The sequence below is a fragment of the Urtica dioica genome, chromosome 7 (assembly GCF_054948205.1).
Source record: "Urtica dioica subsp. dioica isolate 48M chromosome 7, U.dioica_male_clone48M_v1_H2, whole genome shotgun sequence".
Taxonomy (NCBI): Eukaryota; Viridiplantae; Streptophyta; class Magnoliopsida; order Rosales; family Urticaceae; genus Urtica; species Urtica dioica.
Window position 1 is genome coordinate 34674790 of NC_142762.1, and position 71752 is coordinate 34746541.

Consider the following 71752-nt stretch of genomic DNA (forward strand, 5'->3'; position numbering starts at 1 on the left):
CCTAAATCTGGGACCACCAACACGAATACTCACTACAACAACACCAGACAAAATCCTAAGATTGGGTCCACCACAACGAAGATTTACCAACCAAAAACCAGACAAAAATGACTCGATTGAAATAACCTTTTTCGGTCGAAATACGTACCATATTCAAGCATTTTTTTCTTTGGCGGCGGCTTTGCAGGAGCTTCTCGAACTGAACTCTTCTTCTTTGCCGGCGATTTGGCTTTGGATTTTCGAACCGGGGTCTTCTTCTTCGCAGTGGACTTCATTTTCCCCGAATCGCGTTTCCAGTTTTTTTCTTAATTTCGTTATTTCGATACAATTACATCGTAGCAATTTTATTAGGATATTCCTGCTATTTATCCAATTACATTTTTAACCTTGTCACGTGCTAAAAACGTGACCACACACCCAACGTCCGTCAATAATTTGTAACAGAAGGTCTAAGTTTGCCACGACGCAGGATTTTAAGGTTGGCTGTGTACGCTTTTCAAATTGAGGAGCACATTGTTACACGTGCAAGAGTTCAGGGGAATTGATGTAAATAATCCTTATATTTATAAATTAGAGTAAAAGCAAGAATAAGATAGAAAACACAATTTTATGGAAATGCGTAGATAGATACCAAATAAATAATAGATAAAAAAAATATTTATTTAATAATGGGGACTTTACCAGAGAGAAGAATTCCGTGAGTTCACGCAAGCAGTTGAGATCCCGAAAGGCCAATTTCAAGTCGAAGAAACCAAACGCCGTCGTTTTTACCCTCGGCAGCGATCGATCAGGATCTTCTAGGTTTCGCAGATGGACTTGTCGGAGTTATGGGCGATCTTCGGTCCCGGCGTCTCCGGCGCGATCTTCGGCGCCGGCTGGTGGTTCTGGGTCGACGCCGTCGTTTGCAGCTCCGTAACTGTCTCATTCGTCCACTATCTCCCTGGTTTGCTTCGAATTCTCAGCCACAGTTCTGGTGATTGTCAGGGCTTTGATTCCGTTTGTAACGGAGCTCGTTTTTCTTCTTTCCGTTTTTGTCCCAGGAATTTTCGCGTCCATTGCGGCCTTGATGTTCAATTGCGTTAATAAAGAAGATATCGATTACTCTCCCTACGAAGAAGGCGAGTGGAGGTTAGCAGTTCATTGAATTTTGAAATTTTGTTTCGATCTGATTGATGATGATAGTGAGTTAGGCTAATGATGGATTGGCATTGGCTAGGATTTACTTGGGGTTTTTGGCCAAATTTTCATGATTTTACTTTGCGCAGTGTGTGTATGTGAAAATTTAAGTTCTTTTATGTGTCTTTGAAGTATGGATTGTGCTAATTTTGGGGTAAAAGGATGAGACTAAGTATAGTAGAAGATAAAATGTGTGGAACGAGTAATTACAAGCTTCTTCGGTTACATTTTCTAGGTTTGGTGAGAGGTTGAGTGGTTAAACGCATAGCTTGAATTGATGAATGACTTTGGAATCTCCAAGAGACCGCCTAATGAATTGTTTCATGAGGAATAATATTTGTGCAGACGACAATAGCTCTTTGCTGAACCCGCAAAGATGTCTTTAACGGCACGGCATAAAAAAATTAACATTTCTAAAATTAGTTCATTAGCGGAGGAAGATTTTGAGCGGTCTTGAAATGCACACAGTGATGTTGGAGATTCCCAAAAGGACTGGATATATCAGGGGAAAAAAGGTCTGAATGCTGTTGTGTGTTCCTAAAACAGAATTTATATGAACAATTGCTGAAGGAAAAACGCTTCATTGTTGGGTTTATTTATTTATTTGTTATTTTTTAAGTGTAGAAAATTTATTAAAAATTAACAAGAAAGCTTCAGCTAGATTGAAGCAAGGTACAAACTAGATGGCAAATTAAAGACTTAGTTCCTAGAGTTAGCCTTCTGCTTTGTTCTGGGGTCTGGTCAACATCCCAGGTATTTTGAGAGGACAAGGGATCCTTGTCTCAGTTGCTCATAGAACCAAATTGAAAGAATGGTCATCATGCAAAAACGAATGCTGATTCTTATTTTGATGGCAATAGGTTGAAGCTTTGGCTTTTCTTTGCATATGTCGTGTCATTCGTTTCCCTAGCGGCATCAGTGGGTCTCCTGATCCAAGATTCCATTGTAACTACCGGCCCTTCAGTATGGACCGGCGTTGCGGGTGTTTTACAATGCGTGTTCGTGTTGGTCAGGTATATCTCAACTCTTACGACCCCACATCTTTTTCGTGTTACTCTGGATCATCATTGTCATCCTTTATTCTTTAAACTTGATAATTCCTTTGGTGAATATTTATAATTGGTGTAAAGTGTCAATTAGTAAGTACTGTGTTGCTTAGATTGATCCTGTAAGTACCCACAGTGGTGATTTCGGTACTTACAACACTGGACTGTGCTAACCCTGCTATTTTTTTTAACCATGAACTATTTCAGTGGATTGATATATTGGACTGCTCATTCCGAGTAACTTGGGATATGGCTTCGGAAACTGTTTCTCGGTACGAAAATGTGAAATCATATGGGAATCTGCTCGGCTCACTTTTTTACTTGTCATTAATTAGAGCCAGTACAGTTTATATTGTAAATGTTTGTGCTAACAATCCTGTTATGTTATTGCAATGAAATGTCAATCCTCTCATCCTAAATTCCCAATATTATGTGCCTATAAGTGTTGGTTTGGGATTTGTGACGCTGTTGATATCTTGAGAGTGGGCTTTATTATATTACTAGGTTTCGTCACGTGCTTCGCACGTGTTTAATTGGAATTACTGATCGGTATGTTTATTCAGGTTAAATGCTTTGGTAAAATTCTCTTTCAAAATGAATAAAAGGAAACTAAATAATGCATTCACCTTGGTTGTTTAAAAAGAGAATTCTAAATATCACGAGTGTGCAAAAGATGCAAGTCGGATGAAGAGGTTTACAAAAAACAAGTACCTTATAAAAAACTACCATATGAATATAGTTTTGGACAACGTCAAGAGTTTTACAAAAAAAAACCTACGATAACAACTTTAATTCAGTACAAAAGATATGGCACAAAAGATTACTACCTTATAAACATAGATTAAAAGGTTCAAAACCATTTTCAAAAGAGTTATTTGAAGCATGCTGTTTTGTGAGAGGATGCAGAAGATTCATCGTTTTCGTTGTCGGAGGTGTTTTCATGAACTCGGTCTTTCAGTTTGGTGGATTCAGCAATATTTTCAATATGCTGCCTTTTTTTGTCTTTGGCTTCATGAACTCGGTCTTCAATTTTGGTGGAGTCAGTAATGTTTTCAATGTGCATCTTCTTTTTGTCTTTGGCTTGATGGATAATATTTATGTCACTAATCTTGAAAACTTGATTCATTGTGTACTGATTTGTGTGGATGTAGAAGACGTGTTTGAGTAGTTGACGTAAAATGCTTTTGTGATTGCTTCTTCTGCTTTAAAGATTTTTTCAACATCATTTTTTATGAACCCTGATGAAGGAAAAAAAAAAGAGGTTAAAAAAACATATAATAATAGTAATAACAAGTAAATTAAGGTTCTGTTATGTCTGTTAAGCTTTGTAATTACAAATATATTTGTGAGAACTAAAAAGGATCAGAATTTGTACTTGTTCCAAGAGTTTAAATATATTCGCAGCTTTTCAAAAGAAGATTTTTTCAGCGGTGTGTCCAAAAGAGGTTGCGTCCAATGTTTGTGAGGCATCAGTTAGTTTTAGTTGAACGCGCAACCTGCATGGGTAAGATGAAATCATAAGAGCGTGTACACATTTTGATTGGATTAGGAAAAACAATTATGCATAGTACTCACCATGGGATGGTTTTGATTTTTTCAACTTTACAAAATTCGCAATTGAAGTATTGATTGTTTGGGAAGCCAACCTTTTTTTTGCAATTTGAGCATGCGGTATAGCAAAAACTTTGCTCGTAGTTATGAATTGATGTTGATGCTTTGATCCAGTAGCTTCTAGATTTGTTCTCTTATTTATGTTTATGGTTGAAGAAAAGAAAATTTAGTTACTATATTTAATGAAGAAAATATATTAACTTTTTTCATACCTTCATCGTGATTGTTACAAAATCAGCAAGTGTGAGTAAATCCTCTTCCTTTGGTGGTGGTGGAATTAATTGTGTTGTTGGAATTTTTTTTGTTTTTTTGCCCATTTTTTCAGAATGGATGCATTTTCCATATTCCTACATTAGAAGTTGAGTATTATGTAGGGTGTAGGAGAGAAGACATAACAAAAATGTAATTGTGCACATACCACAAGGCTAGTGCTTTAGCAATAGGAAATTCAAGATTTATATAAATGGTGCTCGAGGCTTATGTTGCTAAAACAACACCATCTGCAATAATAAAGATATTTGTTATTATAAAAAATAAACATGAAATATACAAAATAGTTTTAAAATATTAAGGTAGAATACCTTGATAATTTCTGGCTCTCAGATTTATTCCAGCAATGAGTGACCTACTTTTAATCGTAGCCGAAATTAAACTTGCTTCGTTTGTTGCAAAATTATTCCAGGCGGTCAATTTAATAACTTCAAACTGTTAAAATATACGTTTGTTAGTAAATACAGTAAGAAGGTGCAACATATTGATATGAGCAAAAAAAAGAACCTTTGATCGATCAACGTTATCTAGCAGAAATCGGTATTATTCTTCAACTCTTTTTTGAGACACATATTGCATCTGCATCAGAAGGCAAGATTAATAAATAAAAAAATCTTGCAAAAAAAGTTCTTTTGATTGATTTAGGAAGAAAAAAAAATACTTAAATCTGTTGATGAGTGAAAGAAATCCTTGCATGACTCAAGTGGAGTGAAGACGAATAGTTTTTCAACCATTGCTATATTGTCTTCTTTGATTTCTTCAATGACTTTGTTTTTTCTGAGGGTCAAATGGTAATCACACTCATACAATTTGATATTTTTGCTTTTCCTTGCTATATTTTTGCTTTTCTGGATTGATTGTTGCATTTGATATTTGATACGTTTTCCCCAACTCTAAAGTTTCTTGGTCGATGTTCTGATTGAAAATACTTCCCCGAATTTTGTTTGCCTAGAAATTGTAAAATTTTGTTAGGAAGATTTTTATTCCATGATCAGATGCCTTGTAGTTATAGTTTCCAAAATCGTTATATATATATATATATATATATATATATATATATATATTGTTCAGCATATTAAATTGTTGGATCACAGAAAAAGTTAGGTCTAATAAGAAAATAAATAATTGAGGGTTGGGCAAAACAAAAATAAATAATTGAGTGGCCAACTTGCCTTGATTTTTTTTTAACTCAGTGATTGGTTGTACATACTACATACAGAAGCTGGTGTATTACCCAAATTGAACTTTTCTTCTAGAAAAATTGACTAACTTTCTAAAGTTTAAGATTACTTGTTTATAACTATAACGTTACTCCAATTGTACCTGGTGTCAATGTTTAGTCTGAGATGTTAATTTAGATTAACATTCAATAATAAAATCTCTATAAAAAAAGGTGGCATGCATGTAATTAATCAAGTATATATTCCTCATGTCAGAGTACTCTTCGATCTCTCATGGTTCTATAAGTATCAGGTGTTTAGTTTAGTCTCTTTAGAGTTTCTAAGTGAAGTAATGTTGGTTAGTTAAACTCTTTTAATATATATTATGCATATTACTTTGATGCATTAATACCATTAACCACCCTAAGTTTTCTAAGTAACGTATATGAATATCATAAGCTTTACATTTTATATTAAAAAAAACCTTCAAGTTTTTACTTGGCTTAACAAATACAAAAAACCCTCTGTATTTCTCTTTGTGATTCAAAAACTCTTATATTCACTTCTATTTTTAAAACAATATTCAATCTTAAGGTTGATATTAAAAATGAACATCGTATTAATATTTAAAAACCCCTAACTAATAATATTTTTAAAATAGAAAAAAAACATTATAAATTTCACCAATAATTCAATTATTTATGGATAACATAGCAGAAATAAACATTTTGAACCTTATAAATTAGATAAACTTTAAATATCTTTAGATTACAAGTTTCTAAATATATAATATAATATTAATTTTGGCTATTTACAAATATTTGTGTAGAAATCAACAATACTTAAGGTTAAATATATTTTTAAAATAAAAAAGTGAATATAAGGGTTTTTGAATCACAAAAAGAAAAACCAAGTTTTTTTTTTATCATTAATTGAAAAAAATTAATTTTTTTAGGATATAATGTAAAATATAAGGTATTATTTTGTAACTTGGTCAAACTTTAGGGTTTTAATGATTGATATTTTCGCTTTCATTAATGACATGCGATAGTTTTCTCTTAGTCAAATTTTCTTTAAATTTATTAGTTTACATATGATAAAAAAAAACTTAATGGCAAAAGCGGCAAGTGATGTGTACATGGTTTATATAGTTACCTTGGAATCAATGAGAGTCATGTTTTGATGTTTTCTTCCAGCGGTAATGCTTTTTTTTTTTTGGCTTTGTTTTCAACCACAGTTAGCTTTGTTGTTCATGTTTTGTCTGCCGGGTTCAATTATGTTATTAGCTTGCATGTTCTATCACTCCCTTTGGCCGTCTCTTCGTTGTTTGCAGTGCTGTGGGACGACGCCAAGCTGTAAAAAAAAATACTGTTATAGTATCATTACGATCATATAGGCAAAAGAAGAAGCTACTTAAATAATGAAGATGACACAAGAGACATTGCAAGAGTGTTCATGCATCTGTGTAGATCATTTATGTACCTGAATGATGTTGATGACATGGTTCTGTTAATTTTGTGTAGAAACTTTGAAGGTGGGATGGTAAATGGTGTTATAGGAGATGAGTTAGGACTATTAAATGGGGTTATTGGCTCTTATATATTTAAAAGATATGGTTTTGTATGTGCCAATCAGATTTTGGAAATATTGTATACGAGTTGGTGAATAAATGTAGAGATTTATTGACATATGTGCACAAATGAAAGTTGAAGAGTCAAATGATAATAGTTTATAATAAGTTACATACAGATGTGAAAACGGTTCAGATCTCAAAATACTAATATTATTGATATATATTGTATTATTATGTGTGAACACATTTATCGCCTCATATTATTACAATTTCCTTTGTAGAAAAAATAACGCAGGTAAAAACTGCTTTGATCGGACAAATCACAAGAAAATCTATGACAAAAGAATTAAATTTTGAAATTAACCAAGCAAAGATAATATGGCATAGAATTGTTACATCCAATTTCGCACTTTCAGATTTTATGGCATCAAGTGATTGCTGCAACTCCTTTACTATTGTATCAGCCTTAGCGAGCAAAGTCTACAAAGAAGAAATATCTTAAATAAGTACGAACAAAAAAAAATAATCCAATCTATTCGTGCATAGACTCTCCAAAATCAAACTAATGACACGATAACAACAAATATAGCATTGAAACAATGCATCGATAAGAATTCACCTTCTCGCTCAGGAACAAGCGCATTGCCTTGTGGTACAATAATTGCAGCGGTCCTGTAGATAGTACCTATAATCCATTAGTAGAGCATGATTTCAACCTATGTTTGCTTTAATAGGCTATACATTTCTAATTAATTATAGCTTTATTAGGTGATGATGTAATTAAAATATGTAACGCTAAAGTTACACAGAATTTAAAAACCAAAATGTTTGCAATTGGACAACACTTAAACTGCACTTTTCAACAAAACGATCCCCACTCCAACAGCAATGCTACCCCCAATCAGCGGATGTGAAGCCGTAACAAGAACAGCCTCTGCACAAAAAGATTGAAAACCCGTTATCTTACTCTTCAAGTACGACCAGATTATATATTAAAAAAATCAGATTAAAAGGTTGATCATATAGAATAGAATAAAATACGGAAGAAAGAAACCTTTAATCTTGGAAAAGGCAAGGTCCTCATAAGCACCAAACTCGGACTTGAGATCTTCTAAAGAGTCCTACATCCAAAATTCCAACTCTAAATAACAAGTTCATACTCTGTCTCAAATCAAATGAACAATAATAGAGGCAATGCTCAAACTCAATTAGCAACAACTATTAGGGAAACTATAGAGATTTCAGAAACTTACGCGCACACAATTAATCAAAACAAATTCCTCAACTTTTCATCTATTTATTTTTCTTTCATTTATTACATTCAAGAGAGAATCAAGCAAAACCCAAACCAAGCTTTGTCCTAGTATAAAACACTAACTTGTTTTTACCCCCGTCCTAGTATAAAACACTAACTTTTTTTTACCATTGTCCTAGTATAAAACACTATAACTTGTTTTTACCCTTGACTTTTTCTCTCAGCCCGAACAATCGAGACTAAGATTTTATCTAATGCTGAACGAAATTCACTTTTGAGGATAAGTAAATCGGTACTTACGAGAGTCCGATTGAAATGAGCCGAGGAAGTGGAGAGAATCTGGCAACTCCGCAATCTCGAGCGAACCACAAAAATGAAAGCCTTTATCTTGTTATGGAGAGAAACAACACGTGCCTAAAGCCTTCAATTCCTCACATATTCACACCACCCACCTTTAGAAAAACAAAAGAAGAGAAGCTCAAACCCTAGAATCTCCAACTTTAGAATTCGAATGGGAAGAGAAAAATAAGCTCATCATCACAATCTTTAGTTATAAATTCACATAAATTTTGGCCAAGTCTTTTGGCCTCTAAATTGACCTGCAAATTAAACTCATTATTTACATCATGTATGGATATATATTTCATTATTTACAAAGATATATATTTCAGATTGATCCTAGTCAAGACTACAAAACCACTCAAAGAAGACACTAAGTATTAATTACATTCGTGAAGCAACCTCACATACAGATGAATTCCAATATTAAACTCAAACACTCTCTTACAATAATTCTTTTTCATATACAAATATATATAGATGGAAGGAAGGGGGAACAACCATGATTTGTAGAATAACCTACACAAAAACCCCCAAAAATAAAAAAACCCTAAGTTTTTGGTTTATGACTGTTCGTTTGAGCTTCAGATTTAGTTTAACTTTGTTTAAACTGCAAGACTTTTCTTTAAAAGGATTATAGAAGATTTATTTCCGAGGAAAAGAATATATGAATTTCATTTTCTTAGTTGCAGTGGGTTCAGCATATCTCTGCTCTTTAAGCCATCAACAAAAGAAAAAAGAGAAAAAAAAAATGAGAAAAGAGCAAGATTATTAAGAAGAATAAGCAGATTTGGTCGAGATTCTAAAAAAAAATATTTCACTTTTGGTTAGTTGAATAGTTTAGCGATGTCTGCTCTTTAATCCACCATAAACACTACAAGAAATACAACATTTAGCGACGAAACTATTAGCGACGACTTAATCGTCGCTAATAAATCGTCGCTAATCACCATTTTAGCGACGATAATATCGTCGCTACTTCTTTGGTGCGAAAAATATTAAAGTTTGGCGGCAATGATAATTAGCGACGACTTTATCGTCGCTAATTCTTTTTTGTCGTCGCTAAGTTCGCGGGAAAATAATTAGCGACGATAAATTCGTCGCTAATTATTTCTGAATTCATTTAGCGACGAAAATATCGTCGCTAAATGTTTTCGAATTTTGACGAATTTTAAAGAGGGAAAAATCTCTCCCATTAAATTAAAACGAAATGATTTAGCGACGATAAAATCGTCGCTAAATATTTGAAATTTACTAATAGCGACGATTTAATCGTCGCTAAATGTCTGGTTAACGTAAGTTCATTTAGCGACGAAATGAAATCATTTAGCGACGATAAAATCGTCGGTAAATGTCTTTAAATACCAGATCGCGACCCAGCTTCCCCATTCGCTCCCAAACCCTAAAATTTACATTTCTCTCTCTACTTTCTCCCTCCTCCGCCGTGTGCCTCGTCCGCCGTGTGCCGCCGACGCTCCTCCGCCGTGTGCCTCCCCGGTAAGTCTCTCTCCTCACTACTTCTCTCTCTCTCCTCACATCTCTCTCTCCCATTGCAACTCCTCATCCGCCGCTCCTCCGCCGCTCCACCACCGACGCCGCTCCTCCGCCGCTCCGCCGCCGACGCCGCTCCACCACCGACGCCGACGCCGCTCCCCTTCTCTGGCCACGCGCTCTCCCTCTTTGTCCGATCGGTAAGTTTTTTTTTTAAAAAACTTTATATATATATATAGTTAGTTATAGGATTAATATATATTAGTTATAAATTTATTAGTTATAAACTTATTTATATATTAGTTATATATTAGTTATATATGATTAATATATATAGGATTATAAACTTTAGTTATATATTAGTTATAAATTTATTTTAATTAGTTATATTTACATCATTTATATTTTTAGAATTATATATTTGTTATAAATTTTATAAATTATAAATGAATTAATTAGTTATAAATGAATTATATATTTGTTAGTTTATATAAAAACAATTAGTTAGTTTATGTAAATTAAATGAATTATGTAAACAATTAGTTAGTTTATGTAAAAACAATTAGTTAGTTTATGTAAACAATTAGTTTATAAATTTTATAAATTATAAATGAATTAATTAGTTTATTTGTTAGTTTATATAAATGAATTAGTAAAATTATGTAAAAATAATTAGTTAGTTTATGTAAATTAAATGGAATTATATTTAATTGTTGTTAGAAATTATTAAAAATGTGATGGATTATGAATTTTAATAATCGAACCACTGAGGTTGGATTTATTGTTAGTTTTAGGATGTTTTTATGCAGCTTTTAAAGTTAAAGGCTTGATGCCGGGTTGTTAAGTTTATAGGGGAGGTTCTGCCGAAATTTCGGTAGGATCGATCGTGAAATTATAAAATAAAATCCGAAAACTACTAAATTTTGAAATGTTCAATCTATAGGTAAAATGAGTTATCCAAATAGGAATTGGATAATCGAGGACCAACGTTTAAGCATTGAGTTTACGGCTGGCATGATAGAGTTCATGGCAATGGCCCGACAACACGTAAATGTCGAAGGATGAGTTAAGTGTCCATGCAAGAGGTGTAACAACGTGTTGATGCAAAAAATTCCTGATATAGAGAATCATCTCTTTATCAGAGGATTTAAGAGGAATTACACGAGGTGGAACTTTCACGGGGAGGAAGAAGATGACGTAATGCAGTATCAGACGGAGTACAGAGGAGGAGGGATGTTTGATGCTGTACACGATATCTTAGATAACAACGACGTAGACGGTGACGATGACAGTATTGACCCGAATGCAGAATACCAGAGTGGACAGTTCGATGACCTTTTCAGCGACCTGAACACAGAATTGTGGCCGGGTTGTACGGAGTATTCGCCACTCTCATTTGTTGTCACGTTGATGCATTTGAAAGTGATGAACAAGTGGACGAATAAGTCGTTTGATCAGCTACTGAAGGTACTGAAAAAATCTCATCCGATCGGCAACACGATTCCAGAGTCACACTATGAAGCAAAGGCGAAATTGCGTCGATTTGGTATGGGTTACGAGTCGATTCACGTCTGCAAACACGATTGCGCGTTGTTTTGGAAGGACAACGCCAATCTAGACGAGTGTCCAGTTTGTAATGAGAGCCGGTGGCTCAAGAAAGACGGTGGAAAAAAAGTAGCGCATAAAGTGTTGCGCTACTTTCCACTGAAAGATCGACTTAAGCGACTGTACGCGAATCGGCACACAGCTCTAGAGATGCAGTGGCACGAGAATGAACGCATTAAAGAGGATGGTGTACTGCGACATCCGGCAGACGGAGCAACGTGGAAGGAGATCGACCGAAAATATCCCATGTTTGCGGCAGAACCGAGGAACGTCCGGCTTGGACTTGCCGCCGATGGTTTCAACCCATTTGGTGACATGAGTTTATCGTACAGTATGAGTTTATCGTACAGTATGTGGCCGGTAGTATTGGCTCCTGCTATTCGTCCTTTTCTGGATCGAACAATTCGAGATGCCATAATAGAGCTCTGCAACTTCTTCAGACTTATTTGCTCTAGAACGCTGGTAATTTCAGATATTGAGAAGGCGCAAGAGGATGTGAAGCTTATATTGTGTAAGTTGGAACGAATTTTCCCGCCTGATTTCTTCACAATCATGGTTCATTTGGTAATGCATCTACCGGAGGAGGCAATTAACGGAGGTCCAGTTCATATGCGGTGGATGTATCCATTTGAGAGATACCTTGGAACGCTCAAGAACTTTGTGCGTAATCGAGCTAGACCAGAGGGTTCAATTGCCGAAGCCTATGTTGTAGAGGAAGCATTGACATTCTGCTCAAGGTATCTAGAAGGCGTTGAGAATCGTTTCAACATGCCCCAACGAACAGACGTCGCGTCTAACTTCGAAGGTGTCGAACGGGAGTTATCGGTGTTTCAGTCATCAAGTTGTCGGCCTTACGGGAAGATGACCACGATACGCTTAGATGAGAATATACGATTGTTCGCTGAGTGGTACATTTTACGAAATTGTCCCGAAATTGACGATTTCATGAGGTAAATGAGTGAAATAAATGAACTTGAATTATATTTATACGAAGTGATGTATTAAATGAACATGAATTTTATTTCAGTGAACACATAGATCTCATGGAATTAGAAGGTCGGCCAGATGTTGAAGAAGCGCATCGACTTGAGTTCCCAAAATGGTTTTGGGAAAAGGTATTTGACTAATAAACTCAAAGAATATGAGATAACTAATAACCGACTCGTTAATGGTTGTATGTAGGTATTTCGCATGAGCCAAGACGGATTATCCGTTACCTCCTAATTATATGCATTGGCATTGGGACCACATTTCGCACCACAGACGTATCCGTGTTGTGTAGTGAACGGAGTTAAATTTATCTCCCGTCAACGTGATAGCAGAAGAACGACTCAGAATAACGGGGTATGTGTACCAAGTGAAGGAGGTCACGACTTCTACGGTCAAGTAGAAAACGTCATTGTCTTGACGTATCAGAACAATTGTCGCGTCGTCTTATTTCAATGTCGTTGGTTCCGTGACCAAGATCCGAGGAAAAGGACACGCAACGACAATAACATGACAAACGTGTACGTGGAAAAAGAATGGTACAAAGACGAGCCATTTATTTTGGCAACTCAAGCGAAACAAGTTTTCTACTTGGAAGATAACTTGAATGGTCCTGATTGGCGAATCGTCGAAGAGTGTAATCATCGAAATGTGTGGGATCTTCCTGATATTGACCTCATTCTTGGTCAATCTTCGTCTTCAGTTCAGTTGTCAGTAGAACCGTTAGATTTAGATTCACTGTCAACGCGTCATCAGTCTGCGATACCAGAGCCCGTGAGCAACGACGCAGTGAACTTGTTGGAAAATATTGAAGAAGAAGAGTTTATCGATGACGAAGAAACTGAGGACGAAGATTTGATGGAATAAGATGATTTGTCAGACGACGATGATTGATAGTATATAACGTTTTTCATTTACTTACTAAATTAACTGATTTAAATCATTACGAATGCATAACTAAATAAATTTTGTTTTGAATTTCAGATGGCTGCGGCTACAGGAGCTGGAGGCAGCGGAGGCGGGGATGACTTCTTAGCCCCGTCTCCCGAATTATTGCCAGTCGGCGTCCGTACGTGATGGTGTCGAAGAAGAAGACGAGGATATCGAACCGGCCGTGCGTGGGCCGACGGTCGGGCTTCGATCTGAGTGTGCACGGCGCCCCGAGGTGAAGGAAGTCGTTATTTATAACGAGGAGTTTCAGTCGTTCTTGCAGCCAAGCGCGAGATGGATCCGGATCTCGCGACGTTCGCGAACACGCTCGGGTTGGTCGTCCGAGACAAGATCTCGCCTACGGTCCCAAGGTGGACGACTGCGAACGTGGGGCCGGCGAAGGAGGCCGAGATCCGAGCAGCGATTCGAGACAAGTACGACATTCGAGTCGATGGTGATGCAACCGGGAAGAATAAGGCGATTGTCGATGCGGTAATCATTCGAGACGCGAAGACTCATCTTCGCAATTGGAGGCATACGTTGCGGTCATGGTTCGACATCGACTGCAAGAGCAGCGTACAGGTCGCGCGGTCGCTGAAACCGAAGACCGTTAAGCTCGACACCGAATGGTAGACGCTGATACAACGATATACGAGCGATGAGTTTAAGGTAATATCGAATCATTTACGTTAATCGAATGTTTATTAAACGATTTGTTATTTACTTGTACGTTTACTTATATTACAGGCTATACAAGCGAAGAATAAGGCGAATCGCGCGAAAAAGAAGACGAAGACTCGACAGGGGACGATTGGGTTCTCGACCCACCGCATGAAGAACGTAAGTTTTATGTTTATATGATACATCAAATCGTTAAAATTATCTAACACTTGAAGTTTTGTTTTACATGCAGAAGAGCGCCGAGACAGGCGCTTTCGAAAGCTTGTTTGCGAACTACAAGCGCCAACATCAGTCCGACAAGTCCGAGTGGCTGACTCCTGAAGCCTCCGCACGTTATGTAAGTTTACATTTATTTTTCTGATTTTCCGATTAATAGATACTAACTAGTTAATTATATCAGGATCGACTGGTCGATAGATTCAACACGTTGCGAGCGGAGGCTGAGCAACAAGGAGCGGACGTTGATATTTCCGTCCTAGAGCAGCAGGCGATCCGCAATATTATGGGTTCGTGGTCTGATCACTTGACCGGCGTCGGACGTTTGGTGCCACAGGGAGCACAGATGGCGGCTGAAGTTGCCGAAGTCTACGGTAGTTCGGAGGCTGGGACGTCGCATCCAGGATATATCTCCCAGGAGGTGTTCACGTCGACCATCGCCTCGTTCGCCGAGGCAATACAAAGTCAGGTGCCCGGCCTCAACTTGAGCTCGTTTATGCCTCAATTTCCGCAGAGTTCGCAGCACGCTCCGTCATCCCACAACCAGCAGACTCCGACGGCCGGCGTCCACACTCCGACGGCCGGTGTCCACACTCCGACGGGCGGCCAGCAGAGGACTCCCGACGCTAGCCAGCAGACGACGCCCGGCGGACCAAGTCAGTCTACTCCGACGCTGCAGCCTGCAGAACTTCAGCGCCAGCAGAAGAGCGTTTCTCGTCGAGGAGGGGGAAAACGAGCGGCGGGACGACAAAGCAAACGTCGCGACTAGTGGTTTATTAGTTGTTTTGTGTATTTATTATTTACATATTTCTCGATAACCGAAAACGTACGTACCCGGATTTTATATAGTTGTTGATTTGGATGATATAATTTAGTTTTTATTTGATTTTTCATTTTAGAATTTCACAACAAAAAAACCGTAAAAAATAAATAATTAACGACGAAAAAAAATAAATTATAATAATAGTAAAATTCCACACAAACTTTTAGCGACGACTTTATTCACGAGGGAATTTTTCCCCGCGACAATTAGCGACGACAAAGTCGTCGCTAATTAGAGCATCTTTAATGGTTTAGCTTAGGCTATTGCTTAGCTAAATAGTATTTTTACCACATAGATTTTCTAGAGCTAAATAGTTAAGCAACTAGCTTAAATTAACCAATTTGCTTAGATTTGCTTAGCTAAATCAATAGCCAATATGCAAAACAATGGTTAAACAACTAGCTAAACATTTTTGATATTTGCAAGCAAATCCCTATAATTCTTAAGCAAGAAACCATTAAAGATGCTCTTATCGGTTTCAAAACGAAAAAAACTTCTCGTCACAACATTTAGCGTCGCTAATATCGTCGCTAAATATTTACCGACGAATAAATCGTCGCTAAATATATTTAGGCACGGACAATTAGCGACGATTATTATCGTCGCTAAAATCGTCGCTAAATACATTTAGCGACGATTCCCGGGTTATTACCGACGAAAAAAATCGTCGGTAAATGTTGTAAATGTTGTAGTGAAAAGAAAAGAAAAAGGAAACAAGTTGATCAAGAAGAAGAAGTTGAATTGGTCAAATTCCAAAAAAAAAAAAAAAAGATAAATATTGACTGTGTCTCAGAGCTATGCACGCTGAAAATAATAATTGGGATATATTTGGAGCAAGATGATCAAGAAGCTAATTTGGTCAACTTTCCATAAAAAAAAAAAAAAAAAAAAAAAAAAAAAAAAAGCATTAATTGTGTATAATCAGAGTGATATAAGCAAAGTGTTTTTTTTTGTTTTGCTTTCTGTTTTTTTTTTGCGAGTGAGATGGGAAATCTGAGGATGAGAGGAAGAGGCAAAACATAATTAGAGGGAGGGAAGGAGGGACAGCCAAGATTTGTAGAATAACCTAAACAAAAACTCCCAAAAATAACAAACCCTAAGATTTTGGGATCGCAAATTACCTTAGCAACCTGTGCGTAGCTTTGGTCGGAGCTGGTCCTCACCACGTGCTCCGTCGTCTTCTTCGCGATGTTTACTATTCCGCGCGACTCCTTCGCAACCACGGTCGGTTTCAGTGTCGGCTTTGGTGTCTTCGCCGAGCTCTCTCGCGGAGCTTCCTCTTCCTCCTCGAGCTAAAACTCCGTCTCTCTCGCTCTATCTCTCTCTCTCTCTCTCTCTCTCTCTCTCTCTCTCTCTCTCTCTCTCAGTCGCAGATAAGGGAGCAACGGGGATTAAACAAAGTTTTTTTTTTAGGGAGATTAAGCAAAGTTTTTGTTTCCCTGTTTTTTTTTTTTTTTTTTTTTTTTTGCAGGTGAGACGGGAAATCTGAGGATGAGAGGAAGAGGCAAAACATAATTAAAAAAAGATCAATAAAGAGAGAAAGATTGAAACGTGTTTGTTAATTGGGTTAACACGTGTCAGATGTTAATTGGTTTAAACCTTATGAATAGTAAAATTGCTATTCACATATAGTTAAATAGATTAATATTAGTTAGTTTGTCTATGTCATTGGACACTGCTCTCTGCATAGGTAGCTACAAACAATAGAAGGGTGACAGAAAACATAAAAACCGTGACATGATTATAAGTTCTTTCTACCATCATAACCAGTAGGTATGGTCTCAGCAAACATTGTGGTGATCTCAAATAATAAAGATATGGATTAAAAAGGAACAAATAACCCAAATATAACTACTAACAAGCACTTGACCATATGAGATGGAGTTCTTACAATGGGAAAAACAAAGAGGATGTAATTATCATAAAAAAAAAAATAGAAGGATTCATGCGAAACATGTGGGATTTCAGGAGGGTAGGGCTGCCTTGAGCATCAAAATTCATGAGATGAACGGCGAGAGCGGTCTTGTCATCATTGTGATTAGTCATAGCGGAGCGCCCCGTCTGGACAACGCACGCCCTCAATCTCTCGTTCTCCTTCTTTGGCAATGCCGTGACCGCGTGGTTGCACGAATACACGCGTCTATGGTTCGGTGCCCTCCGTGGAATGAAACCGGGAATTTATGGCTCCTCTTTTGGCTCTTGCCCGTCCGTGTCGATGAGTTCCAAAAGAGGCGTGAACAACAAGCCACCCTCCTGGACGCAACCCAAGGGAAAACGGCACATCCTCGCAGCCAGAAAAATACACTCAGCCCACTCCAACTCTGTGCTATTGAAATCAATCACGAACGAGCCAACATATGTTTTCACGAATAGTCGGTGGCCCTCAATTTAGTAGAATTCCACTTCAATATATCTTTGATGATCTTCATCTTTCTCGAGAGAGAATTGAATTGAAGGATTGGGTACAAGCAGCCATACATTGGAGTCAGGACCGTAGAGCTCGAAATTAGCAGTCTCGGGCTCAAAAGAGCCAGAGAAGACGCAGATTCGACGGCCGATCAACACGGGACGAGTGAGGTATTTGGGAGATGCCATGGAGGGTATGGCCTTGACGCTCTTGTCCCTCACCGAATTTATGACGATGCACTTGCCGGTAGAGGGCTACGTGTAAGCGTATGATTCGGTTTCCCAGCCGCCGAACATGTAGAGAACGGAATCTCTGACGGCAAAGGCCATGTCGGAATCAGCCTTCCTCTTGGATATTACGACATCGGGAATTGGAGGCGCCAAAATTTCAACTTCTTTGACGTCCCGACGTTTGAAAGATTCACGATATAGATATAGTACTCGTATTTAATGTCGAAGGGACACATGACGATACACACTTCATTCTCACCGCTTTCCATCCTCATCGCCAAATTTGGTATTACAAGCTTCAAATCAAAAGACAAATATGCCAAATTGAAAACCCAGAAACAGGAAAATGAGATCGGAATTCTAATCCTCAAGCGAGAGAGAGAACGGGGGATATAATTTTCTAGACCCTAAAATAATGGAAATATCTCAATTAGACCCACTAGTTAAGAAATATCCAAAATTGAACTTTTGTACCAATTTCGGACAAAAATACCCTCAGTTCAAATATACTCACTGTGGGGGTAAAAAAAACCAAATCTGTGGTCGATCACCCTCTCTCTCACACTTCATCTCTTTCACTCTCACTCTCTCACTTTCTCTCTCTTTCTCTCCCCAAATCCGACCTGATCCATCAAAATCCGACCTACATGAGATTTTAGGTTGATTTGAATGAGATTTGGACGAAAAAAAATAGGTTTTAAGGTTTTTAAAATTTTGGAAATTTTTTATGAATATCATCGGATTCGGTCAGATTCGGTTGAATCCGACCGAATCCGATGGAATCCGATGATATTCATAAAAAATTTCCGATGGGTTCCGACCAATTTCGATGGTCTCCGACACTCCGACCGAATCCGACAATTTTCGACCTCCTTGATAAAATTCGACCAATTCTGACTTGTTCTTGAAGAATGATTTTTTTTTTTTAATTTAAGATAATTTGGTGTGTGTTTATGATAAATAAACTAATAAATAGTGGGTTTTTTTTTTACGGAATTCAACCAATTGGATACTTGAAATGATGAGAAAATGAGAGAGAATGAGAGATTTGAAAATAAGTAGTTAATGAACTTTTGTAAAAAGGGGTTATATGGTCTTGTAAGGGTATTTCAGTCCGAAATTGGTACAAAAGTCCAATTTTGAATATTTTTAAACTAGTGGGTCGAATTGAGATATGTTCATAATTACTAGGTCTAGAAAATGAAATTTCTCTATTGAATTAGGTTTTCCGAAGTACGTAACTTAATTACAAAGTTGTTAGCTTGAAGATAAGAATCGAAATATCGAATGAAAGTAACGTGCCCGACATGGGCTTGATCGTCTTATATTTATAGTGTGGGAGGTGAGGTTGCAAGCTTCGGATTGAAGGGGACACGTCGTATATCAGTTGGGACTCACTATTGCGTCTTGGGACACCTGTTATTGGAGACCTATTCGTATGAGGAGCAGTTACGGATCGACCGAGCTGGCGAGCTTTGTATCTCTGGGTCTTTGGGGAGCGGTTATCTCGAGCTGACATTTGAATCTTCCGATGGGCTGGCGTAATACTTGAACCTGTTAACAGCAAATACATGGGCCTGGGCCCAATTTTCTTGTACTTGGTCAAATCCCTCTCTTGTTAAACTGAGGACGAAGTCCAACATCAGCATAAATAAAATGCAGTGGTTATTTACCTAAGATTTACAAAATGTTGGTTTTTTAGCAATATCAAACGTTTAAATTAGCTATATACGTAATGGACCCTTATATATAATATATACACACATGTATTTATCAATTTATTATTAAATTAACTTATATTTTATCAATTGCTTAATTTATCGATTAATTAAACATTTTTGTCAACTTATGCATATTAATTGACCGAATGACAGAAATACCATAAGCAATATCGTAAACGGTAATTAATGGAACTTAGATTTTTATCTATTAGTTAATTAACATGGTGTCACGCAATCTTATTTCCTTTTATTAGTTGGGAGAATGTGAAGAATGAGGAACAAGGTAAGTGTGAAATTTATGCCTCGTCATATGCCACGTAGGATAAGTTAGTTATTTTGGTTAGACCTCGATATTTAATATGATTCTCTCGAGCCCTGGCTCGATTAGGGTTTGTATTGAATCTGAACAAGTATAAAATTGTGAGCCTATTCTCTTTTCTTCTTAAATTTATTTCCTTGTCTCAAGTTTAAAGATAACTTCTTGCACAAGTTTTCTCTGAAAATCGCGTTTGATATGATTTCATGTGTTTGATTTGTGTCACGTGTTTTTTTTAGTTTAAGATTTCCAAGAGTAAGGAATGAGGAACAGGGTGAAACACGAGGAAGAGTGCGAATGCGAAATGAAAACTTAAGATCGAATTAGAGATTCAAAACAAAATGTAATTCCAAATAGTGTTACTATAGTGTGATTAGTTTTTAACTCCGATATAACCAAATTAATATAATAGCTCATTTATATTGATTTTGATAAATATATAAGCAAAAGGTCATAAAAATGTAAAATAAGGAGTGCCTTTTTAACGATTAATTAAACATACAAAATTTATCATTCAACAGAAGAACTTAGATTTTAATTAAAAATTGCAGGTACGATTTTAAGGACTTCTCAAAGCTTAGATTTTAATTTCTTATCATACTAAGGCAAAAATTGATTTATACAACATATGCTAAGCTTAGTTAAGGATTTATATATATATATATATATATATAGAGAGAGAGAGAGAGAGAGAGAGAGAGAGAGAGAGAGAGAGAGAGAGAGAGAGAGAGGTGCTGTAAAAGGACAGAACAATTAAATTGCTAGCCAATACTTATTATAAAGGGAGACTTTAACCTTGCGAAATAGAATTGTACACAAACCACCGATTTCCGACAATGATTTACGAGGCATAAAAAGATGATATATGAAACTAAACTTCTTAATCTGTTTCCGAATTTCTAGAGATTTTTACTTGTCACTAAACTGTCTTAACTTTTTTTATAGTTCTATGTTGCATATCTAGTGATACGTTGTAACATTTATAATCAAACGAGAAAGTTTCAAAGATATTAACATGATCTAAACTAAAAAATAAACTTTTGATTTCCTTTTCGTAATATTAACCCCCAAAAAAAAAAAAAAAACATAATGAACCTTTTCTCTATTTTTTTCTTGTTTTTTTTTTTCAAATCGAACCCTCCTGAAAGAAGAAGAAAAAAGAAAGCAAAAAAGAAAGGACCAAAATAGACCAGAATTTCTCAGCACCTTTCACTGTAGACAAAAAAACTGCCTCGGAACCCTAACCATTTCCTAACAATTTTGGACCCTAAAAACCCCATTTTGGGAAAGGTAGGATTGAGGCACCTGTAACTTATTGCACTATTTGCAGGATACAGAATTTGCAACCAAAACCCATCCCCTCTTCTTTCATACCCAACTCATATGCATTTCTTTTCACCTTGACAGAGAAAAAAGGGAACTAATAACCTGCTCTTAAAAAAAAAATTGTAGTAACTTCTTGGATCTAATAAGCAAGGAAAAATAAGTGAAATCAACACGCATCAGATCCAGAGTCAGACGAACTCGATTCAGAGGACGCTCCATCAGTTTTAATTGCCCGAGATTCAGATAGCTTCAAAAGCTTTGGCTGTATGCTCAACGACGTCTTGCTTTTCATGACCTGTACAAGAAGGAATTTAAAAATATATATAAGAATAATAATAATAATCATACAAGCTATTGCGAATAATAGTTTTAAAATCTCTTCAAGGACAACTAAAATAATTTGAAAAGGTTGTTCACCTCCTCGAAAAATGCAGCGATCTCCTCTTCTGTGAGACCTTCATCTTCGGCGTTGCCATTTTCCTGCTTCCATCCAAGCGATAGAAGGAACTGGGTCTCTTCCTCTTCATCTTCCGTGTTCTTGTCCCCTTTGTGTTTTCCTTCACCGATCTCACTGTTTCCATTGGCCGAAGCACCATTCTGAGCGGCGAGTGGGCTCGTGGGAGCACTGAGCGCCTCTGCACCCGATTTCTCACTGGTGAACGAAGAAACAGTTCGGGCCGGTGAATCTGGGAGAGCAGTCGAAGGGTTTCCCGAGGTTTTCTTCTTTATTAGGTTGAAGAAGTCGTTCCGGCTCTGGACCTGAGACAAGGAAGGCCTCTTTTCCAGAGCAGAGGCCGATTTGAGATCGAGCGCGGAGACTTTGCGCTCGAGAACAGAGACCTTCTGGGCGTTTGGGCTTCTGGCCGGGGCTGATACAACTGGCGGGGCGACAGCTATCTGAATGCTCTGCGGTCGGTGTGTCGGGCTCGTGACATCTTTTGAGGGAGTAACACCGTTCTCCCACACTGGCTTGAGAACGAGGTACTTCCCGTGAGAAGAAGAGGAAGAAGAAGAAGAAGAAGAAGAAGAAGAAGAAGATGCCTTTGGAGTCTCGGACTTCACGCTTCCACTGCGTATGTATTGAGTGGCGTGTTGCAATGGAGTCTGTTGCGGTCCATTCTTCGCGGTCATGTTTAACTCTCCACTCCTGGGACCTGGCTTCGGCTTTGATTTTTCGGAACTGAGTGTCTGAGATTTAAGAGGATGCACGATTACAAAGCATTATAAAACCACACAAGTTATCACTGTTAAATGTTATTATCAGGTCATGCAAGTTAAAACGGAAACGAGGAAAGTAAAATGGCTTAAAAATATTAATGTACTTGAAGAAAAAACAGAGTAACTGTAAGTGAAGACGACTGCTTCCAAAAATTTAGTAGTTCAATGAAAGGTCCAGAGAAAAGTTACGTGTACACACATTTAACAATTACCCATCAACAAAATCTTAGTTGACTAAAACTCAGTGCATGACAAAAAAAATGAAAATTATAACAAAGCTAAGTAGTCAATTATCTTACACAGGTAGATCATAGATTTCAAATTTCTATGGCTAGCAAGTCAGTATTGATAGACTGAGAAAATGTGAAACAGATAGGATTACAGCTAAAAATCTCAAACCTAAATATCACTACAGAACATATATTAAGCTTTTGAAGTTAATTGCTACGACTACCACTTCCTTAACATACACATACAAATCACGTGACAATTAAGTTAACAGTAAACCCCATCTACCATAGTACTAAGACCGCATTACAAAAAGACCCACAAGTATCAAATGCATAAACACGTACTGAGGTTTTTATCATTGGCACCAACTGTCTCGATTGCTTAATCGCCAATTCTTCAAGCCTCTGTGTACTGACAGACAACTAGAACCAAACAACCAAAAGGATCAGAAACTAGACTGAAATAAAAATATATTTTAAACCGGCTTATGAAAAAGCATGTACACTTTCAAACTTACCTGAGGTGTCGCACGGGTACGCAACGGAGTCTGTTGCAAAGCTTCAGCCATATTCAGACCGGCCATTACCGTCGGAGTAGTGGAATTCGACGAAGCCACAACAGATTGCTGAACGGAAACAGAGCCCGAGCTAGTGCTTCCCATGACTGTGGGTACCTCAGCAAGCGCCGAAGTCCATCCCTCTCCGCCGACCAAAGACGAGTTCAGAGACAAACTCTGGACGGCCGTGGTGAAACCCGGAGACGGAACCCTTGCAATGTCAGGCCTTTCCTCTGTGCCGAGCGACGGAAAATCCTTCTCGAAGACAGCCTTCTGAATGCTAGACTTGACAACCCCAGACACCGAGCCGTTTCCATTGTTGCTGAGATTACTGTTGCCACAGTTCTTCAAATTGACACTGCCGACTCTCTTAGACAGTGGCTCGCCCTGTTTTCTGGAGACCAAAGACTGAGATCGCCTCAGCGAGTCCTTCTCGGCCCTATTGAATAAGCTCCCCAAGGGATCGGAGTAATCCCTGTCCCAAGGGTCTATGTATCTATCTCTGTCTTTCTCGCGGTCCTTATCGCGGTGACTTCTGTTAAAACTACTGTAGGCGTGCTTGGCGGAACCATTACTTGTATTCCTCCGTGAGTTAGATGAGGAAGATCGGTCAAGAAAAGCAGAGCGAGGAGAATCGAAATCGCCGATGCTCTTTGAGGTCCTATTTCTCGAGTGAGGAGCCAAAGAAAGATCTACACCAACAAAAAAAAAAAACAATTGAAACATTATACTCTTTCCCAAACCTAACAACAGTCTACAGGTTTATCAAAGAATCATATAATAAGCGTAATGTAATATCAAAAAGCAATATAATAGCTATAATCACGCTTCAAGGTTAGTGTTACCTGAGTGAGAAGATGATGCCGATGGCGATGGCGATGCAAAATGGTGGGCTGAATTGCCCGCCCCAGTGACACTTCCAGTATTTCTCAACCATTGAGGAACTAAAGTGGGTTCACTTCTTTCCATCAGGATCACTGAACATGATCAGTAATATCACAGCAGAGACACTGCTCACTTTTTCACAGCCTCTAGCCCCGTATCCCCGATTGCTATACTCAGTGAAGTTGGAAGAGAAACACAATCGACTATGCTCGAAACTTTCTGCTTTCCTTCAATCTCCAAAACACAAATTTTCTTCAAATCAAGTCTGAATTATAACTGCGGACGTTCGAAGTCGCACAAATGAGGGTCAATCCTCCGGAGACTGGAATCTCTTTCTTACCCCTAAAAACCCAACTCGTATCAATTACCGCCAATTAATCAAAGCAATAGCCCAAGACTTGCCTGGGATACTCAGAGCTGTAAAATTTTATCCCCACCTCTATTTATATAGGAAACTATAGCTTGTTAAACTACACTTCTTTCACAGAGGTCCGAGCCCCAGATGACTAAGCAGATAGGAAAAGGGCGAAATCAGAATCAGTGAATTCCATTACGTCTCAATAAAACTTGAATAGAGAAAAAAAAAGGTAGTTCTAACTAGACCTCCATCTTCAAACAACTATGGGTTTTCAGAGAAAGATATACTGAATAGAACACAGGGCTTTGCGAACCCTCATCTTTGGTCAATAACCCCAGTCAGCCACAATACAATCCGATTAAGCCACTCAAGGATTTCAAAACGACGTCAATTCAACAGCCTTAACCAAGTCTCAATCGGATTATAAACCCTAGGAACGCAAAATCTCTACTTTCTGCGAACAAAAAGAGCCAGGAGTGCGAAACTCCTCTGGGATAGAAACCCTAGAGCAAAGAGCAACCAAAACCTAGGCGTTAAAAATCATGGACAATTATAATATATGAAGAGAGAGAGAGAGAATCAAAGCGGCTTCCAATTAGAAAGAAAGATACCAGGGAGAGAAAAACGAAAAAAACACGAACCCTAATTGCCGATTACACCGATATTCTAGAAACCGCCTCTACGGCCACTGTCGAATCGAAAACAATGCAACCTTTTCTCACACCCAAGAAAACAAACCAGGCAGTCACGGAGATAGATATGGAGCGATGGAGATATAGCGAGAGGGTGAGAGAGACACCTGGATTGGAAAACAATGGAAGCCTGGAAAAATGGAGGTCTGGGAATGAGAGAGAGAGATTAAGAGCGGTTAGGGTTTTGTATTCGTGCGATTGGGAGAATGAGAAGAAATATTTTTTTGAAGAGATTGGGATAATAGAAGAGAAGAGAAGAGAAATAAAGGTCTGTTTGTTTGTGTAATTTTTCCTTGTTTAAGATTTTATTATTTATTTATTTTTTGTGTTGAATATGTAAATTCTAAAACTGGAAAGACTGAAACGTTTTTAGATTAGACGGCCGAATTCTTTTTTAAGAATATTGAGTAGAATACTTTTGTTTATCTTAAGTACCCCTAAATCCTTATTGAAAGTTTACAATTTTTTATTTTCTTTTTTGGTTCTTTTTCTAATAAGAAATATCTCACAAATAAATGTATAATAAATGTATTATATTTGTTATACATACATATATGTATATTACTGCGTTTGGGCTGGTGTACTGTATATTCTGGCCATGCCACGCTGGAATAATAAAGTAAATGGATTGCCTACGTGTCATTATATATTTTTGTTATTAGGTTTGGTTATGTCATTCATGTCACATGAACATTAATTTTTTGAACACTGTTACAATGGTACTTCTTTGTTGGCCAACAAGGACTTGATTTTAACCTTTATATTAGAGCAGGGTTAGGATGATTTTTGGTATAGTGCTTGTGAATAATGATATAATTACATATTTAAGTGATGCAAAAAAAAAAAGTGAAAATAGAAAGACGACTAAACAGCTAACCAATATTGTAAACTAGTCTAAAATTTACTTCCATATTTTAGTTTTGATAAAAATAAAAATAAAATTTATATTAGAATTGGTTGCAGAAATCCAATTTACCATCCAACATTAAAATGAATTTTTCCCCCTTATATCTGAATTACAGTTTCTTAGAATGGGAAAAAATAAGGTTGTCCATCTTGCTTTTTGTTTGTAAATTATTGATAGCAAATTTTGAATACAAAAACATTTTTTATTTATGGAATGTAATTAATCAAGAAAGTTGCCGCGTATCTTGTAAGTTTGCACGGCGGTTAATATTCCCGCGCTCACTTTTTGACAGTTTGTATATACAACGAAATCAAGAAACCGTCGTGTATTTCACTATTTGTAATAAAACATAAACTTATTCATTTTTAATAAAAAAAAATTGTTCTTAATTAATTTAATCTCATACTTTAATTTTAAATCATTGAGTGTTGGAGCTGTCCATGACAACCATGTCACTACGAACGTCCAAATTATCAAACTAGCAAGGAACCACAAGACGAGCAAAGTCATATGAGAGATAAAAGATAATAGCGAGTATGAATCGAAGAAAATACAAAGAAACGGGAGTTCGAGCGAATCTAGGGAACTATTAAGCATAAAGCTCATAACGGGTGATGCAAGAATCAGGCAAGCCTGGAATCAACAAAGCAAAGAGGAACATGCCCAACCCGAAAAGAATAAGAAGAAGACAAGATGGTCCGGGCAAAAAGAAGAGATTTTGTGACAAGAAGTATAAATGTCATATTTGTAAATAATTATAAAGAGATAGTTTGTTCTGTCTTGCTTATTTGTATGTCTATAAATAGAAAGCAAAATTATTAAATTCTGATTTTTTTTTTTTTGGCATGAAATAGATATTGCATAGAATTCATAAGAAGGGAATACAAGACAATATCTACTATTGAAATTTGAATAATTCAAATCCTTTAAGTTGAAATGGGTAACAAGGAAATGAGACTCTACATTTAAATATATAAATTTTGTTTCTCAAGTCTCATACTTTCATGCACAAACATTAATTTTATAAAGTTTCTTTAGCTGAGAAATAAATAATAGTATACCATATTTGTTGTCTTTTACCTCTTAGAATAATTCGTTGCTTATTAAAATAGATCACTTATTTTTAAGATTAATGTGTATGCCTAAAATTTTACAGTAACGCATGTCTTTTATCAGTTTACAACTATTTTTAAAGTTGAGTTTATGTTAGTTGGACACGTGGGAGACATTCACACTACTATAAAATTATATTGCTAAACATTATTATTATGTATATAGGTAAAGCCTTCAAAAAATATATATATATACGTTATTAGTTTTTTTGATATATTTTTCCTTTCAATACTGACATATTTAAAAAATTGAACTGAACGATTATGTGTGAAATTGAATGATAAACTATGATTCCTTTTTTTTTTTTATACTAAAATATCTGAGTCTCGGTCCAAAAAAAGCCTCGACATTTACCATCATTTGCAAAGATATGGATGGTTTAATTAACCAACGTAGTTAAATCTTTGATTTCCCATATTTCACCCAATTACCATATCCACCAACTTTTTCCCCTTCACTACAAAAAAAAAAAAAAAAAAAAAAAAAAAAAGACTTTAACGATATGTAAATAATGTTGTGAAAGAAAATTCATTATATTTTTTTCATTTGTCGTTCAATGGGGTGTTGGGAAAAATTTATAACTTTTAATGATATTTTTTAAATGTCATAGAGAGTGTTGTAAATATATTTTTAACGATAATTTGGAATTGTCAACTTACATTATCTTGTTTCTTTACATCAAGCTTGTCCCCACATCTTAAAAATGTCGTCCTTTGATAAATACTGGCAATTTTATAAAATTATCGTTTTTAAATGAATCATCTTTTAAATTATTAATTCACGTTTGTGAAAGATAACTTCATTTATAAAATACCGTTAGGTATTATAATGAATTAAAATATATAAACAAATAAAATTACAATGAAAATGGTACAGTGCGTTTCTGAAAAGTACAATACACTATTGTAAACAACAAATAAAATTTTACAACATTAATCAATAATATGAGATCTTTACTTCACCCAAGCAATCATTAATCAACTGGCTTTGCACTGAGAGGTCACAAAATAATCGAATTAGTCTTTAGTGAAAAAAAAATCAAAATATTAAAGAAATAAAAAAAAAAAGTTTATACTCATCAGACCTCAACATAACGAGAAAATCATCCTGAAACTCTTGCCTAACTCAAATGAATCTTTCTCTCCGACTTGCTTTAGGTGAAAGAGAGATGTTCCGATCAAAATATGATTCATTATCAGTGCAAGTTAAATTATTGACTAAGATTACAGAGACATTAAGTTAAAAGTGAATAAATCATCCACTTGTAAGAGGACATATATTTCTGTAACCTAGAGAGTTCGAACTCATGACCTCTATATTGATGTATGTGTGAAATTACCACTAGTTCAAACTAGCTATCTCGAGGAACTAGGTAAACATGTTATTAATCTTCTAAGTTGACATTTGAATTTATGACATAAATTTCCTAGATGTTTGATAAACACTAACAACAAGTCGATATAATAACTTTTTCAGGTAGATAGCATGTTAATAACAAGTTGACAATTTTAATTCAATAAAAATAAAGGAATAAAAAGAATAGTAAAGTCCGTTTTCCTTTTTTAAAAAAAGCTCCTCACTAAATATATATTGATAAAAGAAAAAAAAAATATTTAGATTACACGAAATTAAGCTAAACCAAAAATTCAAAACCCCGTAAAAGGAAGATGAAAAATGGACAGTCAAAATATTACATAAAAATTATTGAGATACTAGGTTTTTTTTTTTTGGCAATGTAGTAAAATAGCCAAAATGAAACTATGAAATTTGTTTTTAGCCTATGTTTCACAACTTTTAGTGAAATAGTGTCACGCCCCGGGAAAAGTGGGGTGTGATGATTGTATAAAATGAAACAGTAATAAATTTTACAAAACTATCTCACGGTGCATACTCAGTTGATTACTTTACAAGTCCAAAAATAAAAGAAAGAAAACGGAAAAACAAAACCAACCTTGATAGTCTATCCAGTAAAAACCTTCAAACTCTCGACCACACTTAATCCCGAGGTCTTCCTAACCCTTCTCATTCTCACATCCTGATTATAAGAAAAATTTGAGGGAAATAGGGGTGAGCCTGAGGCTCAGTAGGTACTATAGTAATGGTTTGATTTTTAAAAAGATTTTCGAAAATAATACTTACTTTATAATAATAATATCCTTGTCACGCGTAAATCACCATACACGTACAAGTATAATAATAGTCTTATACGTGTAAATCACCATACACGCACAAGTATAACTTGCAAGAATGTAAATTGCATGAATGTAAATGACATAAATGTAAATGACGGATGCTGATGCTAGAAATGTAAATGCAAGAAATGCAATTGAATTTAAATGTGCATCTACGCCCATTTAAACTTATACTATTTCCTGAGCCCCTGTCAACATAACCCGTGACAGTCCTCTGATCAGAATGGTGCACTCTCCACACTCTTATATATATACGACTCCACTATCCGCTTCATATATATACGTTCCCGGCTCTATCAGGATATACAAAACCTTTTATTTCGCAAATACGGGATATATGTATAATATCGAAAATATTCTCAACTTCATGATCAGATATCCTGAGATGAAGTTCCGCCACATTTTCTAAGAACGGTTTAGGTTTCGTGGCACGTTCACAACCATCTTCATTTCGAAAATAATATATACTTGAGGCCAAACCGTAAAATCAGGAGAGAAGGGTTGTAATAACCTACCTCGAGAGTAAGCGTCTATGTCGCTCTTCAACGAGACGTTCGCTCGTCCTGTGAACCTGAATGTTCACTAAAACCGAGAATCCAGACATTCACTTACTCCGTGAACCCTCTAAACGACTTTCAGTCTTGAGTCCTATCACGGTAAATCAAACCGATCCTGAATCAGAATCTTATGAGTAATCCACAATACTCAAACTTAGACGTACGATTTAATAATCGTAGGACCCAAAGACATTTCTAACAATAAAATCCAAAACTCGCATTCCCTGAACGAGTCTAATTTCATTTCCATAATGAAATTTGAAAATAATTCTAACGAAACAAGTATCATTCTTTCTTTTCCAAATCCAGATTCAATAACTTATCTCAAGTCATCACTTATCCATACTCAAACTTTTCATAAAAAAAACCACATGATCAAAGATAACAATTCCACACGGCCACTATACAACTCTCGGCCAAAACTTTTTCACATGGCCAAACAAAAAATTCAACCCAAGCTCACGGCCAAGTTCAAATACTCACACGGCCAGAAGCAAGAATTTCAACACCAAATATCCAAAAAATATGAAATTAAACAACCTTACAAATAATCTCAACCCAAGCACGTCCAAATCAAAATCCCCCAAATTCCCACATGAACAAACCCTAAAATTCGACCAAAAAAAACAAATAAATTCTCAAAGGGACAACTTCAATCCAAGAAACTCGAGTGATAATCATCACTAACCCGGTCTAATCCACAACCAAAACCATTCAATTTCGGGAAAGCTTATTTTGAAACTAAAATCCCCAAAATAATATTCAACCCTAGATCTCCAATTCCATCTCGGGTTTGATTTATTACCCAATATCTGTGAATTTGGACTCCTCGGCGTGCTCTCTCCCTTTCCCGGCGTCTCTTTCTCGGGCGGCGGCCTCGGCGAGCTCGCGGCGATTTCCTTTCCTCGGCGGGGCACGCGTGGCGATACTCGGTGTCGGGGCTGGGTCGCGCGAGGAAGAGCTGAGGAAGAAGAAGATCAGGGAAGGGTGATGGTGGTCGGGATGATGAGGTTTCTCGGTGGTGTTTTTTTTTTCTTTTCTCTGCTCTCCTTTGCAGGTGGCGTGAGCGAAAATGAAGAGAAGAAGAAGAAGTGAATCGAAGAAGAAGAAAAAGGAAAGGAGAAGAAGAATGTAGAATAATTCTTCAAATTGTTTTTTGCAAATAAACCCCTTTTACTTTCCTTTTCCATTAAACTGGCCCAGAACTCAAGTTTTCTTTCAAATCAGCCCAGAAAAACATGACGATTACATCCTAGTCACAAAACTTTGTGACTTCAACCGTAACTGAACGAACATTGAATTTAGAGCTTCAAACCGATAATTTTTTCGTCCTTTTGATTAACTTAATTTACAAGATTAATCTTAAAACTTCGAGTCGCTACAAATAGCCAACAGGTTTATATGGTAATAATTAAGATATAATTTGCCCTTATTTATTAACAAATTCATCATTTTTTTTCTCCTACTTTTTTCGTACACTTTTTTTTTTACATAAAAACTTCAAAAAACCATATCTATCTCATATGAACTCGAAATTGAGTGATTCCAAATCCTACAGATTTGTGACGCCGAGATCTTCAAAAATAGATCCATTGTGTTTGATGAAAAATCTTTAATACCATAGATGTAGAAAAATCATGTTACTACCTTAAAGATGGAAATAACTGAAATTTTTTGAAATTATCGACATAAATATAATTTTTCATCAAACACAATAGATCTATTTTTGAAGATCTAGACGCCACAAATTTGTAGGATTTGAAATCACTCAATTTCGAGTTTGTATGAGAAAGATACGAATTTTTGAAGTTTTGATGCAAAAAAATTATTTGAAAAAAAATAAGAGAGAAAAAGTGACGAATTTGTTTATAAATAAGGGTAAATCAGACCTTAATTATTGACACATAAGCCATTTGGCTATATCCCTAAAAATTGTCAAACATAGACTATATCCAAAATCACATGTTTAAAGTGGCCTAATTAGTTACAAATCTTTTTTTTTTTTTTTTTTTTTTTTTTTCAGGTAACAAGTACCACTACCAGGTTACAGACTCCGTTCTAGGAGATCTTATCCGACTGAGATCTACGTCCAAAGAAATAATCATATTTTAGATTTAAAGTTAAGATGTAATAATGAAGTTTAAAACCGCACTGATCATAGAGCAATAGTACAAAATTTAGATTCATGTATGGATCATTGAAACATAAAAACAAGAGAAAAATAAATATAAAATAATAAAAAAAATTCCATTCGGGACGTAGTCACATGGAGGCGGACTCATAATTGTGGGGATGACGATGGCTCTGAACTCTAGACGACGAGAACACAGAGTTATGAAGTTCCTGCTTACGACAAACTTGGCAACACCAGTAAAGACAAGAAGAAAAAAAAATCCCAAAATCGAGTTCATTAGATAAGATCACAGAAGTCTCATATCGCAAGAAAAAAGACGTAGGCGCAAAAAATTAAAAATCGTTGCCTTTTTTTTGGGGGTTGGAGCCGGTTTTTTTTTTTTTTTTTTTTTTTTTTTTTCTCTCATTTTGATTTACGAAAAAAATGGAATTAAAAGTGTTGTCAAATCTTTTTTTTTTTTTTTTCTACTTCGAATAAACAAGATTAGTCCAGAATAGATTGACAATTCCAATGTAAATCTACGTATATAATTGTGTTCAAATTTATAGACTATTTTATGTAGTTGTCCATTTCTGCCTCGTGCAAGAACTACCCGCGGACGGTCAATCAAAACACACTTGACTAATATCATTGATATTTTGTTCAAAAATTTGAAAAATAAATCCTTTTTTATTGCACGTGTTTATTTATTGTGACAACTTTATCATAATTTATCATAATCATAAGATATCCTATATTTTTTTTATACGAATTTCTACTCTACCTTCTCAAATTCACTCATCAGAGCACACATATTTATCTTTTGGGATCTAATTAACTATAAAAGAACTATGCTATATATTTTGTGTCAAAATTTCCTGTACTCATATAGTGTTGACTTTTGCTCAACTCCGAATGCTAATCACTGTTCCGAATGTTCATTTTTGTGGGGCAAATTATGTGATAACTTTTGAGAAGGAAAAAATGAATTAAAAAAGAAATATAATGTGGTATGTAAAGATAGGATTTACAATTAACTAACAATAATTCCTGTAAGAGAGGACCTAGCTACGATAAGTAGCGGCTAAAGTTTTAAAATCAAGAAATAAGCAATACCGAATATCGCTTTTTTATTTTTGAAAATTCGAAATAGTCTCGAATCGTGATTGTATGTTGCTTTGTAAGGGTTATTTGTGGTCCTGGCAGAGTTATTGATTTGTTTTATTGTAAGAGAGACGTACTTTCTTAACCATTCTTTTGTTTTCACACAATTTTTCGGAAAAGTCTAAGGATAAATTTAGTGCATATGCCAAAGATCCAGCAAGAGATTTTCTCCATTACTTGAATTTGCTTGGATTGTGAACTGGGAGCGTGAAAGTAATTTTTTTTAAGGGTGAAATGAAAGTAAAAAAAATATTCATGAGGTCCTTGTTTTCTGTTTGTTTATGCTTCGTGTCACGTACGATAGCGATAGTGATGGTTTATGTAACTGTAAGATTATTTTTTTTAGCCGTAGGGCTATAGTTTGTGAGGGGCGAGTATAGACTGTGTAGTTGATTTGAAGCGATGTCTGATCTTTCAATGTGCTTCATTATATGTTCAATATGTACCAACCACCAACTATTATCAAAATCATGACAAAAATGCATAGTTTGAATAGACTATGTTGACATTTTCTCCCGTGATCTCCAGAGCCTCATACACCATTCATGAATGCATTCGAAATAATTTTATTTAAGTAAATATTAATCCAACTTAATAAAACATACATGCAGACATGAAATACAAAAATACTTGAAATAAAAGAAAAACTAGATTAAAGCCGAAACCAATGCACAAAAGAAATAAGAGGAACATCGAGGCTCGTTTGACGATTTTCAATCTTCCACCAGGTGTTGAAAAGGATGAGCATTGAGCAACCCACTCACACATAGGAATGACAATAATACCTGAAACGCTCACCTTGTTATCCGCCTTAATGGGTCGGGTAATACACGTTCAAAACGAGTTAACGGGTATCACCCATTAACAACTTAGTGGGTAGGAGTAGTAAATATCTCAGTCTGCCCCGTGAATCCGGCCCGTTACAATTAAAAAAATATATAAATATAATGACCTAGTGAGGTCGTATTCTCACTCACACCTAGGCTCGCCATCTCGCTGTCAGCCACCGTCACGTGTATCTCGTTGTCGCTCTCGGACCGCGATCGTCTTTGTTCACCATAACTCGCTGTCTCGCTCTGTTACGAGACCAACTCATTGCTCAATGCCTCGAAGCCGAACGAGCATCTCCGAGACCAGATTTCAACAAAGATGGGTCGACTTTGGATTTGATGGGCCTCCAACTATGTGTACGGACAAGTGGATGAACTTGCTCAAGTAGTTCAAGAATTCCAAGCACAACAATGAAGCCACGACGAAAAGAAAAGCTCTTAGCCATCAGAGCCCCAAAAGAAACGTTAACAACTTTTGTAGTTATGGTGCGACTAAAGCTAACATTTGATATTTACGTTGCCAAAAAATAGAATGAGAATATAAGTAAAAAAAAAAAAAAAAAAAAAAACACGAAAAACATTAGATATTTGAGCCATTCACATGTACTTCCATCTAAAATTAATGGCGTAGTTAGTAATGATGCAGCAAAAAATTAACATTAGATACCGTCGGAAAAAAGAAAAGCGAATGCAAGTATTAAAAACACAAAAATATTACTTAGCTATGCGACCATCACCTCGATTTTAAATTGATTAAAATGGTACAGAATCAGCAAAAGACCATTTGCTGAAAGCAAGAAAACGAGCTTCCAAAAATGACAGCATGGTGAGGATTAAATTAATAAGCTTCCAAATGACCATAATGTTCCCAGCTAATCGCCCTTGTTTGGTTAGCACTGTTTTAAATAATATGAAAACACAAGTGTCTTGTTAGCACAATTCAAACGTATCGAATAATCGCTCTCTCTGGCGAATAAAAAATTAAAAAAAAAAAAAAAAAAAAACTAGAGGTATTCTCTTCTCTTTGCTCCGCTTCCCTCCTGAGTTGACCTAAGCTTGCTTTTCCGGCGAGCTCGTCGACCTGGGAGGAAGGTTTACAGGCCTTAGATTCAACGGAGTCGAAGTCGAAATATCTCATATTCCCGTCTCTCCAAATAACAAGTCGCCGCTATCCCTTGTTCAGCGACTATGGGTGGTGCTCGACTTGAACAAGACACTTTCATCCGATGAAGCACTATTTGTAGATGATCGGACTGGTTATTGAATGAAGGGTTGGAGAATCTACAAGGGTTAAAAATTAAAAAAAAAAAAGACCCTACCAAACCCATCTACAATGTTGTGGGTTTCCAAAGCAATGGCTACCAACATTTGACAGACTAACTGCGATCTGCGTCTCTAATCTCGGAACGAATATCAAACAAACAGAGGCAATATCGTTTCCAGCCTCTAGTGGTGCTTCTTCAGTCACAAGATTTAGCAAAATCGAAAAACGAATATCAGGGAACAGCTGATCAACTTGGTTACAAATTAAAAAAAACACTGCTCATTGTCTAGATTGAAACCAAACCACCAAACTAGTAGAGGTTTAAGCAGAACTTTATTTCCAATGTCAAATTACAGAGGAAGTCACTCTCACTTGTACTAGCTTTTGATTAAGAAAATAAAAAAAGTACAAAACACAAATATGAAAAATAAAATCACCAGATCATGTTACTCATGGCTCTCCACCGAGCTCAACTCTTAGATTGTCATACGGGTACACCTTAGGAGCCTGCTCAAAACAAAAAACAAACACTGTCAATTCCTTTTTTTTTTTTTTTTTTTTTATAAATGGAAATAAAAAACCTGATTTATGCAATTCAAAGACTTGCTGTATAAACCAACCCAAAAAATTATCTAAACAACTAATACTAAGGGGAATTGCAATTCGTCAAACACTCTTTCAACAAGGCGTACTTTTGAATTTATCAAACACACTTACAAAAGGAATCTTCGATGCTTTGTCATTCCAAACCGCCAGCAATCCCAATCCCGCGAAGCAGCTCAATCCTCCACAGAGCCAAGCCAAAGCTTCGTACTTTCCGACTGTGTCGGCGATCCGGTCGATGCACGGCTCCGGCAACGAAGTTCCGTTGTCCCAGGTCAGTTCGTCGTTCACCGAAAGCTGAAAAAAAGCGCCGATTTTTAATTAAATTTGCGTTTGATGGGGAGAAATTGGAATTAGGGTTCAGGGATTTGGGGATTACGGGCTTATCGGGGATGAGGTGTCTGCCAACTGGCATGCCCATGCCGGATCGGAGACGGAGAGAAGCCGCCGCGGACCTAGCCGCGACGCCGTTCCCGGCCATGATCTTCGACGCCAGTCTTCCGGCCATTTTTTTTTTCAATCTTTCCGATTCGCTTTCCTTCGATTTTCGATTTCTCAACAGAGATATCTAGCGATTTCTTTTTTATATTGGAACTAATTATATAGCAATTTATTAAATACCACATTGTGCATCCTATATATAAAACTTATTTATTTTACCATAATCTTATATTAAATTAAACTAAATCAATTTATGTATAATCAGAAAAAAAAATATATTAAAAAAAATCTTTGACAAGCATTCAAAAAAAAAAAACTCTTTAACTAGAATATATTAATAAAAGTCATAATTGCCTAAAGTACAATAAGATTTTAAAGAAAATCCAAAACTATAAATAAATGGAATATAAATCACAAACACAGTTGTATGTCGCGAGTGGTTAACAATTTTCTTCGCGTATATCTTTTTTCCTCATAACTTATAATTTACCTAATCAAATTAAATTCAAGTAATTAATTTACTTGTAGCGCTTCATTGTTGCATAATGCATTATAACTCTAATTAAACACTGCCAATTGGGCCGGACCGCCCGTAAACCACCCGGCCCAACACATTTTTTATTTGATTTTGGGCCGGCTCGGCCTAAAATTAAAAAGGGCGGGACCGCCCCAATTTTAGAATTGGACCTGAGTTGGGCTTTAGTTTTAGACCCAAAACTTAGGCCCGACCCAAAGCCCTTTAAATGCATGGGATCGGCCCGACCGATGCACAAAATTGGCACGGCCAGACCTAGTCCCACTAAAAGCCCATTTGAGGCCAAATATCTTAATTTTGACTTTTGACGTTACTTAGCACTATAATGTCAAGTATAAATGCATGTGAACATAATTTATAGACTTCGTGCGCTGTATTTCAAAACACCAATCATACTGTATTTCAACTTTCTCTATCAGTTCTTCTTCTCCTTTGCAGTGATAAAAAACACTGATAAAAACCCTAGCTAGCTCTTAAAAATGAAAACAACCATAGTTATTTTCTCCTTTCCCTACTAATTTCACTCTTAGCCATTGAGAATCTCACGATCAACGGCCGACTACTCGAAGCGGTTCCGAGCCCTTCTGACGGTGGCGTCCCGCTGCCCGAGTACAATGTCGATCAGCGTGTCAAGGGTAAATCTGTCACGTATGAGTCGGTACATGGTCCACAACCACCTCAAGCGCACAAGGAATCGATAGAAGTTATTGCTACGTTGATAATCGGCCTAAGAAGTGGTGATGGTGGCAGTTTATTTTGTACTTGAGAAATATCTCTATACATAAAAACAACTAAGACGACCATCATTTCTTGATTCAACGACAACAATTTGCGAGGCCAAATAAATTACAGGCTAAAATGTCAAAATCTCATTAATTATGTTAAAATATCAGAAGGGAGAATTGTGTAACAGTTGAAAACTTTAAGGTAAACGTTTTGTAAAGTTTGAAAATTTAGGGGGACAATTTGTTAATCGTGTAAAAGTTCAGGGGGAATTTAGAATTGGTTATAGGTTAGGATTTAATTTTAGGTCCAAAACCTAGGCTAGACCCAAAGCCCTTTAAAAGCACAAAAACATTAGAAAAAAGCCCAAAACAACGCCTTAAAAAAATCGAAAACAGTTCAAAACAGAGTCCCAAACGAGACACACGATCAGACCTGGCCCGCGACCCAGAGGCCTTGACTGATCCCGATGACCTTTTTTTTGGGCCGAGCCTTATTGGGCCGAGTGACATCTTTAACTCTAACTATGATCCACACTTATAAAAGACCATAAATTCATTTACAAGACTGGAAAATCAGGATCTAATGGGTGAAACTAAAAAAAAAATACTCCAATTAAAAATTTGATGTTATAATATCCGGATCTATATCTTTGGAGCATAAAACAACAACATAAAAAAAATAAGAAATATAAAAATATTCCTCCATAGGAGAAGGTGGAGGAGTCATAGTCAATTAACATTGATTTGTTTGAGCAAAAAAAAAAAAGTATAAACACTGATTAGCACTATAGAGATAGAGCTCCTGAAGGTAGGGACGGTCACGACTCTAAACTCCAAGTTATAGTTGTAAGAGTCGAGAGATACTCATCCGCCACATACCTAAAAAAAGAAACCCTTATAGAAGTGACATGTGCTAGAGATTTAAAATCTAAGTTGTTGTAGTTGTCGTTTTTTTTTTATTAATTAAAGAATAGTCATATTAAACTAGTTATATCATAGTGAAATAATCAAGCATTTAAAAATATGTCAAAGAATGATAAGCAATTAAAACAGATTTTTATGACTCTAAATATAATCTTAGTATTTGACGGTTTATATTGTATCAACTTTTAATAAGTGTAAGTTGCCAAGTTTGTTTATATCACATCTTATATATTACAATAAGGGTTTACTAGCTAAGTAGCCATTCTCAAACTACAGTTTTGCAAAATGGCCATGATTTGGTTAATTTTTCAGTTTAACCATTAAAGAAAAATTATTAGGTTAAAATATCACAAATACCCTTATGTTACATTGTCTTGGTACGCCGTATATTTATTGACCGAGCGACAAATAAAATTTAAAAAAGACATTATCTCAGTTGACCAACTCAATTTGATTGTGTGGCAATTATAATAAATTCAATTTTTTTGGAAAGCATGAGAATTAACTGACACATACACAAAAATAGAAACATACTTTATGACAAAGATTTGAAAAATTACCCCACACTCTCTTTCCTATTCAGTCTAACCAGTTTTCTCATTTTTCTTAACCCCTGTCTTCTTCCCAAACGCAAAGAAAAACCAAAACTGGAAACTAGGTTTTAGGTTACGATTTTCTGCGACGACATTGAAGCCAACCAAAGAATAACAAACAATAAACAACGATGTGTAGCTTTGGGATTCAGATTCTTCACATGGCGATTCTCCAAAAGGTTCAACATATTCGAATAGGTATGTGGTTAAAAATGGTTTATTTTTTTAAAAGTCATGGTCGCGTCGAACATGCAATGAAAAACAAACGATTTTCATGATGGTAACGGCAAGGGTTAAAAGCAAAAAATATTTGTTTGGTTTTGTAATAGTATGTGTGTCGATTTAAGGGTTTGCAAATTAGGAGTGCTTTTTTTGTTCTTTTGTTAAACAATTGCAATGGAAAATTTCTGTAAATTTATTTTAGAATTTATTTTCTTCAATTTGTTGGTGCATGTAACCTGAAAGACGGGACTTGGTGTTATTGTTGACAATGATGAGAACTAGAGGAAGTTGATCCAAAAAACGACAAAAATTATCAAAAAGGGTATCTAGAATTTTATTAAAAAAAAATATGGCCATAGATGAAAAAGCTTTTTGAGTTGTGTATGATAATAAAGAGAAATTTATAGATAAATTTGAATATATTGTGTAGTTTCTTACTCTATGAAAATAAACGGAAATTGAAAATAAATGGAAATTGACAGATGAAGTTCCTGAATGGCTAGGTTTATTTTTGTATGCATGTAAATTATAATTTACACTGTCTAGGTTGATATCTAAATGGCTAGGTTGAGGTTTCTGAATGTCTAGGTTTTAGTTAATTTATGTATGTAAAAGTTAAAATGTACACTGTCTAAAAATGAACAGAAATTAACAAATGATACCAAGTGCAATATAGGTGATATTAACACTATTTTGTTAATATGTAGATTGGAGAATTTGTGGTTGATCCTAATATATGAAATTCTACACAAAGAATCATCCAGCATTCCAAGTTGAAAGAGTTGACGTACATTATATCGTGTTTGACGACTCCTAACCAAAGAGTGTTGTTCAGAAATGACCCATTTGGAAATTTTAAAATTGTTGGTTTAAAATTTCCTAAACAGTTGGCTCATCCGTTGATGTTACATCAAGTGAACCAAAACAACGCTAATGAGTTGTGCTTCAAAATTAGAGGGAAGCTTACTGTGTTCACGTTGTATGATTTCACGTCAATGACCCTTAAGTAACTCTATTTATTTTTGTATTATGAATTGTTTTTTGTTAGTGTTAGGTTTATTAACAGGTCTAAATGCATTCTTTAAACTGTAAGCATGAATTGTGGTCCAATACCAAACGCATATGAAGAACTAGATCCTGAAAACAAAATTGTAGTGAAGTTCATATCGGAAAAAGAATTTCAAGTACTTATCACTCTTTGTTCTTCTGAAGTCAAGACTGTAAGCTACTAATGAAGAATTCTTGCCTCTAGTTAATTTGGCAATAGTAGAACATGTGTTGCTACCAAAAGAACCATCGTGTTTATAACTGAAGAGCACATCATACTTGCATCAAATACTGAGGAGTTTGATCTCTACCCATGGGACCGTGTAAGCTTCAATGCGCTATGTGAGTCGTTTCATAAGTCAAGAAAATTAATGATGAAACCATTAACATGATATGACGTAAGAGGGTTTATCTATCTTTTATTTCTTGGGTTTATGAGACCATTCCGAATCTGGTCGAACAATAATTCACCACCCGACTTGTTGGAATAAGTATTCCAAGGATGTTCAAATGGTCATACAACACACAGCCTGAGTACGATGAATTATACAGCAAGATCTTTAACAATTATGAGGTAATTTTCCTAATTATAATGTCCACTGTTTTTCTTAGATTAACCATAATTAACCCTGCGTCTATAATTAACCAATATTAAAAATTGTTTTGTGCAGATACAAGTGATGTCTATAAGTGGCACACCAGAGGAAATTGAGAAAGTTCATCCACCAAGAGAAGTGGACAATAATACAACTGAAGATAGTGCAAGGACTTCAAAAGGCAAAACAAAGATGGAGTTCGTGAAGGGGATTATGAACGAATTAAAAAGGAAGTACACGTTTGATACCGAAGAAATGAAGTTACTCAAGCTTAAAGTAGAGTACCTTGAAGATCAACAACGACCACACCGATATGAAACACCACCAATGGATGATTCTCCCGATCATCATGTAAAATCAACATCTTTAATACGGTTGTTGAACATAAAGTCTAAAATGTGCTATACAATTTTCAGAATTATCAAGATGTCGGTGGTGAAATGAACTTTGAAGATGCAATTGATATTGGCACGAGAACTAAGGTTAATATATGTTAATTTTAAGTTGACAAGTGTGGTTAATATCTAGAAATTTGTTAGTGGTTAACATCTATTAATTTTCAGGACAACATCACTGAAAATAGGATGGAAATGAATGATCAAACACCATTTCCTACGAATCTGACACACAAATTGTATGAAATGGTATATTAGACATTCTATAATTCACCTAAACAACAATGTATATTATGTAGTTGGTTCAATACTGGGGAAAGATGGGAGTTGGTTGTAATAAGTGTTAATGAAGTAAGTTTAGTAATGTGTTACCCGTTAATTCTTGTTAATTTAAGTAAATAAAAAACGTCATTACTTCTGTGTGCAATTATGTAACAGATTGGTGGTTCAAAAGACTTGCGCTTAAAATTAAATATTGATCTCCCATAAAATTGAGAAACTTTGTTGCAACTTAATATCTTTAAAGAATATTTCACTTAATAAATCCTACATGTATGGATTCTGGAATGACATGCTCGACTTCATGGTAGAAGCAAAACTTGATGATGCTCTTGCTCATAATTGGATCAAACACGAGCCTTTTAATAGGCCGGCCCAATAATGTTCGTTATCCTCGAAACCCGTGACCCGGGTAAAATTGCATAAATAACTCATTTGATTATGAAAATTCCCCCAATGTCTCGAATTTATAACATTTGATAATTACATAATTTTTTTTAATTTTTAAATACTTTTTCCTATATTACTGGAAAAATTACTAACTACTATTAAATTTTTTAATGAAACTATAAATAGTAAATAGTAAGTCTAATAAACATCAAGATATAACTATACAAAATAAATTATCATTATAATAAAATGAGGTATTCTCAGAATAAAAAAATAAGACGCGAGTCATTTTTCTAAAAAATATTATTAAAATGAAGTGGCTCAAGTAATAAGTAATCAGGGATTTATTTTTATCTTCTCTTCTCTTTATTTTGGAAATGACTTGGATTATCTTATTTTTAAAACGTATTCTTCTTATAGCATATTTCTCATTATTATTATGAAAATATATCCTCATTCTTATTCCAATAAACCTCCCTCTCTTACCTCATTTTGGTTTATGTAGCTAATAATAGTACAATGGCCTTTTTGCTTGAAATACTTGACTTGTAAGGTGTTTAAGAAAAGATTACAAATGTGAGTTATATAATTTTACCCTTCATTACTTGAGTTGTTAATTATTCATTTTATTGAAAGATAAATAAAATGGGAAGAACAAGCATATCCTCTAGTGGAAATAGTCGAAATTAACCATTTTTTCGTAATTTTTTTCAATATTAGCCCGTTGAACTTTCTAATTTTCATTACTAATCATTTTCAATAACAATTAATCAGATTTAATAATAGTCAATAAGATTTCTGATAATCAGATTTCAATAGTTGTTGAACATATTTCAATAACTATTGACCAAATTTCGATAACTTTTAACCAGATTTCAATAACAGTTAATTATATTTCAATAAAGTTAACCAGATTTCAATAGTTGTTGACCAGATTTTAATAATTGGTGATCAAATTTCAATAATTGTTGACTAAACTTCTGGAACATGAGGGTATTTTTGTCCGAAAAATAAACGATTACTAGTGAAATATAAAAAATGACGTATGTTTTAGGTTAGTTATGAAATTTTCCCATTCCTTTATTTTAACTCTTTTATTAGCCCAATATTGATTAATTTAGCCACTATGATAATTAATTTAATCATTTAAGAAAGTTGTCAACATGAAACTCATAAAAAAGTCCAACTTAAACTAATTTTGATCAATTTTAGTTAATTTAATTGTTTATAATAATTCAATGAATTTATTTAAGATAGCTATTCGAGAAGGAAGAGTTAAACTATATTTTCAACACCTTATATAGATTAGTTGTGAATTTCGATGAAGCAAGGAGGGGTTAATCGGAATAAATTAGATTCAAGGCCACATAAACTCTTTTTTGAGTCGTTGTTGCCTTAAAAGGAATTGTTGTTGCCCTGAAATCCAATGAGTTTTGATTACTTCTTATGAAATTTGATATGTTATACAATGATAGATTGTAATAAAAACAATCAATATTTTTTAAATGCTTCCAAGTTCGTCAGTTGTCTTTAGAGATCACCGGAGGTTGTCAGACGAATGAGTAAAGAATGAGAACATATCAAATTTAGCCAACTTTTGGTGCTATCACCATTGAAGTGCTTTTATATAAAGTGCTATAGTTAAATGATGTGGATGAAAAAAAAATGAATAATATTATTTTTTATGATGTGTAAAAGTTTGTCACCGTTGTCCTTAAATTTTATGCATTCTGATTATTTTTTATGAAATTTAATATGTTCTTCAATGATAGAGTTCGCGATAAAGTATCAATTTTTATAAAAATAAAAATGATTCTACGTTTGTCTGCGGTCTCTAGAGATCATCGGAAGTCGTCGGATGAAAGAGTAGAGACTAAGAAACGAGAGAGGTATAGAGGTAGAGATGAGAGAGAAATGAGAGAATTAAAAAAAAAACTTAAAATAATATATATTAATTAAAATAATAAAACTTGATAAATATCCATTAAAAATGAGTAAGTAAGAAGTTTATTAGTGAATTATTGTTACTTACCTTATAAAATGAAATTTCCCTTACTATTACAAACAATTCAATTACATTTACGAACACCTGAAGATCTGCTCAAAAAGAGGTTCTAAGCTCCATACCGACGCAACATAAATGAAAGTAACATTATAAATGAATTTATAAAGAAACAAATAGGTAAATACGCTGTTGAAAAAGTAAATGATATATCATTCATGAACATCATTTATATTGCCATTGACAATATGCAGTTAGTTCGAGATTCAGTGGATATCATATGACACAAAAGTAAACACAAATAGTCAAAAGCCAAAACTAAAATGAGCAAAATTAGCGCGTAAACTGCTCTCTCTCGGTGAATCCATATGTACAGCTGGCGCCAAAAAGCTACAAAACGAAAAGCTTAATTGAGATAAATAAAAACTGATCTGATGGCGAGCGCACAGTAAGCAATGTGGTCAAGTCCTCAGGTGACCAAATCCAGTGCAGTACACTCCAATTTAAGCTTTGTGTACCAGAGCTGGCAAAGTATTCACAAAGGTAGACCCCACCGGAGGCCCAGTCATACTCGTGGCGTGGTCTCAAGTCGCCGCCACGTGGCACCGCGTTTTTGCCTTCCTCGCGGCTTCGTCCGACGGCGTTTACCAGTCTCACCAAAGTCTCTCTCTCTCAATTGGTCACAATTATATTTCCCATTTTTTTAATTTTCCATTAAAACAAAAATATTTATCCCCAACTTTTCATTGATCGAAATCTATTTCGTCTGCACTTTCTCGCTGATCGATTTTCTCGGAAAAGTTGCCCGAATTATCTTCTGGAGTGAAATTCGGGAACTTCGTCGCCGTGGTTATTCAACTAACTTTATGGTTGAACTCGCAAGAATTGTCTGAAATTTGCTCTTCATCTTCGCGCTTAGTTAGGTTTTGGGCGTTCGTCTTCATTTTCGTTGCTAAACGGTCTGCTGAAAGCTGAATTTTCTCGGTGGAGGGTTTTGTCGGTGGTAATAATTGTGACTCGCTTTTTCAGCGATTGCTTGGTTTGATATTTGTTCCGGTCGTGGCGGTTCTTCTCTTTCTCGGCGAAGTTAAAAGGAACCGTGTCGGTAATCCTCAGATGCAGATTTGTTTCGTTTGATTCGTTCGGCGAGTTTTTGGCCACGATCGAAGCTCGGGGAGTTATAACTTAGATGGAGTTGGCTCACAATGCAGCACATACCTCGATTTTTCACTAGTGGCAAGCGAGGCAAGTCCATGGATCCGAGGAAAAACCCTAGGAAGCCTCGGCTCGAGCGCCGCAACGCCGCCAAGCACATCGAGTACACGGCCGCCGGGTCGGAGCCACCTCCGTTGTCTTTCTCCACGTCGTCGTCCTCGATCGATTCTCCGTCGTCGTCGCTGATCACCCGGTCGCTGGACTTGACCGACAAGACGAGCTTCCGCGTGGAAGGGACCGAGGGAGATATCGACCTGATAATCCGGAGCCTGGGGTTCTCCGGCGCAGAGGACTTTGCGATCTCTCCGGGGGAGTGGGAGGCCCGCAAGATTCGCTCCTCGTCGGACCTCCTTCCGCGGTCGAAGCTCAACCCGCTCGACAGCCCCAACAGCTGGAACAGAGAGGAGAGAGAGACGAAAGTCGCGGCCGTGGCCGAACTCTGCGAACAAGTCACCGGCGGCCTCGCAATTGAAGAGAGAGGCGCGAGCGTGCCGACTCAGGCTGCGCCGGCCGAGTCGAGCTTGACTCGCACCGTCAGCGACGGCGCTGCGGCGGCCGTTTTCGCCGGAGCTTGCAGCAGAAGAGGAGGCGGAATCAAAGGCGAGAGGCCTCCGTTGCTGAAGCCGCCGCCTGGGATGAGGCTCCCGGAGATCGATCGGATGAGCTCGACTTGGGATATCGTCAAGGACTTTGGGCCGGATGGCGAAGCGGGTCCATCTCGAGCGGCCCTCGAGGCGTCTGATTCTTCCGGCGAAGAAGAGGGAGTGGAGGCGGGTCTTGCAGTCGAACAGAAGAAGGAAGAGGTTTCTCAGGCGAGGCTTACGGTTGTTGAGCAGGTTCCGGTTTGGGAAACGGGGTCGTTCACCACGTCCAACGACGACGACTCTTCGAGTAGTACTACCGATCCGTGCAACATTTCCCCCAATGGGAGGTTCAGACGGAGCATCACATATTGGCAAAAGGGTGAGCTTCTGGGGCGTGGCTCGTTTGGGTCGGTTTACGAAGGCATTGCCGAGTAAGTTCTAAACATGCTATTTTTTTCTTTCTAATATGTTTGAACCCTGTTATTCATGTCTTTCTGATGGTTTTGCATTTATTGTATGCTTTCCTTATTACCAACACTAACCACCCACTTGAATGATTCGTATTGGACCTCATTATGGTCTTCAACCCCCTTTCGTTCTGACATTTTCCTTTAATTTTGCTTTCTCTCTGTGATATCTTTCGTGATATAATATAATTTTCGTTTCTTCCTGAAAAGAAATAATGTTTGAGAACCAAAGGAAATATATGATCATAGTAAACTTTTTTTGCCGTTATAGCATCTTGATAGTTTCAGAAGGGCTTTTATGTGTTTTCATTAACGACTTCTTTCATATCTGAGCCTAATGTTCATTTTCGCCTTCCTACAGCGATGGATACTTTTTTGCTGTGAAGGAGGTTTCCTTGCTTGATCAAGATGATCAGGGAAAGCAAAGTATATATCAACTTGAACAGGTAAGACTGAGAGTGGCTGATGTTTTGACATTGTGTTATGTTACTGATCTTTCATGCCTATGATATTTGTTCCCGAGTTCAGCTATTTACTGTTAAGAGGCGATTTCTGCTTCTTCTAATACCCTGTCTTAACCTTTTTTTTTTTCTTCTTCCAGGAGATTGCTCTACTAAGCCAGCTTGAACACGAAAACATAGTCCAATACTTGGGCACTGATAAGGTAATGCCTCACTATACCTGTGTTATTTTTGTATATAATCTTGATACCACTGCAACTATGCTAACATATGTATAACTTAGGCTTATTAAGGATGTGATAATCGGATGTTTTTAAGACTTTTGAGCTATAAGGTCAGTCAATGATGTCGGGTCATTTAATTCTGCTGATGCTGTCTTTGTGATGATGTTTGCAGGATAGTTCAAAGCTCTATATTTTTCTAGAGCTGGTAACTAAGGGCTCCTTGCAAAAACTTTATCAGAGATATAATCTTCGAGACTCTCAGGTTTCTTCCTACACGAGGCAGATTCTAAATGGTTTGAAGTATCTCCATGACCAAAATATTGTTCATAGGTAAAAATAAATGTGAAGAAATGTCTGTATGCATGCTGGTTTCCGCAGTATCTATTCTAACTAGGCTATGCCTATTTTACCCCTGATAAGGTTTATGCTTGTCTGCTCGTAATAGAAAGGGGAAAAAAGGGGTGTTAATAAGTTGTTGATAAAACTAAAATCGCATTTCCTGTATTTTTTTTTCTCCTTATCAATCAAGATATACAAGAAATTTTCTTGGTAAACTGCATTCTCTAGATAGAATACCCCCAGTTCTTTCTGTTTGTGATAAATAAAAGAGAGCCTGTGACCGAGGCAGAGGTCACAGGTTCAAATCCTGAAAGCTTAATAGATCTATTGTTGCCTCTTCGAGCTTAGTCTTTAGGCGTGCAGGATTTATTCTGCGAGAAAAAAAAAACGCTCTCTAGTATTTGTCGTTAGGCTTGCGCCCATAGCTAAGTATAGAACACTTTTCTCGCATGCCTTTCTTCGTTCGTGATTCTGTATTGGTGTCCTAGGCATACATGAACCTCACCGCCCTATCCCAAACTTTGTGGTTAAAATCAACTGCGGTGTATGGTGTGCTGATCATGGAATATATGTATATATAATTCATTTAAAATGGATTTTCGGTCAAGAATGAAGTTTGGAAAAGGTCGTGGAATAGAATCAACTTCAGTATTTATACTTTGTCCGAAGTACAGACATTGTTGTTTGTTAAATCCTGATATTAAGCACCCTTCCGTGTTTTTCTTTGCTTGTATCTCAATGATCACTTATGCTGGTGCAGAGAACTAATATAATTAGAATTATAATACTAATTACTTTCTTCTTTTCTATTGAAGAGATATTAAATGTGCCAACATATTGGTGGATGCAAATGGATCTGTGAAGCTCGCAGATTTTGGATTGGCAAAGGTTTTTTTTTCCTTCCTACACCATGGGTTTTTTATATGCTTTTGGTTTCGTTTCGTTTCGTTTTGAATGGTTCTAATACCTGATGGAATATTGTTACACTTTTTCCAGGCAACAAAATTCAATGATGTCAAATCTTGCAAGGGGACTGCGTGCTGGATGGCTCCTGAGGTTTTTACCTATTCCTTTCCATATTCTATCTCATTGAACGTGCTGTTTCTATTACGATTTTAATTTAACTCATAATAATCAAAGTAACTAGAGGGCGAATAAGTTCTCTTTCTTGTTATAGACTAATGAACCATTACAGCACCAAGTAGGTACTGTTCAAAACTGACATGGTTTGGGATCGCCAATTGTCGATCTTGAATAATTTGTCTCCGAAGTTTGGCGCTTCTTTCTTTAATTTTTTTTTTTTAAACTTTAATTTACCTTTGCTTCTTCCTTCTGAATTCTGATAAAGTTCTTGGTAGAGTGTGATTGAGTTGCGCTGTTTCCCAAGATTAACGTACGGAGTATTAAAGGTCTTTCACAATAAGTTGCATTATATATATATATATATATATATATATATATATATATATATATATATATATATATATATATCTTAGGATGCTCATGTCCATGGAAGTGTCTCGTGTTTTGAATAAATGGAAGCGGATGGATGTATTTCAGGGCTTGTGGTATATTATCCTGAGTATCAAGTTTTTCATTGCAGGTTGTGAAGCGGACGAACCAAGGGTATGGGCTTCCGGCCGATATATGGAGTCTTGGATGCACCGTGTTGGAGATGCTTACACGGAAGATTCCATATTCCGAGATGGAATGGGTATGTGTGCCCATCTTGGTCAACAATATTAATCTCTATGGAGAAAAACATTAATAGTTCATAAATACCATTTTTATATGGAAATTCTATTTTCCTTTTTCTAATTAATTCAGCATTGTCGCTTTTTTTCGTCAACAGATGCAAGCTCTGTATCAGATCGGAAAGGGTAAACCGCCAACTGTCCCCGAAACCCTCTCCAATGACGCGAGAGATTTTATAATTCGTTGCATAAAAGTACAACCGGGTGATCGTCCCACCGCGGCTCAGCTCTTAGAGGATCCTTTTGTGAAGAGGCCGCTTCCAACAACGTCGGGTTCTGGCTTAGCATCTCCTTTTATCTTTGAACTGCGGTCATAAATGGTTTTTTTGGGCTTTTAGACTTGGAAATTTATGATGTGAGGTAAAATCTTACAAGTAGTTCGCTATCCGTGCTGTTGCTTTTGCTGCTTTCACTTGCTGATATCTTTCTTTGTTCCTTGAAACAGCATGACAAGTTTGAGGGCATTCTTATTGCTGAAATCATCAGATTGGGTAGGTTCAGCACCGAGGACCCAGTTGGATTTGGCCACAGAAGAAATTCAAGTTCTTTAATAGAATGAGCTTGTGTGGAACATGTACTATTTGCCAATTTGGCAATAGAAATGCAACCTGAATGGTCTTATTATGATTGATGTCCTGTTCTGATTATGTAGCATTGTTGTAGAAGTATGATTTTGATCTGCCAGGATTTGGTGTCTTAAATCACTAAGAGTGTGTCTTAAATTACTATTTACTTAGTGGAGTGAAATATTTTAGGATTAGGTTTGGGGCAGTATTTGTTGTAAGAATTCGCCTATGGAAGTTGTTCCTATTTGGATGTAAATATGATTTCACTCCCCCCGAAAGCCATTGTGGATTGGTGTACATCTTTTGAAAGTACTCCTTTGGTTATCTTTTATATAGACCTGGGAAATAACGAATAATTGAAATGATAGGTTCTGAGTTTAAAAAGAACATTTAAGGCGACTTCCACTTTGGAGTTTGCGTGAAATTATCAATTAGGCTAAATTAAAAAGCGAGCTTGTTCAACTTAATTTGTATGCCTATAAATCTTTTGATAAAACGTTGAGGATACCATTACTGCCCTCACTTACAGGTAAATAAATAATAATAATTTTAGAATTAAAAGCTGTTAATGAATTTTGATCAAATAAGTTTTAAATGGTCATAGTTTGTATCATCCCATTTGTCATTGATTTTTCTATAAATTAAATATGTAATGTGAGAACGAGGGCCGAATAGTGAAAACTACAATATTTTATTTGTCAAAATCATATTTACGCACAAAGAGGTTGACACCGTCTATGAAAACTAACAATAGTTTCTCACGATTTAAAACTATCGAGCCAAGTATAGGTCTCAGATATGTATCCATTCGCTTGATAAACTAACACTATTGTACGTGAAATGGAGAACAATTGATCATCGCGATAATTTATGCTGATATGGTGGGGGAACTGAGTCACTCGGTAGAATTCATGAAGAAACAAGGGGTCACGACCCTCATGGTGAAAAAGATCTTCCAACATCGATAGAGTGCATTTCGTTTGGATATGTTGGGGCAGAGAAGAGTCCCAGACTTTGCGACAAGAAATCTGCGAACATGGGCCATCGGAGAAGTAGAAGAAGTATAAGACTATTAATTTTATAGCAAGAGACTTTATGAGCGTGAGAGAGAAGATGGAAAGTGATAATTTCTTAATAATGTGATTGCCTTTAATAGGCTGATTACATATGCAACAGAATAAAAAACTAATTGACTATAAAGTAGGAAATAAATTTGAACTGCGTATTTTACTCATCAGATATACCCAACAATAAGTATAGACTGATTGACTTAGCTATTTTGTTCCTAAAATTATGATACATATAAGGCAGATTTGAATAAGTCATAAAACAAATTGTAAACGTCCAGTTGTACACTTTGACAACGTCCAACACCCCCCGTCAAGTTGGAGCTGGGATTGAGAGGTCAATGACACCCAACTTGCAAAGTAGTCTGCGAAAATTATCGGCGCCGAGGGGTTTTGTGAAGATATCTGCTAATTGGTCGCAAGAACGTAGATATGAGGTACAAATTATACCTTTTTGAATTTTCTCACGAACAAAATGACAATCGATTTCGATATGTTTAGTTCGTTCGTGGAAGACGGGATTTTGAGCAATGCGAATAGCCGCTTGATTGTCGCAATATATGGGAATTGGTTGAGTATGACAGATACCAAGATCACGAAGAAGATATCTCAACCAAAGTAATTCTGAAGTGAGAGATGAGAGCGAGCGATATTCTGCTTCAGCAGAAGAGTGTGAAACAGTTGATTGTTTCTTAGTTTTCCACGAGATTGGACTAGAGCCTAACATGGTGAAATACCCAGTAGTCGAACGACGTGTTGTTGGACAACCAGCCCAGTCAGAGTCAGCGTATCCAGATAAGGAAAGTGAACTCCTAGAAGAAAGGAAGAGTCCAGTACCAACAGATCCTTTTAAGTAACGAAGAACACGATGCGCTGCATCAAGATGAGTAGAATAAGGATTTTGCATGAATTGACTAAGTGTGTTGACAGAATATTGAATATCTAGACGTGTGACTGTGAGATATAGAAGACGTCCTACGAGACGGCGATAAACTGTAGGATCAGGCAAAGGTGTTCCATCAGTTGGCCGTAATTTAAGGTTTTGTTCCATGGGAAAAGGGGACGGACGAGAACCCATTTGTCCGGAATCAGATAAGATATCGAGTGTATATTTTCGTTGGCAAAGAAATATACCTTGTTTAGACCGAGAAACTTCAATTCCAAGAAAATATCGGAGAGGTCCTAGGTCTTTTATCGAAAATGAATTGGCAAGGAATTTTTTTACCTTAGATATCATATTGTCATTGTTGTCAGTAATGATAATATCGTCGACATAAACGAGAACAAAAATTGAAATGTCATCACGATTGTAAGTGAATAGACTGTAGTCTGAAATGGATTGGATAAAACCTCGTTGAATGAGGGTAGAGGAAAATTTGTAGAACCATTGACGAGAAACTTGTTTTAAGCCATAAATTGATTTATTTAGCTTACAAACTTTGTCTTTGTTGAATTTTGAAAAACCAGGAGGCAATTTCATGTATACTTCTTCATCAAGATCTCCTTAAAGAAAAACATTATTCACGTCAAGTTGGTGAAGAGACCAATTTTTAATGGATGCAATAGAAAGTAAAAGACGAACAGTGACGAGTTTAGCTACAGGAGCAAAAGTATCATGAAAATCCACACCTTCAATTTGAGTATAGCCTTTAGCCACCAAACGTGCCTTGTATCTTTCAATGTTACCATCAGCACGATATTTGATTTTATACACCCATTTACACCCAATAGCATTTTTATTAGGTGGAAGAGAGCATATAGACCACGTGTTATTCGATTCAAGTGCCTTTATTTCTTTGGCCATAGCATCACGCCAAGCATCAGATTTCATGGCATGTGAATAAGAATGTGGTTCGGAATGGTCAATGAGGTTTGAAAGAAACACTCGATGAGACAGAGAGAAACGTGACAAAGAGAAATAATTTTCCAAGGGAAAATTTGTCAGTGTTGATATATTAGTGCAAACATAATCACTAAGGTGACGAGGTGGATGACGTTAACGATTAGGACGAGTACTAATGTTCGGAGAAATACTAGACTCTCCAAGATGAGGAATTGGTTGATCAACAATAGGAGTAGTAGGATCTGAGGACGTGTATGAAGAGGGAGATACATCACAATTATCATCAAGTGGAGTGATGACAAGTGTGTTGTTAGATGAACTGGGTGATAAGTCTTGAAAAGGAAAAACATGTTCATGAAAAATGACATCTCGTGAAACATAGATTTTATTTGTAGATGGATCATAGATTCGATATCCTTTTTGACCAAAAGGATACCCAACAAAAATTCCGGCTTTAGCTCGAGAATCAAATTTATGTTGTGGATGCATATTTTTAGCAAAACATAAGCATCCAAAAACACGAAGAGATGAATACGAGGGAATGTGTCCAAGAAGAATCTCATGAGGAGATTTATATTGGAGCAATGGAGTTGGTAATTTATTAATGAGATAAGCGGCTGTCAAAATACATTCACCCCAAAAAGAGAGGGGTAAATTAGCTTGAAAGCGTAAAGAGCAAGCGACATCAAGTAGATGACGATGTTTACGTTCGACAACACCATTTTGTTGTGGTGTCGCGACACAACTACGTTGATGAATGATTCCATTATCATGAAACCAAGATTGAAGTCGTTTGGAGAGAAATTCGGTTCCATTATCAGACCTGATTGTTTGAAGTTGTGGTAAGAACATACCACCATTACCGTGATTGATTTTTATGATCTTTTTATTGAAAGACCGATTGATTTGATTGAAAAAATGAGTTAACATATAAAATGTTTCAGATTTATTTTTCATCAAGTATATCCATGTACATCTTGAGAAATCGTCGACAATTGTTAAAAAATATCGTGAGCCATTTTTGGATGATATTGAAAAGGGGCCCAAAATATCAACATGAATTAATTCGAAACAATGAGAAGAAATGGATGTACTATTAGGAAACGAAAGACGTGACTGTTTTGCACGAGGGCATACATCACAAAGAAAATTCTTATTTGCGACAATACTTGCATTATTCTTAACTAGAAAATTAAAACGAGAATCAGAAGGATGTCCGAGGCGCGAATGCCATAAATCGAACTTATTACAAATCTGAGAATGAAAAGCGGAATTTGAAATAAAACGAGCATCGAAATGATAAAGTCCATTGTGAGTTCTACCCCGACCAATCGTCGTCTTCGTTGTTTGGTCCTGAAATAAACAACCAGAAGCAGAGAAAATGATTTCACAATTAGATGATTTAGTTAATTGTGATACAGATAACAAATTAAATTTGAACGACGGAATGAAAAAGACATTTGTTAGAATCAGATTTAGGGAATGAATGACCGTCCCAATATGAGTGACATGTACGTAAGATCCATCGGGTAATTGAACAGAAATTTTGGTGTCAATAGCAACATAAGAAGAGAAGTATGATAATGATGAACTTATGTGATTAGACGCACCAAAATCTATAATCCAGATAGGTGGAGAATAAGAGAGTACACTACCTGCAAGATTAACCGAGGGATCAGTAGTGTTTTCAGTTGCAAGGAGGGCTAGAAGTTTGTTGTATTGCTCGGTAGTCAAATTTCCAGCGGTATGAGTGGAGGCAGATTCTCCAACATAATTAGTGGAAGCTTGTTTCGTGGTTCTTTTGTCGGGAAAGCCATGAATCTGAAAGCATGTGGCTAGCGTGTGCCCGTGCTTGTTGCAGTGCTCACAATACGGACGCTGCCTTTTTCCAAAGTTTCGTCCCGGGGCCCTTGATGCATTCAATGCTGCAGAATCGATGGAAGGTGTTGTACGCACATTAATCTCTTGCTGTTTTTCTTCTTGGTGCACGAGATTGTAGATGCGCTGGATTGAAGGAAATGGCTCCATCATGAGGATCTGACTTCGAACAACCGTGAAATTATCATGGAGACCTTGGAGGAATTCCATTGCACAGTCTTGTTGTTGTTGCTCGATGAGGGATTTCGCATTCCCACAGATGCAGGCAGGGACAGAGACAATTGACCCGAGTTCATCCCAGAGAGATTTCAATTGAGTATAATAAGACGAGACAGACATACCCTCTCGTTTGTGAGCAGAAATTGATTGTTTCAGCTGATAGATCTTGGGGGCATTTGACTGAGTGAACCGATCTTTGAGGTCGTTCCAAACCTGTGCCGCCGTTTCGGCATATAGAATACTCGGACGAATTTCCAGCATCACTGAATTGAGGATCCAGCTGCTAACGAGATCATTGCAGCGCTGCCAGTTGAGGATTTCATCTTCCTCCTCCGGAACGGAAAGAGAGCCATCCACAAAACCAAGCTTATTTTTGGCACGAAGGGCCAAGGTTATGGCTCGACTCCATGAACCATAGTTATCTCCCGTCAAGAGGGGAGTCACGAGCACAGTGGATGGACTGTCCGAGTGGTGAATCGAATACAAGGAGGCCATATTTGCATCCTGAGACAGAGACATTGAAAAAAAAAGATGAGTAACACAAAAACGCAGGTTTTGTTTTACAAATACACACAGTTACTGGCAGACTTATTGATAAATAGAAGAAAGCAAAAGAAGCAGGTGGAATCGCTGCTAGAAGAAAAAAAAACGCAGATAAGAGATCACTGCTCTGATACCATATTAATTTTATAGCAGGAGACTTTATGAGCGTGAGAGAGAAGATGTAAAGTGATAATTTCTTATTAATGTGATTGCCTTTAAATAGGCTGATTACATATGCAACAGAATAAAAAACTAATTGACTATAAAGTAGGAAATAAATTTGAACTGCGTATTTTACTCATCAGATATACACAACAATAAGTATAGACTGATTGACTTAGCTATTTTTTTCCTAAAATTATGATACAGGTAAGGCAGATTTGAATAAGTCATAAAACAAATTGTAAACGTCCAGTTGTACACTTTGACAGCGTCCAACAAAGACAATGCGTATTATGAAGAAGTAGGACATCACCAAAAAAACTAAAAAATCGGTGAAACCGTATATTGGATCAAAACATTAGTTTTTAGACAAATAATCCGGTTTCAAACCTTTAAAATTTTACTGGTCCGGTCTGATTTGTAACTATAAGTGGTTCGTTCCTGTACTAAAATTTAAAACTGCACTCTAAACCAAAGTAAACCAGTTATCATCTAAGAAAATATATGATTAAACAATTACGGCCTCCAACCATCCGGTCTAAAGTTCTCTAACATTGTCTAAAGTTGGATCAGACCGATTTAAGATAAAAACAATATAAATAAGTGTAAAACGTTTGATCTCAATCAATCCGGATTAAAATAGTCTAACGGCCTAAAACTGTCTGACCTTAAACAATATAAATTGTTTAAGACGGTCTAAATCGGATAATCGGTTTAACTTGGTCTAATTATTTCTCTCATTTAGTTTGGTCTGATAACTTCATTAGACCGTTTAGACCAATGTGGTATGATTTTTTTTATTTTTTTATTTTTTATTTTATTTTTTTTTACCAATATTGGACCGAAACAAGCCTTTCACAACCGTATGGATAGTTTTTATTTATGGGTAATTTAGCAAAATAGCCAACTCAAACCTTAGAAATTGCAAAATAGCCAATATTTTGTAAATATTAAGTAAATAGCCAGCATGAATTAATTACCCGTCCTAGTTTACTAAAATTCCCAAATAATTTTCCCATCCATTCGCCATTTCCTGATTAATATTAAAAAAAAAATCTAGGGAAATCATGATTTCCGAGAATCGGGGTAATTAAATCACATTCATAACCGCTCACCTCCATTATCTCTCGGTTAATAAAAAAAAGTTCTAAAAAAAAGGACCTCTGGTCTTTTCCCCGACGAAAACCTATCCAACATCTCCGACGAACGATTTCGGCAGCAACAAATATATCTGGTATGCAAATGTAGATGTTCTTGCTATTTTAACTAGTATTTACTAATTTCCGACAAAGATTTACACAAAATGGAAAGATAAATCTAGGATTTTGGGTTCGATTTTTGAAAAACATAGATTTTGTGTTAGTCATCTTCCTCTGGGATAAAGATTCATGTATTGTTAATAGTTGTTAATATTCGTGTATAGCTTATTCATAATCCTAGATTTTTGCCTTAAACCCTAGAAATTTTCAAATGAGATTTGAGAGTTCGAGTTTTAAATAGCTTGATGTGTATATCTTGTTATGATGCCTTCATATCAGTAATATATGTATTGTTCAAGGTTTGGTATTGTGTGACTTGTGTATATTTACTAGTGGACGAGTTATTTGTGGTCTAATTAAAAGGAAAAATGTGCGCATGTAGATGTCAATGACTTAGATGTGTTGTTGTTGAAAATGAATATGATGTCTAGGTATTTTAGATGTTATTGTTTCTTTGTTAAAACGTGTATTTATTGCCGAAAATCTCAATTAAAAATGTTTCTTTGCTAATTTTTTGTTTATTTACTTATATATTTATTATTAATTATATTTTTGAGCAGAAGATTGTTTTATTTACCAAGAACCTCCCTAAAAATGACCCTAAGCGGTTAAATAAATAAATAAAATGAAAATCCGAGGGTGTATTTGTAAAAATAAGCGGATTTAGAGGGACCGGTTTAGTCGAGCACGCAAACCTACGCAGTGGGGATCGGGATACACTATACATTTTACACTAACGAGAGAGAGAGACGCTCTGTCTCTCGTCTCCGGAATCTTCGCCGCCATTGTTTCTGGTACCGTCTCTTTCCTCTGCTCTGCGTTTTCAAATTTCTAGAATTTTCGATTGGTTACGGTTGTATCGATTCAGGTTTTCTACTTTCGAGAATGTTTTCGTTTTTTTTTTCCTAATCCATCTTTAGGGTTGGTCTTTTTTGTTGTTGTTGTTGTTGTTGTTGTTGCTGTGGTACTCTAAAATGATCGCGTTTTCGTCCTCTCTTCATTTGGCTCTCAAATAGTTATTGGATAAGCTTTTATTGTGTTTTCTGAAATCTGGATGCTTCAGACGCGCTCTTGATCTTAATTTTTATTCTTATTTTTTTTTTATTGGCTCCGGATTGGCGTTTGAACTTTGAATCCATCCCAAAGCCTTGGAATTGCAAAAAGCTAGGTAGGTTTGGAAAATGCTTATTGTGTCTTGAGCCTGGAAATTCGCTTAGGTTTTGGTATGGTCTAGTTAATTTGTAGTGCTGTTTCTGTTAGTCACCGAGTGTATAAGTTCTACCAGAATAACGAATATGTACTGTGTTGTACTTAAGTGAAATCGAATTAGCCTCTCAAGTTAGACAATCTAGAGCACTCAGCATGTTGATTTTCAGTGATATAAGCATTTGATTACTATGTTTAGTGAAATTAGTTTGACTGTCCCTCGACCTCGGTTTACCCCAATCTCTCTCTCTCTCTCTAGATGACCAAAGATAACTTAAGTAAGGCAATTTCATGGGCAGCCAGAATTTTTCTGTCTAGATCAATCAGCAAGCTGATGTACAATAATATACGTATAGTACAACTATTCAATCTATCGCTGTCTCTCTGTCGTATCCTTTAGATGGCAAAAGATAACAAGTTGCGAGGCAAACCGGCCTCGAAATTATCCAGAACACCCAAGAGTTTATCACCCCACAAGAACGCGGCCGGGACAAAGAAGAAGAAGAAGAAGAGTAATAAAAGTAGCAACGGCGACGAAAAGCCGAGAACGGAGAAGAAAGAATGGGAAGACGCGAACTGCTCGGTGTGCATGGAGTTCCCTCACAACGCGGTGCTCCTCCTCTGCTCGTCCTACGAAAAGGGCTGCCGGCCCTACATGTGCGCCACGAGCCGCCGATACTCGAACTGCCTCGACCAATACAAGAAGGCATACACAAAGATCGCCAACGAGAACGACTTTGGGGTCTCGGAGCTCATGTGCCCTCTGTGCCGCGGCCAAGTGAAGGGCTGGACCGTGGTGGACCCCGCCAGGAAGTACCTGAACGGAAAGAAGCGCTCTTGCATGCAAGAGGGCTGCAAATTCTCCGGGAGCTACAGAGAGCTGAGGAGGCACGTGAAGGGGAAACACCCTCTGGCGCGGCCTCGCGCGGTGGATCCCGTCCTCGAGGAGAAGTGGAAGCGCCTCGAGGTCGACCGCGAGAGGCGAGACGTGATAAGCACCATCGTGTCCTCGACCCCCGGCGCGGTCGTGCTCGGCGACTATGTCTTGGAGCCGAATGACATGCACGGCGGGAGCGGGGACGATGATGATTTCTACAGCAGCGACGACTTAGATTCCGACGTTGAGGGCGACGGTGGATTCGAGGGTTTCGATTTCGGGACGTTTGATTTTCGGAGGTTTGGCGGGAACAATGTTCTCCCGCGGCGGTTCGGGTTGTCGAGCTTTATTGGAGGCGTTTCTGGGCGCAGTCTACGGAGGAGTAATGTGTTTTCGATGAGGCGAGGGAGGCTACGATGAGATGAGATACGAGCGACCCCGGAAAGAACAAAAAAAAGGTAATTAACTTGTGAATTGCTTGCAACGACAACCAGCTTTTTATTTATTTCTAGGAGATTGGTGATTGATGTCTGGTTTGTTAGGTTGTAGGAAATGGAATGAATATATAGAGAGAGGCATCTTTATAATTTATGGGTTTTTGGACTCTGTTTTGATGTGGTAATTTATACGGAACATGAAGCTGTCTTTGGCGAACAATTTGAATTTTTTGATGTTTCTTTTCTCTCTTTATGTGGCGTTGAGGATTCAGTGGATTATTCTCATCTATTTTTGTCGTCGAGTACGTCTCGGAATATCACTTGTTAAAAGCTCACCCTGTGGATTTTTTTTATGATCTTATCTCAGTGCCTGTATATTTTTCTTTAGATTTCATTTCATTTTTTATTTACCTTCACTCTATTTGTTTGGGTCCTTTCATTTCAATGATCACATGAGATATGGTTGAACTTGAACCATAATGAAGAAGGCCTTTGTGTTTCCTAGTTTCCGGTTCTAAAACTTACAACATACAGACCGTACAATTGCTCCCTATTTGTATGAGCTTCAGAGCCACGTGGATGCTCTCTCTTTCAGACAAATGTAAACAAATAGTAGAGTACAAATTGGGTCAAAAGCATATAACTCGTTCAAGCAAATCTACATCTTTATACCAAAACTTCCAAAACCATTATCCCACAAAAAATTTGGTTCTCGTTTCTCTAAAGGCTGAAACGTATATCTTAATCTCTGCAGAATCCTTTTAGAACCCTTCTTAGTAATCCCTGCAAAATCAGCTAATTAATATAATACAACCACATGCCCAAAACGGACGACTAAAACAAAAGGACTGAAAATACGTAAAACAATATTTAAAATTAGCGTATGTAATGAATTCAGACTTGCCGCGAAGTGAAAATTACGGCGTCCTCCAAATTTCTTTGTGTTCTTCTCGAGAACTACAGATTTCGGCCTGCAATGTATATCCACTTCCGGCACTAATCGTAGGTACTTCTTTCTGCTTCTCACCCGAGTTTTCATATTCTCAGAACTCATCCGCTTGACCCCGAATTTGGGATCCTCGGTGTTCTTAGGATTTTCCTGCGGAGTAGAAAGAACTCAATACCCTGAACATAGCTCACTTGGCTAAGACTGAAAAAAAAAATACTTGCCTTGGGTTTTGGCACGGAAACCGTGTTTTGGCGCAGCTCTTGAGCATAGGCGAGAAGCCGAGCACGGCGATCATAGCCTTGCATCTTCACATCTTGACCCATTTTTGGGGTGATTTTTGACCTTGCCTTGTTACTCTCTCGAGCTTTATGATCTCCTTTGATGTAGACACTGATCAAGACTTCCTTCTTGATGTTGGGTCTCTCTTTGTTTCCCTTATCTTCTCTCCTCTCTTCTCTCTCATTTCCCATTGATTTGTTGTGATGTTCTAGAAGAGGCCGTTTCTTTGAGTCTATCTTTGATTCTTATTCCTTATAAACAAGATAAATTTTTCTCTCTTGAAGATAATGTTCTCTCTCCGAACTACATAAGAAGGAAAAATATAAAGGTTATAACTTTCTTGATTTTTAGTCACGGAATACAAGGAAATAGAAATAGTCTTTATTTTGTTAAGCATGTTTTGGCAAGAATCCATTATGAGTTCGATACACCCTTGCGCTTGTAAGGTCGTTTTTATTTTTTATTTTTTTATTTTATTTTATGGGTTCTCCTTTTTCGTTGGAGCAGTTGTAGGAAAATTACCCACAAGTGGAAAATATTAAAGATTATCACTAAAAATTGTGTAATGAATTGAATAGAATACAATACAAAAACATTGTATAATATTACTTCTAAATATACTTTGACATGGGTTATTTTCTTATATATTTCTAGTATTATTTTCTTACAGGCTCAGTACATTCTGGGCTTCATTTGAGGTAAAGTAAAATAACCAGAGAGGAGATACGAGATTTTTGCGATGTGGGTGCTCGATTTTGCGACTTTGCTCCATTACATTTTAGGTGCTATTCTATAGGAAATGGGGATATGATGGTTTCTGTTTGCTAAACGATCATGATCTCAGGATCACAAATACATAAGAGGAAACGATCCATGTAAAATAACATACATTTTCAGATACTTGGGAACTAACTGAGAACGATTTCCCGAATACAGTTGACCACGGATTGTTCACCGACTTTCGGTTTTAGGTCGAACAAACTATTACCAATGTATGGTAAGATGTTTAGAGTTTGATCTTGTAGAAGTGCTAAAATTACTCCGGTTGCGCCTATCGATCTTATTATGGTTGACATTATCGACCATATATAGGAATGTATATTACATTTAATGCCCATTAAAGCTGCATACTAACCGTAGTTTAATGTGGCGAGTGAGTTTGAATTACTCTATTCAAGCACTCTTGAGAGAAATTGTGGTGCCAATTTTGTGGCAGATCGAAACTCCATATCGTATAAATAAATTTTTACGATTTATCCGTTCATGCCAATAATTTAGACGGAACTTCGTATTTTGAAAGATATGATTTTATAATATTTAGATTTATTATTTATTTTTCTAACGGGTTAAAATTATCCATAAAACACATTTTTTTTATAAAAGGTATTTGTTGTCGGTGGAGATTGAACCCAAAATCTCCACTTTGGAATTACCACTAGACCAAATAAGATATCAGATAAAACACAAATTAACTTCATAAGTAGTTCAAGTTTGATGAAATAAATGGAAATTGAAGATATCAGATAAAACACAAATTAACTTCATAAGTAGTTCAAGTTTGATGAAATAAATGGAAATTATCTGAGACGTCTTATTATTATATATTTTTTTTGGAACACTTCACTTCTCATTCTTATTCTGAAAACACCTTATTTTATTATGAAAATACCTCATTTTTACAATTATTATCATCTTGTTTACGATAGTTTTATCATACTTATCTATTTTTTTTTTAATTCTTACAGATTCATTTCAATTTTTATAGTTTTTACATTTACATAAAAAAAAATATCGACAAAATAATCTGAAAATAAAATAAAACGACGTATTTATAGAATGTTTAAAAATTCGAGGTACTCAAAGAATTATCATCTTCAATAGAGTTATCTGTGGAAGTTCTACAAATAAAATGCATGCAAAAATTAGTGGGCTAGAAGCTAAGCTATGTTAAGCCCAAAGTTATTTGTATGACTTCATTCTGAAGTTTGCTCATACCAAGCCTTGTTTTACATAAATTACATATCCACTTTCAAAACTTAATTTCCTAAATATTGATTATAAAGTTTTAATCCTATAAAATATCGATTACCTACACTTTTTTAGAGTATATAATTTTGTTTATATATAATTTAGGCTAGTGTTTTATGAGGGAATACTCGATATTATTTCAGATACTCGAATGAGTCTTTTATACAGGGAAATGACGAATAAAATAACTAAAATACCATAACAACAGCCTATTATTCCGATAGCTTAACAGCCAAGCTATCGGAGCTAAACATACCTAAAGAATAGGTAACGTAACTAACAGGCTAACTAATAGCAGATAATAAAGGAACACGTGTAAAGGTAACAACCAACTAGTTTTAATAAAACGAAACAAGGCTCGCAGCTCGCAGTTCGAAGCTCGCTCAACTCGCAGCTGTTCGAAGCTCGCTCAACTCGAAGCTCGCTCAACTCGAAGATCGCAGATCGCTCAACTCCTCAGCGAGCTTTGCTCCAGCTCGCTCAACTCCTCAGCTCGCTCCAGCTCGCTAGCTTGTACTGCTTTGTATGCTGAAGTTAGTCTTTACCCGGAATTCTACACTCCCCCTCAAGCTCGTTGGTGGATGTCAAACAAGGCGAGCTTGGAACAATTGTTGGTGAAGGGTTGTCGTGGCAATGGCTTGGTAAATATGTCAGCAGCTTGATCTGCAGAACTCACATATAGCAGGGAGATCACCTTTTCTTCAATCTTCTCACTCAGAAAATGGCGATCAATTTCGACATGTTTTGTTTTGTCATGCTGAACAGGGTCTTTAGCCATACTTATTGCTGACTTGTTGTCGCACAATATCTTCACTGGGCCATCTATCTTGATCTTCAAGTCCTCGAGCAGCTTCTTTAGCCACATTCCTTCACACACTCCATGAGCTAAAGATCTCAGCTCTGACTCAGCACTACTTCTGGCTACAACTGACTGCTTCTTGCTCCTCCAAGTGACCAGGTTTCCCCAGACAAATGAGCACATGCCTGAGGTTGATCTGGAGTCAGTCTTTGAGCCTGCCCAGTCTGCATCGCTGAAGACTTCAATCTCACGGCTTGATTGTTTCTTGAACATCAATCCCATTCCTGGTATGGACTTGAGGTATCTGAGGATTCTCATTACAGCTTCCATGTGAATCTCTGATGGGTCATTCATGAAGCGGCTTACCATGCTTACTGAGAAACTTATATCTGGTCTTGTGTGAGCCAGATAGATAAGCTTCCCAACAAGTCTTTGGTATTGACCCTTATCCGCTCTATTCTCAGTGCTGCTCTTCAGTAGCTTCACAGTTGAATCCATTGGAGTCTCAACAGGTTTGCACCCCAGCATACCTGTGTCTTTGAGCAGATCCAATGTGTACTTCCTCTGAGACACTGAGATTCCAATCTTGGACCTTGCTACTTCCATGCCAAGGAAATACCTCAACTCTCCAAGATCTTTGACTTCAAACTCAGTAGCCAGAACACGTTTGACCTTCATGATTTATTCTTCATCATCACCTGTGAGGATTATATCATCCACATAAACACTGAGGATGGTACATTTTCCCTGAGCTGAATGCTTGGTGAACAAGGTGTGATCTGCATGGCTTTGGCTGAACTGGCAGCTCTTGAGGACTCTTGTGAAGCGCCCAAACCAGGCTCGTGGACTCTGTTTGAGTCCATAGATGGACTTGTGGAGGTGACAGACCTTGCTTTCATGATCACCTTCAAATCCTGGGGGCAAGTCCATGAACACTTCTTCCTCAAGTGTGCCATTAAGGAAGGCATTTTTGACATCTAACTGGTACAATGGCCAATCCAAGTTTGATGCAATGGACATAATGACCCTGATTGTATTTAGTTTAGCCACAGGTGTAAATGTCTCTTGGTAGTCAATTCCATAGGACTGAGTATATCCCTTGGCTACAAGTCGAGCTTTGTACCTTTCAATTGAGCCATCTGACTTGTATTTGACTGTGAACAGCCATCGGCACCCCACTGTTCTCTTTCCTCTTGGCAGTTCCTCAATGCTCCAGGTCTTGTTTTTCTCTAGGGCTTCTATCTCCTCCATTACAACTTTTCTCCATTCAGGGATTGACATTGCTTCCTGAATTGTATTTGGTGTGGTGACTTGATCCAGTTGAGTCAGGAAGGCTTGATACTTGCTGGAGAGATTCCCATAGTAGATGAAGTCTTCGATCTGGTATGGACCACATGCTCGTGATGGCTTTCTCAAGGCAATGGGAAGATCAAGACCTGTTTCACTGTCAATTGTACTATTTGCAGGTATTTCAGGACTAATGTTACCTTGATTTGATTCATCTGTGATGTTGATTAAGGATCGATCAGGTGATGTCTCATAGGAGTGCTGAAGTGTGTGTGTCTCCTGGTCTCTTGAGTACCTTGAAGGCATCCAGTTTGCAGGTTTTCCATGAATCTCCCAGCATGTCTCACGTGTGTGTCCTGGCTTCTTGCAGTGCTCACAGTAGGGTCTTCCTTTCTTGGTCTTGTTGTAGGGTGCCTTAGCAGCCAGGGCATGAGACTCTTCGTGAGCTATCAAGGCAGAGACATCATGAGGACTTGGAGAGGATTGGAGTGCAGTCATCATGAGCTTTCTACGGCTTTCTTCATGTCTGACCATTGAAAATGCTTCACGAAGTGTTGGCAGTGGCTTGATACTCAAGATTCTCCCTCTGACCTCGTCTAGCTCCTTGGTGAGACCTGATAAGAGCTTGAATACACGCTTGGTTTCCAAGATCTTTGCATAGAGCAGAGAGTCTTCAGGGCAGTTCCACCTGTGTTGATCATATACATCGATTCTTTGCCATAATCTTGTCAGTGTGCTATAATATTGAGTAACAGAAGCATCTCCCTGTTTTGAGTCATGAAGAAGGTTTTCTGTCTCAAATAGCTCCGATGTGTTTTCTGAATCTGAAAAGGTGATACGAGCAGCTTCCCAAATTTCAGATGCAGTAGAGTAAAGCAAGAAATTTTCACCTATCTCAGGCATCATAGAATTAACAAGCCATGACATGACCATGCTATTCTCAGCCTTCCAAATTTTGAATTTTGGATCATCTTTCTTCGGGGCTTTGGCTTCTCCGGTGAGGTGATCGTCTTTGCTGCGACCACAGATGAACATTTGGACAGACTGAGACCATTGAAGGTAGTTTTGGCCATTGAGCTTGTGACTGGTGATGGTGTGAGGGTTTTGATCGGCCATGGAGGTGTTTAGGGAAGGGGTTTCGGATGAGGAAGCTAGGGCGTGTGATTGACCATATTTAGTCATTTTCTGGATCGAGGTTAACACTGCTCTGATACCATATAGAATTTAGGCTAGTGTTTTATGAGGGAATACTCGATATTATTTCAGATACTCGAATGAGTCTTTTATACAGGGAAATGACGAATAAAATAACTAAAATATCATAACAATAGCCTATTATTCCGATAGCTTAACAACCAAGCTATCGGAGCTAAACATACCTAAAGAATAGGTAACGTAACTAACAGGCTAACTAATAGCAGATAATAAAGGAACACGTGTAAAGGTAACAACCAACTAGTTTTAATAAAACGAAACAAGGCTCGCAGCTCGCAGTTCGAAGCTCGCTCAACTCGCAGCTGTTCGAAGCTCGCTCAACTCGAAGCTCGCTCAACTCGAAGATCGCAGATCGCTCAACTCCTCAGCGAGCTTTGCTCCAGCTCGCTCAACTCCTCAGCTCGCTCCAGCTCGCTAGCTTGTACTGCTTTGTATGCTGAAGTTAGTCTTTACCCGGAATTCTACAGTTTATTATAAGAGTTATTAACAGTGTTAATTTAAAAATCATTATTTGCACAAATTTTGGGTAGTTCGTATTCTTGAAATGAGTCCAAAAATACGTATCTCAGGAAATTCCCCTATAGACGTCTAAAATAAATTTTGATTTATTTTTTTTATAATAAAGTCTTCATGAAATTACCATTCTATTGCATAAAACTTAATTTTTTAGTCACATTGACATAAAATCGGAGTTTAATTACAAGTAAACATGGACAAGTGAAACAATCTGAAAGTTCGTTTCGAGTCGCCCAAAATAGGAATTGGAATTTTGTTATGGTTGTAAAAAATTCTGATTCGTTCCACTTCTTTGTACAGTTCCGATCTCAATTTTTTTTTTTCTTCCCGAAAATGTGAGTACGTTTTAGCTTTCAATTTTTTTTACCAACTCTCTATTTAGAATAATTTTAACAACTCTCTATTTATTACTCTATAGTCCATATATTTAACTTAGTATCTTTTATATCCAATTATGTTACATATGTTTTTTTTTTCTTAATAAACACAAATGAAAATTGCCGAAGCTACATAGCCTACATTAGACATGATTTAGATTAAAAGTGCTGCGTGAGCTTTGGCTTGACAATGTGCACTAGCTTCAAATCCAATATTCCATGACAGGGAAAAAAAACATAGAAATTGATGTGCTACTTCGTCCGTGACAAGATCCTTGTTAAGGAACTTAAAATCCAATTTGTACCATATAAGAATCAAACTGCCAACATCTGCACCAAGGCCTAGTCCATTCCTAGGTTTCATGCTCTTTGTGACAAGATGGCCTTTACTGCGATGAATATTTACCGAGCTTAGCTTGAAGTGGGCTGTTAATATGTCGTTTATGCGTCGTAGTATAAGCGCCAGTACCTAACTTTTTCCGTATACACTAAAAAATAAATTCTATGGAATCGTAATGGTCTCTAGCTTGCTCTAGAGTCGGTACCGTCTCTAGCTTGCTCTCCAAACTACATGTTGGGAAGGTCTTTAATGGAGTTTGGTATACAGATGAAAGACACCAAAACGCAATATGTATCGTAACTCCTTGCGATGTGATAAGTGCAATTCATTCACACTTATCAATGCTTTCCGAGAGTGAACCGAGACTTTTCTTGAGGTTTTTGGTGTTATTTTGTAATTTTTAGTGATTTTTAAGATTATTGAGTCATATAGAACATTTGGAGCTTAATGGAGCCATTTTGGAGTGATTTAAAGACTTTTTGACAAGTTCGAGCAAAACAAGAAACGTAGCACTTTCTTTTGCATGATTTGAAGAATCTTAATAGACGATTTTGGATGAGTTCTTTCCAAAATAGATTAGATCTTTCTCTTAGGCTTCCAAAGCCCTAGTTGTTGGATCCTCTGTGCATAGGTTTTAGTTTGGCAAAATAAATTGTAATAGTTGTTCATGTCGAAGCTGCAAGACATTGTTCAACCAAGTTCAAGACCCGGGGTACTTTAGTCAATTTTCTGCAGCGCGAACTGAACTAAAAATATTGCATTTTTAGTTCCGAAAAATCATAGAGATACAATCAGATTTAATTTCCAGATCGTTCTAATTCGTGGAGATTATTTTATTGACACTATAAAACCCTCTTAGGGTTTCATTTGGTTAATTGACACTTTTAGGTCAATTCACGCCGACCTTAACCTTGAACCAGCCTCTCTGCCAAGAGATCTCCATCAAAAACTGGTTTAAGGAACTTGCTGCTGATGTGCTTTATTTGTACGGAGTCTGTGAATGCGTGTTTTGCATTGATACACTGAGAAGATCTTCGGAAGAGGATCGTGCAATCTTCAGGAGGTAGAGTTGCGTGAGAAAGAGAGGGAGTCTCTGGTACGAGGGAATCTCAAAATGTCATCCATTGGAGAAGTCAAAGAAGTTAGACGTTTGAGAGAGAGTCTACAAACCTAAGACATGTACCTTTGATTATTGAGATAGTGGATCGCTTTTCACCACCGGACGTATCAGTCCCCCTGAGTAGGTTGTTTATATCGAACACGTTTACCAATTTTGTGTGTCCTTTATTGCTTTCTGTTTGATTGATTGTTTAATTGTCGATTTAATTAATCTTGCTAAAATAAATCAGTTGTTCAACAAGTAGTTCCACCAGCATAGTTGAACAACTTTCTCAGTACACGTTAAGTAATTTCACTATTTATTTACGAAATTTGGGCATCGGAGTAAGAATTTATGGCAAATGCAAATTTATTACGCGTGCCTTAGAATTGGACGCGACACATTGACTAAACCACGAAGGGCAGAGTTTCACGAGACCGTCGCGTCAAATCGACGCGACACATTAATGACGCGACCTATAACTTAAATTTTGCATTTTTTTTAGCTGTTTTTGACCATTGGATCACATCTAAGGGTCAAAAATGCTCCAAAAAAATCCATTGGAGAGCCATATACTCTCGTTTTAGGTCATTGCAAAAAATACACTTTAGAATTGGTTTTGGAGAGAAAGAGATGATATGTGAAACCCCGAAACTTAGCCATATAAAAATTAGAAATTGTAATGTAATATTTCCGGTTTGAATTACATGTTATGTGCTACATATGCTTTATGCTTTATTTGTGCCTTAAATGTTTTCAATTTTATCTATTAGATATTTTATTCGATGATTTATTGGTAATATATTTTGAGACAAAATTATATATGTATATAATTAATAGTAATGAAAATTTTAGCTATATGTGACACAGTCCCTTTTAAAATAATTTATATGTATATAAATTTTGTACGTATATATAATATGTCCGATAGCTAAGGTATGTTTATGGCAATTGCTAAGCTTCAATTATGGTAATCAATTTAGAATATTCATTCTAGAGTTACTCATATATTGCTTTTATCATTTAATTATATGTACATAGAAATCCACTTTTAAATGTGTATTATTTGGTATTAAAGAATGCTTGTGATGTTACCTTTACAATAAATGAAAATAAAAGTACGATGTCTTGATATCTTTCTCGCGCATGATATGATTTGGTATTTCTATACTGTTTTATGCACTGGTATGTATATATAACAAGTAAGTTGACTGTAGATTTTCTTTAAGCAATAAATATCCCTTCCAATATTAGTTTAGCGTTTTATGGTGGGTAATGAAGGTAGGTTTTCAATGCGTTCATCAGTTACGTACGTGGTTTTCAATCCCACATCTCTCCTTAGCTCTCTTTTACGTTTCATTTTCCCTTTGTCTCTTCCTCCCCGCTGCTCTCCTAAAACAAAATAAAATAAAACCTTAAACAACGCTTAGTGTTTTTCCCTAATTTTGGAGTCTTGAAGAACAATAACAGCCATTCTTGCTCTTCTACAAAGGTATTTTTGGGCGATAACTATTGTTCTTCACATATTCTTTTAGGAATGGATATCTATTATTTTTTTGGGTGTAAATAAAAATCGAAGATATAATCGTTTTGTTGTCTAGATGAGTTTGTTTTTATATTTGGAATTTAACGTCTTGTCCTATATAACTCGAATATTATTTTGATCTCTAATTTTTATACCGAAATATTCAAGATGTTATCAATATGTATTTTAAATTTCATAATTTTTGGACAAACCGCTTTGTTTCTAAAAATCAATTATGATCAATGCGCAGAACTTTTATTTATGTTTCAAACAACAAGGTTTTCATTTAAAAACAAATAGCTAACGAACGAATTGTGATTTTAGAATTTTTATACCTGAATATTCAACATGTTTCTAGTATGCCTTAAAAATATTGTAAGTTTTGGATCAACGATTTATTAAAATCAATTAAAATTGTTGCACGAAGTTTTATTCCTGTTTCAAACAGTGAGGTTTTATATTTTTTTTAAAAATACTTGCAAATCGTATTTTGGCATATATTCTGTATAAGAGACACCTATATATGTTGTTTTTATATAGAAAAATAATTATGAGGTTTAAATTATCAGAAGTATTTTTGTTAGTATTTATTTTAACAAGTGCGCAGGCCTGTCCCGTTTTCTCTAAAACTCAATTTTTAGACAATATACATTTAAATTAGATTTCTTCATGTTGGAATCTGATTTTGGTACTTTCATTGATGAAGAAAATGTTTAGAATTTTATTTCCTATTCTCTGGAATTTTTCCAGAATTTTTCTCGGAAATTGTTTTTCTTGCCGAAATCTTCGGGCGAAGGTTTTTTTTTCGTCCTTTTACTACTGAGTATCGCCTCTGTGTTTTTTTTTTCCAGAAAACTTGCGATGTTCATAATTGATTATTAGAACCTGATTGTCATTCGTTTAGGCCCCGATCCAAATACTTTTCCCATTGTTCGATAGTTTAAAGTCGCACGTTGCTGTAAGAAGGTGAGAATAATCTCACTACAATACGAATTAGTTTAAAATTAATTACGATGAGTGTGTGATCTGAATTGGTTAATATGTGCTATATGATTGATTGTGTGATATATATGTCTTATATTTGTCTATGTGTTATTGAGTGAATTGTGATTATTATGTTATGTCTTGTTATGATGAGCTTATGTATGAGTTTAGTACAACTTTGGCATACCATGTTCTAATTATTAGCATGTTTTATTTATGTTTATGTCATATGTCATATGTCATCTTTGTATGTAACGCAAATAATCAAGTGATAAGATAAGTAAGAAAGTCGTACCACTTCGAGCTACAGAGGTATTAAGAGAATTCTCTCGAGCCGACCTACGGGCTCATAAAAGGAGTTTTCTCATACGATATGTTTATTAGATGATGCGAACTATGGGAGGTCGCAGCCCCGTAGTTCGTTTCCAAAGTGTACACTGAAATTGGTACGACTACTCTAGGGGCACCCCGAATAAAATACGATAAGATTTATGATACGAAGGACCATGACACTGCTAGAATTAAAACACTAATAATCGGTTCATGCATTGCCTTACTCATCTTTTTGTGAGTTATAGTTATTCTCGCTGAGCGTTACCTCATATTATGCGTATTCGTCCGTGTTGTAGGTAAACAATAAATGAACAAGTGAGAAGGATGGATCATCGGCGTTCGATGGCTAAGGGATTTGGGTTGTGGTTCCGCTCGTTTTAAAAAGACTTCCGCTATGCAATTTTCTAAACACTCAGTTTGAGATTTTATGGTTAAGATATTTTTAAAGTTTAATTAGCTTGCCAAACCAAAGTTGAATTTCATGGTTTTAGTTCTGTTAAGTATTTTTTTTTCCCGATCATCTACTTTGGTTTAGAATTATAAATTAAGCATTTCTTTATTTTCATCAAATACTTTTGTAAGACTTTAATCGTTTGTGGTTGTTTTCAAAGTTGTTTTTATTTTAAAGTCTAGACTCTATAAATATTTGGAAGGATGTTTAAAAAAAAATTATCCACTTTTGTTTTCTAAGTAATAGAATTAGGGAAATGGCCATAAGTACTACCACTTTTCATAATTTGGACCAAAATATGGAAATCCATGTTTTGGACAAGAATAGTAATTGGTCAGCTGAGGAAGTACAATTTTGCCCTTTTATAAACATACGCACACCACACACACACGTGAAAACTAATAAATTGATAATAAAAAAAAAACAAATTCTCCCTAGTCTCTCTCTACATTCCCGCTCTCTCTCTCTCCTAAC

At 36.5% G+C, this 71752-nt stretch overlaps 5 protein-coding genes across 7 annotated transcripts; 3 read left to right on the forward strand and 2 right to left on the reverse strand.

Moving 5' to 3' along the window:
• Positions 1 to 646: 646 nt before the first annotated feature.
• LOC149391038 (transmembrane 50A-like protein) lies at positions 647 to 2634 on the forward strand. The gene is made up of 4 exons (XM_089618670.1): positions 647 to 943; positions 1041 to 1128; positions 2037 to 2189; positions 2430 to 2634. Exons 1-4 carry the CDS (start codon positions 811 to 813, stop codon positions 2461 to 2463), a joined length of 408 nt encoding a protein of 135 aa, XP_089474796.1. The 5' UTR covers positions 647 to 810; the 3' UTR covers positions 2464 to 2634.
• An 18388-nt stretch (positions 2635 to 21022) lies between these two features.
• On the reverse strand, positions 21023 to 25373 carry LOC149391039 (C-jun-amino-terminal kinase-interacting protein). 2 transcript variants are annotated; one of them, XM_089619583.1, is made up of 7 exons: positions 25053 to 25373; positions 24657 to 24914; positions 24014 to 24559; positions 23130 to 23860; positions 22957 to 23034; positions 21581 to 22351; positions 21023 to 21458 (listed from the first exon to the last, which is right to left on the reverse strand). In XM_089619583.1, exons 3-7 carry the CDS (start codon positions 24135 to 24137, stop codon positions 21330 to 21332), a joined length of 1833 nt encoding a protein of 610 aa, XP_089475709.1. In that variant the 5' UTR covers positions 24138 to 24559; positions 24657 to 24914; positions 25053 to 25373; the 3' UTR covers positions 21023 to 21329. The 2 variants fall into 2 exon arrangements, with proteins under 2 accessions (XP_089475709.1, XP_089475710.1); XM_089619584.1 differs by having other exon boundaries at positions 24014 to 24395; positions 24491 to 24914.
• Positions 25374 to 35475: 10102 nt separating this feature from the next.
• On the reverse strand, positions 35476 to 36457 carry LOC149391040 (NADH dehydrogenase ubiquinone 1 beta subcomplex subunit). Its single transcript, XM_089618759.1, has 3 exons — positions 36226 to 36457; positions 35961 to 36143; positions 35476 to 35750 (listed from the first exon to the last, which is right to left on the reverse strand). The coding sequence occupies exons 1-3, from the start codon at positions 36352 to 36354 to the stop codon at positions 35694 to 35696; spliced, it is 369 nt and encodes a 122-aa protein (XP_089474885.1). The 5' UTR covers positions 36355 to 36457; the 3' UTR covers positions 35476 to 35693.
• An 8119-nt stretch (positions 36458 to 44576) lies between these two features.
• LOC149391041 (mitogen-activated protein kinase kinase kinase 1-like) lies at positions 44577 to 53516 on the forward strand. Of its 2 annotated transcripts, XR_016300009.1 has the most exons (10): positions 44577 to 46225; positions 46623 to 46707; positions 46863 to 46925; positions 47119 to 47276; positions 48101 to 48173; positions 48282 to 48341; positions 48889 to 48999; positions 49138 to 49399; positions 49485 to 49496; positions 53312 to 53516. XR_016300009.1 is itself a non-coding variant. In XM_089618653.1 (9 exons), exons 1-8 carry the CDS (start codon positions 45201 to 45203, stop codon positions 49354 to 49356), a joined length of 1794 nt encoding a protein of 597 aa, XP_089474779.1. In that variant the 5' UTR covers positions 44581 to 45200; the 3' UTR covers positions 49357 to 49399; positions 49485 to 49883. The 2 variants fall into 2 exon arrangements, 1 of the variants encoding a protein (XP_089474779.1); XM_089618653.1 differs by lacking the exon at positions 53312 to 53516 and having other exon boundaries at positions 44581 to 46225; positions 49485 to 49883.
• A 3654-nt stretch (positions 53517 to 57170) lies between these two features.
• LOC149391042 (uncharacterized) lies at positions 57171 to 59471 on the forward strand. Its single transcript, XM_089619916.1, has 3 exons — positions 57171 to 57183; positions 57723 to 57744; positions 58233 to 59471. Exons 1-3 carry the CDS (start codon positions 57171 to 57173, stop codon positions 59077 to 59079), a joined length of 882 nt encoding a protein of 293 aa, XP_089476042.1. The 3' UTR covers positions 59080 to 59471.
• The last annotated feature ends 12281 nt before the right edge of the window (positions 59472 to 71752 follow it).

Bases quoted from the DNA above. Each gene is read 5' to 3' on its own strand.
- LOC149391038 (XM_089618670.1), top strand. From the start codon at position 811: ATGGACTTGTCGGAGTTATGGGCGATCTTCGGTCCCGGCGTCTCCGGC. The intron at 944-1,040 runs GTTTGCTTCGAA...TTTTTGTCCCAG, and splicing joins ATTCGTCCACTATCTCCCTG to GAATTTTCGCGTCCATTGCG. The intron at 2,190-2,429 runs GTATATCTCAAC...GAACTATTTCAG, and splicing joins TGCGTGTTCGTGTTGGTCAG to TGGATTGATATATTGGACTG.
- LOC149391039 (XM_089619583.1), bottom strand. From the start codon at position 24,137: ATGGAAAGAAGTGAACCCACTTTAGTTCCTCAATGGTTGAGAAATACT. The intron at 23,035-23,129 runs GTAAGTTTGAAA...GTTTGGTTCTAG, and splicing joins GTACCCGTGCGACACCTCAG to TTGTCTGTCAGTACACAGAG. The intron at 22,352-22,956 runs GTACGTGTTTAT...CTTAAATCTCAG, and splicing joins TGCCAATGATAAAAACCTCA to ACACTCAGTTCCGAAAAATC.
- LOC149391040 (XM_089618759.1), bottom strand. From the start codon at position 36,354: ATGGCCGGAAGACTGGCGTCGAAGATCATGGCCGGGAACGGCGTCGCG. The intron at 36,144-36,225 runs GTAATCCCCAAA...GCTTTTTTTCAG, and splicing joins ACCTCATCCCCGATAAGCCC to CTTTCGGTGAACGACGAACT. The intron at 35,751-35,960 runs GTAAGTGTGTTT...TGTTTTGAGCAG, and splicing joins AAGCATCGAAGATTCCTTTT to GCTCCTAAGGTGTACCCGTA.
- LOC149391041 (XM_089618653.1), top strand. From the start codon at position 45,201: ATGCAGCACATACCTCGATTTTTCACTAGTGGCAAGCGAGGCAAGTCC. The intron at 46,226-46,622 runs GTAAGTTCTAAA...GCCTTCCTACAG, and splicing joins GTTTACGAAGGCATTGCCGA to CGATGGATACTTTTTTGCTG. The intron at 49,000-49,137 runs GTATGTGTGCCC...TTTCGTCAACAG, and splicing joins CATATTCCGAGATGGAATGG to ATGCAAGCTCTGTATCAGAT.
- LOC149391042 (XM_089619916.1), top strand. The intron at 57,745-58,232 runs GTAGGTTTGGAA...GAAATTATCCAG, and splicing joins TTGGAATTGCAAAAAGCTAG to AACACCCAAGAGTTTATCAC.